Below are 72,089 nucleotides of genomic sequence, written 5' to 3'. Positions count from 1 at the left end.
CGTAAGCAGACGACACAGCGTACGCTATGGAAGATCAGAAGGGCAGCTATCGGAGTATTATCTTTTTTATTTTTTTATTTCAAAGTACTGCCATATTTTCCCTCCACTTATTTGCCACTGGAAATACATCTTCGTTAATTTATCGAACTGTAAAATACACAGAACGCTTCATAAATACACTTAATGACGTTATGCTTAGATAAATGTCGATTCCTTGCTAGGGTTTGCGTTCAACGAATCGCTGCCTTTGAGAGACCGAAAAAGAACGTCTTCTTCTTACCCCCTCGCTCGAAGGTTAATGTCAAAGTAGCAAATGATGCCTTTAATGTGTGTGTGTGTGTGAGTGGGCCTTACTTGTGCAATCAATAGTGCTCCAAAAACACAACAGAAGGCACGAGGGCGGTTTTGATAACGAATTTTATTCTCTCTCTCTCACACACACATTTAAACCTCCAAAAGATGAGCCTGCATGCTTGTGCTTGCTAGTGTTTGTTAGTATATAGGTCTAGGTGAACTCATTTTTAGCGATTTTTGACGGGGAAATCCATACCAGAGCTTCGAGTGCGTCTGAGCACCAATTATCTTTTAGTACTTAAGAATCTGATAAAAAAAATATCTTAATCTATTTTCCCTGTTAGTTTTGCAAAGGCTGTCAGGTCCACAGATGGTTTCAATCGACGTTTATAGTCTTATTCAAGGTGACCTGCACGGAACATCTCATGACAGCGCGCATTGCTGCAAACTTTCTCTGTAGCATACGCGATTGTGCAAATGAATGGGTGTATATATATATATATATATATATATATATATATATTATATATATATGATTAATTCACAAAATTGTATGACTCAGAGAATCTGTGACTGTGTACCGTCACGGGATTGTCCTATGCAGGTCGCACGTTGACACAAAACGCAAACCCGAACACACACATACACACACACACATACACACACACACACACACACACACATATATATTATATATATATATAAAATATATATATATATATATATATATATATATATATATATATATATAGATATATGAAAACGTCGACTAATGATACGATAATACCCCCAATTACAATAACAATTGTTATAATCATGCGTATTTCCGTGTGGCTACTATAGATCATAAGCTATCTAATGAAAGCGGGAAGTAAAATAAAAGTAACGCACCTGTAGTACATACATAAACAATGAAAACCAAAATAGTGAATGATTTGCTCATTTCCTGACAATTTTCATAAATCAATCCATTTACAATAATTCTAAACATTTCCAGTTTGACTTCATATAGACTTAGGCCTACCTTCTAGGGACGGGCATTAAATTTCACCTATTTACAATACTAATTTAGTTGATTTTTTACAATAATTTAAATATTTCCAATTTGACTTCATAGACCTAGGCCTACCTTTTAGGGGCGGCCTTTAAAATGTTGTAATAACCAATACACTATTCTAATGCTCATTTTATCATATCATTTAACAGTGAGAACCTTGCCTATCTGGAAATGATGAATGTATAGCTTGTGGATGGTATACTACACATTTTCGGAATATCACAAGAATTTTTCAACTGAAAAATTAACGCTGACATACTAGACTCGTTTAGCATACAGAGCTTTTTGGCAGGTGAGGTAATGATAAAATAAAACAGGTGGCTGGTCAACTTATTTTCTATCGTATCATAACATTAATTGTTTTGGAGGCTGAGAAAACAAAATGTAGCGGTGATGGCTGGTTAAGAGCAAGCCAGGTTCTGAGTCTATAGAACCAACCAAGGTCCTTTAAATATACTCCGAGTATATTTAAAGGGCCTTGGAACCAACTACTTTACCAGTCTCTCCTCCCACCCATTTTGCCAAGATAGGAAAAGGTAAATCGATGTAACACTCCGAGAGCCAGCCACATAAGGTCAAATTACGTTAAAAGAGTATGAAGTTTCATTATAAATATGAGTAAGACTCAAAGTTGTAAGAGCTTTTCAAAATGATAGTACCATCTGGTATCTTCTGACTCCATCTGGTGTCTAACGGATAAACTGAGCCAGGACCTTCACACAGTCTTTTACAATGTTTCTTTATGAGCCTTTTCCAAATATTTATTTGGAATTACACATGCCTTCGCAAATGAGAAATATTCATTGGACACTAGTGCTGACATAGATTCCCTTTGCCTCGTAAATAAACAAATGCCTGTGCCCATGATAATACTTAGAAAACATGAGATCACTAGCTTTTAAGTAAAATATAACTAGATTATTTTGTTCTAAATTACAACACGACGACGAATTCAGAAGAACACAATAATAGCGAATGAGTACGAAATTAATTAGACTGTAAATCGTTTACTTCCCGAAAAACAGACTATATAGTTACTATTATTATTAGTTTCCTAAGATAGTTATATCAATTGTTAAAACGCCTTGCATCTTTATGGAGACTATATATGAAAAAGTAGTCCTATTAAAAATGTATGAGCATTTATCAAGTTACCACAAACAACAGAAAGAATTAAAAAGTAAAATAACTGTTTTTATGCATTTCAATATACAATAACTTCTCCAATGGCTGGCAATTTGGAATAATTCTTTCCGAACACGATAGTTTTTGTTACACTTCACTAAAATTCACAACTCCTTAAAATCTAGACAACTTAGAATAATTTTGTGAGCATAATCTTAAAGATAATTCAAATCATGACACAGGTTTAGACTGGTAAATGATTTGTGCGCCTTCAGACAATTTAAAGGCTAAAAGTTTCGACCAGTTACTTGAGTTACACGGTACCAGTCGTCTCACTGATTACGTCCAGGTTCTTTGAAAGATTTCGAGCTATATTTCGTCATTGTAAATTCACATAATGCATCCAAAAATGAGGTTTTTATTTCTTTTTTATAAGGGTATATTCAAGAGAGAGGCGTGTCCATTTCCAATTCAAGAAGAAGAAGAAGAAGTGTTAGCTATCAAGGGACAAATTACAGAGTAAACAAAATCACCAATAAATAAATTGGAAATAAAGTCTCTTGAGAAAATGTAGTAGTAACACTTATATAATTTCGGGCGGGAGTTGGGCGAGGAAATCATGCGGATCTCATGGATAAACTATTCACTTGCTAATTTAAACAAATACATCAATAAAAGTGGCACTGCTTACAGGTAAAAAACAAAGAAACAGGTTGATTCCCTCCGACCAACCAGTCTATACCATTTGTCAATATTATCGGCAGCCGTCACTTCCCGTTCATCAAATGTGCTGGGTCGCTCTACCGTTGAGTGAAAGGCGAAGATACAAAATCTCTGATATACATTTTTCTTAAAGGGTAGCCGCCAATCAACGGAGGTCTGTATAACCAATGAAAGTTCGCCAGACAAGCCAAGTGTTGTCGTGGATGTAAACTCTTTCTCCTCTCTTTCAGAATAATATATTAAAATGAAACGAGTGGTTCGAGATGCTGCCTTTTCTTTATTCCTACTTTTTTCACGTCTGGTCGCCGCAAAAACAAGGCACGTTAATAGCTAACATAATCCAGTTATGAGGATACCTGTCTTACAGATATACTTAGCAAAATTATTAGGCCCGATTAATTCCATAAGAGAATCCAAAGATAAAATATTGCTTGGAGGGATTCAGTCTCGTATTCCTAGGCCTAAACGCATAACAGGCCTGGTGATATATAACTGGATGAACCTATAGGCCGATGATATGACCAGAGGAAAGAATATTCTGGCCTTGGAGAAAAAAAAATGGCTATTTCCCCTTTAAATAAATTAGCCTCTGATGGCATAAGCTGTTAATTGTACTGATGGTGAGTCGACTGATAAGGGTTATAGTAAAAGAATGAAAAAAAGTTACACGATCCAATGCAGCACTGTCAGCTACAAAGGGAGACATCATAGTAACTAAGTTACAAGATGAGGTCCGTGGATAATAAGCCTAGAACGTCAAAAATATATCAAAATATCAAATGTGACAAAATATTTTTTGAATTATTAAAAATCATGGCCAAATTTTTCTTACTCTTCCATTTCCAGCTTTGACCTAACCTGGGCTAGATAAGGACCTTAGATCGAAGCCTGCTGCTACTCCTAGTATACTAGTGTGATTCAGTAGACTGCACTTTCAAGCCAAGATGTGATGCGTGTGTTTATATAATTGCAGAAGCTGAAATAGAAGGAAAGCAAGTATTATCAGACACTGTAGGTATATATAAGCCTATTCCTGAGAGAGAGAGAGAGAGAGAGAGAGAGAGAGAGAGAGAGAGACTTTATATTCACAAAATCCATTCAATGTTAGTATATGAGTTGGCAGCATATTCAATTTGACATTTGCAACGGCACCGCTCCTGCCAATCAGTCAACCTCCATGCAAGCGTTGTCGGCACAAGGCTTCTTTCCAGTCGATTTCATTGGCTGGAATAACAGAGACCGCTGGAAAAAAGGACCAATGGGCGGGGCCACTTCAATACGGATTTCCTAGACCTATAGTACAACCTTTTCCAGGAGGGTCTAGGCTCCAGTTCACTTCAGAAGTGCTGCCTTTGCAACGGTGCCTCCTGAGGACCTCAGTCTTTGTTGCTGAGCTCTTGAGCAAACATCTACAATCGACCGTCGCTCGGTTGAGCAACTGACTGATTTTCCAGGTAAGAAGGAAAAAAGGTCTTTAGACCTGTGCGGTCTCCGTCTTTCTTTAAGGAAAATGTTCAGTGTATGGCTTTAGCTGTTATTACAGGTTTGCTCTTAAAAAGGAGGATCACTTTTATTTGTGCCTTGGTAATTCAATCTACTGAAGTGTTTAGTTTTTCCAAAGACATATCATTCATTATTAATATGAATATTTGTTAAATCTGAATAATAATAATAATAATAATAATAATAATAATAATAATAATAATAATAATAATAATAATAATAATACTTTCACTTTCTTCGTCAGCTGGAATTTCAAGTCAGTGGCCCCTGTGGTGGTCTTGTTCCTTATGAATTGCGTTCATCTTCTGTATAATAATAATAATAATAATAATAATAATAATAATAATAATAATAATAATAATAATAATAATAATGCATTTCTTATCACCCAAAATCAAACCGAAACCGAGTAGGCCTATGGCCGCTTGCTGAATCATAAACATTCATTCACATTTCTCTATTATTATTATTATTATTATTATTATTATTATTATTATTATTATTATTATTATTATTATACAGAAGATGAACCCTATTTATATGGAACAAGCCCACAGGATCCACTGACTTGAAATTCAAGCTTCCAAAGAATACGAAAAAATAAATAAATAAATTCATTTCGACACCAGATGTTCAAACTCGTCATTCTGATCTCCATGATGAACGTTCGGGTCGGCAGTACTCTGTACGCGAACCGGGAGGAGCCAATTGGTGGCGTTGCAATCGAACAACAGCAGCAACAACTGGCCATTCTGGAAATCGCTCTGCAAGTTTCTAGCGGATGTCACCTTCGTCGTGGTGACTCAAACCACTGGCTACTCCGGGATGCCGTTCGTTCTTAGGTATAGGATATTAGTTTTGAAGTGTAAAGTTTTAAGTAAATAGCTTGGCGTGTACTTGTGTATAATTTAAGTGCGTACGTAGAAATAGCGTCAGTCATTCATGTTATAATTATTTCCCTTCTTTTCCCGTTTCTGCTTACTAGGCCTAGGGGTATTGTGACATTATTTTCGGTAATATCGTAATCTACAATGTAGAATTGTAAGTCAATACGCTTGGCGTTTACTTGTGTATGAGTGTGCTTTCGCGTACGAATGGCATTACTAGTTCAAGTTATAACCATTCCTTGTCTGTCTACCCGTTCTTGCAGGCATCTTCAAAGTTCTGACAGCTTGGTCAGTATACCTAGATTTACAGAAATTAGCAGTTGGCTTTCTGAAAATCTAAATATGTCATTAACTACATGTTCCTTCCTTCTGTGAGGAGCTGCACTCCCCCTTGTCACTATAATCATTATCATTGTTATTCAGATGAACCCTATTCATATGGAACAAGCCCACCACAGGGGCAACCGACTTGAAATTCCTGCTTCAAAAGAATATGGTTTTCATTCGAAATTAGTAAAAGAAGGTAATTGGAAACGCTGAAATAAGATATCAGTAATTAGGACAAATACATTATCAAATTTATATATAAATTTAAGGTCCCACAGAGTAAACTAAACGAGCATTGATCATCCCCAGTGCTTCGAGTACTTCCGTGAAGACTTTCCCAGTGGAATTCAATGGGACAATTTGCTTAAATCTTGCCTAATTCCCCCCCCCCCTTTTTTTTTTCCTACGGATGCAATCTGGATCTAACCCAGTTGTTCTTCGGCCCAGTTCCAGCTACTGATATTAACTTTTCTTTTGCTGAAAACGTCTATACTTTTCCTCTGAATTCCAGAGGATGCTTCCATTCTTCACAACCACTGGTTGCTGTGGATGTCGACGTGATAACCCACAGGCAGTTATTAAGCGAAGAGTTTACCAAAGATTGTGGGGTAGCGTTACCATCACGTGTCGTGTGATGTAGATTGATTTTACTGGCAATGACACCAACAACATTATCAAGTAAGTGCACACCATCTGTACATGAGGAAAACCTCCGAAGTGCTAATATTAAACATGACGGAAGCTCAATGAGGCGCAGTTTTTAGTATAGTCCCTCGGGGAGCAAGGTATTACACACACCCATTTCTGTATTGCGATGTCGACAAATTATATTAATAAACGGCATCTTTAATCCCCAAGGGGTTAGTGCAGTACTAAACACGGCGTCCCATTGAGCTTCCATCATGTTTAGTGGTGTTCAAGGCCAACAGAATTAAAATTCTGTTGGCCTTGGTGGTACTAGCACCTCAGCGGTGACGCTTAGATCACAAGCCAAAGTAGCACCTGAAAGTGGTGCACTGTACAGGGATGAAAAATGGAAGACCTATAGAAAGCACTAGAGATAGATGGTACGGAAGAGACATTGGACAGAAATGAGCACTCCTTTCTCTCTTTAATCCTATACAGATTTCTGGACGCTGTCAGACTCTGGAGATGGCCCGAAACGAGACTCCTGATCATCGGCCCAAGAGGTGATGTGAGGTCCTTGCTCGACAATGATGCCTTCAAAAACTCCTTTATGTCCTGTTCGTAGGACTTCAGGAGAATTCCACTCATCCTTCCTCAACTGCTAATCTCTCCGATTCCTCGAAGCGCAGCATCTGGGAATACTTGAATGCTAGTCCAAAGAGTAGAGGTGAGTTTTAGTTTTCGGAAAAGAAAACTGTCCTCAGATCTTAAAAACTACTGAGGCTAGAGGGCTGCAAATTGATACGTTGATCATCCAGCCTCCAATCATCAAACACACCAAATTGCAGCCCTCTAGCCCTAGTAGGTTTCATTTGCTTTAGGGTTAAATTTAGCCATAATCGTGCGTCTGACAACAATATGGGCCGGGCCACCACAAACCTTGTCGAGTCTCAGTTGTAATGGGCAAGCCCTGAGGTTTATTGAAGCAGAGAGGGCTGGGATTCCACCTTCCTGAGTAATGGACAACAGTATGAAATGACCCTTTAGAAACGGTTTCAGCAGGAAATTAAGTGAGAAATAAAACATTTCCCAGAGGTATTATCTATTCTTTCCAGGATATTCCTTCTTCAGTCGTTGCTTGTACTGCAACAGAGGCAAACCAGAAATCAGACCCATTCCGCCCCTGGTCACATGGATCAAGAGTACCTCAGCTGTACCTGCCATTATCTGGTAACTACATTTCCACTTGATTGACAATAAACATTAAAATATAAAGTACTTGACGTAGGGTTGATGTTACACCACTCCACAAATGCATAGTTCAAATCTCAGTCGTTCGAATCTTGGTCAAAGTAGATGCACAATCATATACCTATATAATTCTCTTTGGGTGCAAGTTGTTGCAAAGGGCAAAGGTAAAGTGAATCCGATGTTGTGGGGTATTTGAGGCTTAATAATTGAAAAAATAAAAATCTTGTGTTTTGTGTGTGTGTAGTATATATATATATATATCTATATATATATATATATATATCATATATATATATATTGTTACATCAGTCTAACACTAAATTTACACGTTGCATACTCGTACGAATGAATGTAACTTATTCGGTGCATTTGAACCTCTTTTCGTCCTTACTCCAGAACATCTGGATAACTTCCACGGTGTTCAAATGAAGGTGATAACCATCGCCTACTTTCCGTATTCCAACTACAAACTGGATTCAGATGAGCCAGGGACAACGGTGACCCTCCTGGACTCCCTTGACAAAAGGACTTTCCAGGAATTTTCTTCTCGGGCCAATTTCAGGTGGGTTGTCTGGTCATTTCTCAGAACCATCTTTTCTGAACCGTTTCTATGAAGGTTCATAAAAGATTGTAGACTGAATCTATCATCTCTTCGAATTATGAGGGGGTGGGGTTTGTCCTGTCTTTACCAGACCTAGCCTTGAACTGACAGGGAGTCAACATCAGGACTACAGAACAGTGAGGGGTAGTCAAATAGGGCAGATACTGAGCAAAGATTCTTGCAGTTCTGTAACTTGACTTCTTACAGCACTTGATGCATCACTAATAACTGCACTCAACACTTGGCCCCCACTGAACTTAGGACATCTAAAAGCAAGGCTCTGACCATTAACTACTGCCTCTGGTCTCTGATAATCTCTAGTATACTATGGCTGACAATATCTGGCCATTCCAGTTCTCTGCAAACCTCTTTTTCTCATAATCACATAACATTTCAACCATCAGCTATGTGGTGCGTGTACCCAAAGACATGATACCCGGCGTGGTCGATTCCAACGGCACTTGGAACGGTGCCAGTGGGGTCATCCAGCGACAAGAAGCCGACTTTTCGACCGCAACTTCTATCTTTCTGGAAAGACTTATAATGTCTGACTACAAGCGAGCTTACCCGGCAGATCAGTTCATCATTGTCTCTCTGAAGCCTCAATTGCTACCCCAGTACCTCATTATAATACGTCCTTACAAGGGTAGGTAACATGTGATGGACTTCTGCACTTACTGGATTTTGAGAGTAGAAAATTTGAGTAGGGTCAGGAACCTCATACCATGTGCACTTATGACCAGTAGATTAACTCTTCCTAATGCCCCATGTGCTAATGGGGTAAGGAAAGGAGCAAGGGCTTGACCATTTATGATTTACACAAGTATACAATGCTTTTTTCCAGTTTCTGTCTGGATTACCATCCTGGTGGCCATCATTGCTTGGGGGTTATCTCTCTGGGTCATACAGATGGCACGTTCCTACTACGCTAAACAAGACCCAATGTCGCTGACCACGGCCGTCTTCTTCAGCTTCGCGGTCATTTTAGAAGACCCGCCTTCCAGGCCTCCTAGCAATTTCCTTGGACAGGTTAGGTTTGCTTCTAGATTTCTCAAATAGAAATATAGATTTTTCAAAAAGATGAATTCTACCATATGGAACAAGTCCCCCAGATGGGCCATTGACTTGAAATTCAAGCCTTCAAAGGCTACTATGGTATTCATTAGAGAGAAGTAACAGAAGGTAATGGGAAATACAGAGAGAATTAAGAGATCGCTGTTAAAAATGTAAACATAAATTAACAAAATAAAAAAATATAAAAAATGCAACTTTGCTTGAACTTCTGTTCTCAAAATTCAAAATCTCTCTCCTCTTTTCCAAGCTATCCTGAGATTAAACTTTTCCTCATTCACTGCCTAGACCAGAAACTAGCTATGTGACAGAGTTACCTACCCAGACCAAAACCCAGCTCTCTAGACCAAAATCAAGCTCTGTGAAGAAGTTACCTACCCAGACCAAAATCAAGCTCTATGAATGACTTAACTCCCCAAAACCAAAATCAAGCCCTGTGAAGGAGTTACCTACCTAGACCCAAATCAAGCTCTTTTACAGTTACCTATCTAGATAAAAATCAAACTCTGTCAAGGAGTTACCAACCCAGACCAAAATCAAGTCCTGTGAAGGAGTTACCTATCTAAACCAAAATCAAGCTCTGTGAAAGAGTTACCTACCTAGACCAAAATGAAGCTCTGTCGAGGAGTTACCTACCTAGACCAAAATCAAGCTCTTTGAGTTACCTATCTAGACACCAAAACCAAGCTCTGAAACTGTAACCTACCTAGACCAAAATCAAAGACTGTGACAGTTACCTATCTAGACCAGAATCAAACTCAGACTGGTGATGATAGATTAAGCCAGCCTTATGCTGGCATGGGCTCTTGCTCTTCAGCAGTCAAACTCTGAGTTACCGATGTTGCCTATCCCTTACCAAGCTATTCCTCTTAAACCCCTTTAATCTAGAACATCATCCTCAGATGCTCGTGGGATGGTGGTTGGCTGTTTGCTTCCTACTCTCTACAGGCTACAGATCTTCCCTCGTCGCCCACCTGACAGCACAAGGGAAGACGAAGCCGATTGACAATTACTATGACCTCGTGGCCAAACCGAAGTGGCGATGGGGCTGCGACGAGGTCGTGCTTTACGGCGTTGCTGACTCTTATTTCAGGCAAAGCACGACCCCCGTCATCAAGCAGGTTGCAAAGAGAGTTGAGGTAAGTTGCATTGTTAGTTGAAATGAAAGCAAAACATGAAAATCGTGAGTATTTCTGTGGTTTTGTGGATATCAGACGAACACCAGTGAGTTGACAATGAAATCTAGCTACACTGAGCTATTGCCATATAAGCTTTCTAATAAACTGAATATTTTAAACTGCAAAGAACACTGGTTCTTTTGGGACGAGTGTGGGTTTGAATTCGTGTAATATATTTTGCAATCTAAACTTGAGTTATTTATGTCATCATGTAATTCGATAACAGATTCACAGTTTCGTGCATTTCTGTATTGTCTCAGTCCGTGAGCGTGAACGCTGGCCTCAAGAAAGTTCTAGAGGTTGGTACGCGTTGTTGACGAGTAGGAATCGAATCCAGACGGAGATGGAGCCTAATTACGCGAACGCTTACGGACAGACACCTTTCTACCTCAGCAGACAAGGATACGCTCTAACACCAGCTCTTGGGTGGATGTTCCGGTGAGTGGTACTATACTATCTTTCAGTTGCAATTTATTCTGTTGCCATTATTAGCTGGCAAGAGAAGGGATAGACGTAGAGGTGGATGGAACACGAAGGAGAGGAAGACTTAAGACCAAGCGGAGAGATTGCATTAGAGATGATATGAGGGAGAAGGGCGTACGGGAGGAAATGACACAGGACAGAGGTAGATGGAAGAGACTCGTTAAAAACGGCGACCCCGAATAGGGATAAAGCTGGGAACAAGAAGAAGAAGAAGAAGAAAATTAGCTGTGGTGAACCGTAAGCTAGTACTATATCGATGTATGAATGACACCGTACATTTGAATTTATTGCTCGAGGATATGGAGATTTCTTCATAGTAATTTAAGTACAAAAGTAAGACAGAGAAGAAAGAGAATACGAACGGAATGAAAGGTGTTACAGCAATTAAGAACCTTATACGTAACGCCTACAATGCACCGCGTATGGTGCACTGACTGCATTACCTACACCCCCACGGGGACAGAAGGTGTATATGTGTTGACGTGCCCATTGCCAACAAGTGTTCTAGGATGAATCTGTGTTGCAAAGACCCTAGCTGACTGCAACTCCAACGAATAACTAACTATACCTCCTTATAAGGTTTTAGGCCTCTCTCTCTCTCTCTCTCTCTCTCTCTCTCTCTCTCTCTCTCTCTCTCTCTCTCTCTCTCTCTCTCGTTTTGTGAAATTTTTTTTATACAATTACCTTAATACGAAGCTACATATATAGAGTATAAATACACATGTCTTTTCTCTCGCTCTCTCGTTTCCTCTCTCTGTTGTATAGAGAAGTTTTTATATAGTTACATACATACAATATTACATATATAGTGGAAATACTTTTCTCTCTCTCTCTCTCTCTCTCTCTTATAGAGAAGTTTTTATATAGTTACCTATATACAATATTACAGTAGAAATACCGCCCCCCCCCTCTCTCTCTCTCTCTCTCTCTCTCTCTCTCTCTCTCTCTCTCTCTCTCTCTCTCTCTTTCATCTGTTCTGAATTCGCTACATATATATATATAACATTTCAGAAAAGGGGCGCCATTTCTCCCTCGGTTCGCCCAGCTGACGGATAGACTCATCGAAGGTGGAATTATAGACTTCTGGCTCCAAGACGTCATGGCCTCGAACGCCAGAAGGGCGAAGAAAGACCGGAACAAACAAGACAACAAACAAATGAACAAGCAAGCACAAACAGCGGACGACGACACAGCGGTAATTATATAAGGCCACGAACAACGGAAAGAAATGATAGGCAAATCGTCGTTAATATTTGCAGCAATATTCGTCCGTTGATTTTTTAACGTGTCTATATAGTCTTATGGTATTCAAAGTTTTCATTCAACTTCTGTTTATGTTTTATTGCAGTAAAGGGATGTTTAACTTCATCAAGCTTCTAAGAAACAGACTGAGTAAATGTGTGTGCATACGTGTATATATATATATATATATATATATATATATATATATATATATATATATATATATATGGTAAGATAGAAGACCCATAAAACACTACTTTACCAGTGATCAGGAGCACAGAAGGAAGTGCTTCGAAACATATGGTTGCAACGTTAAAATAGTGTTTATATGGGTCTTTATCTTCATATTATACTGTTGTATTACTTAAAAATTACAAAAGATATTCATAATATATAAATTATATATAGATATATTATATATATATATATATATATATTACAATTTCCTTCTTTCTCGCAGGGTGATGAAACCAAGGTCATCCTCCGAATGGGGCACATGATCGGGGTATTCCTGACCTACCTAGTGGGCGTTCTCATCAGTAGCCTCGTCTTCGTAGCGGAAAATATCTCCAGCAGATCTCTCTACTGAGACCTTTGTCTCTCTCAGAGAAACTTGTATATTCTTCAGTGGATCTTTCAGTGGGATAGTGTTACAAAGCACTGGAATTGACAGAAGCTAAATATGGATTCAGTGGTGAAAACCACGGGTGGACTTATAAGAGCTCTGATTTAGCCTATACCTTACAGAAGCTGTACTGTAACATCTTCAAAATACAGGAAATGGAAAACGGCATGGGCCACTTGTAAGAAATTGTGACATGGAAAAACATCTTGAACCAGACGTTTTCAAAGTGTTACAAGGAAAAGTATGTTTAAATTACTTACTTCTAAGTTGCTGTCAAACTTAGAAACCACGCAAAAACAAGTGATGGTACATAAAACGAATGAGTTATACAAATGTATTTACATTATAATCCTCTTTATCACCAATTATAATCTTGTTATACTTGGCACCTTCGGCCTTCTTCTCTCCATTTTGCAAACACACATTCTGCCGTTTTCTTAAAGACTGAAGATCCCGTATAATTTCAAACAAAATTCTCGAGAATTTTAATAACAAAGAAATGTAATCTTAATCACTTTTATCTATAAAAACAATTGATACGTTATTCACGTGACTTATTTATACTTGCACGAAGGAAAATTTAAATATCACCTTTTTATGGCTGTTAATTTAGAAAAACTCTGCCTTGCCATCTAGACAAATTACGCGTTCAAGTAAAAAGTGAATTGAATTTATTTGTTAATGAAATACAGAGAATTTCAAATAGATATTCTTAAATGCCATCTATCAGAATACCTCGCATGCATCAAAATCTATGGTGTTGACGAGTTATATATCGTTTATACTTGTCTCAAACTTCACACAAAGTTGAAGGAAATCCCCCCATCCCCATAGAATTCCAGGTCTGAAACTTGTCTATGAAATATATTAAAAACTGTCAATGGTTACATTTATTATGTAAAGTTTTACAAACGCCAATGATGCAGAAAATAACAAGAGTAAACTCTGGTTAAATCGTCCACTTCGCTTCCCAACTACTCGACTCTCACAGGCCGGGCTAAATTATATACGTATTAAGATTAATATGCAAATATTTAAAACGTTAACGGTTAAAGAAAAGGCATAGAGAGAGCGAGAGAGAGAGGGATGGGAGAGGAGAAGAGAGAGAGAGAGAGAGAGAGTTGGTCAAGTCGTCCATTTCAGTTGCTAGCGGCCAACACAGTTTGTCTTCACATGATGTCTAAAATTTTATGTAGGAATTTATTATCTAGCACGCAAATATTATTACCTACTGTATCTAAAAACTATACAACTATGAATTATATATATGTTAAGACAAAGATGGCACACAGATTCCTGTGTATAAATGTTCTATCAATAAAACCCACAGGAAAAGAATAAAGCTTGTAAATAAGATCCTGGTATATTGTGCTACTTGATAACAAATATTTTTCGAATCATTGAAAATTATCATATATATTAATATTATATATATATATTATTAATAATCCATATCTATATATATATATATATAATATATATATATATTATATATATATATATATATGACAGTCACCCTAATCTGGTATATTGAATTTTCCCACATTTTCTTAACGTTGCTAAAAAACCGAAATAATAGTGTTTCTACCACATATACACTTGATAAACAACATATGTGAGCCACAACATGCACTTGATAATTTAAAAAAAAAAAAAAAAGTGTGGGATATGTTTCGTTATGACTAATAATATAACATATTTGACTGAACTTCTTCTCTACTTTTCAGGTTAATCCTTAATTGGGATATATATATATATATATATATATATATATATATATATATATATATATATATATATATATATATACTATTTTGCAAACTTTTCTAGGCATCCACTTGTGTGTGTGAAACGTTTCCTAGTATCTATATAATATCGATGTAAATTGCGTCTGTCAAGGGAATATATATGTATGTATACATATTCGTAAGCTTTAGTAACAAAATTTGGCTCAGCCATCAATCACGAACAGTAAGTTTTTTATGACTCTGGTACTTTTAAATCTAAGTGAAAATTGTGGCAAAGTGATCAGAGCCAAGTCACTCTGTGTTGTAGGAAACTATATAGTCCGGCTATCATTAAACATACCCCCAAAGGAATGGTAGGCAGGGAACTCCCTAAATATTTTTCTTTTTCAGTATTCCCTAAAATATCTAAGTACAGTAGTACACCATCTAATAAAACTGCCCGTAATCGAGATAATTAGCCAGTAGTACTATACTCGTCTTAATTAACATATTAATGCATAAACTGCAGTTCTTACTATATGCCTTCAGGAGTAATACTGAAGGCAGTGCAAAATCTAATACAAACTATTGCTTTACAACTGTAAAAGGAAACATTCCGGGGTCTAGCGAGATATAAATTCTCCCATGAAGGAAAGCTTTCATTTATGCTACGAATTGAAAATAACGCCAAAAATGGAATCTATAATTATCTACCATATAAAAATAATATTGATTAACACTCTATTTACGTCGATCGAAGTATTTTAAGGGGTTTTTATATTTATTTGCGATCGTTATTGCAAGTATTATTAAGATATTTCATCCGTCATCTGACCATTGCTAAGATATGACAGGGGTAACTATAAAAAAATTAATGAAATTAAAATCTAATTATATAATTATATATATATTCAAGTTGTAGTTCCAGGAATTTATTTAAATGCAGGATTCGGAAGGCTTGGCTGTTAAATACAATAAAGTATTATATTTTTGCGGTAAGCTTAAAATCAATTTATATTTAAGGCAAAAACACAAAGGAATAGCTGCCTTTCTTTCCGAAAAAAATATGGCAAAAATTAGAAAACTTCAACCAATGTTGAGAAGTTCCATTGGAAAACAAACAACAAAAGACTGACTGGATGAACAAAATAAAAAAGAAATTAAATATAACAATCTTTCTGCATAGCAAAGCCCATGATAACTAAGTTTTCTTTAATTGTAGGTATTCAAGTTGATCGACACGGAACTTCTGGACTGGGGATATATATATATATATATATATATATATATATATATATATATATATATATATATATATATATGTGTGTGTGTGTGTGTGTGTGTGGTGTGTGTGTCATAAATGCATAAATATAGGTATAAGCCACGAAGCTAATCCGTTGTTTATCTTTCCTTCGTGGCTTATACCTTTACACAACACACACACACACACACACACACACACACATATATATATAATATAGTATATATATAGATATATATATCATATATATATATATATAATATGCTAAAAGTGTTCGTCCAAACATTAAGGCAAAAGTGAGATTAACATTAATTGAAATCATGAGTTTCCTCACGTTATACTATTATTCTTATTAATAATAATAATAATAATAACAATAATATATTACGCCTAGTAATAATTCAAGGGCCGTTACTGTTACCCGGTCGTAGCCGTAATTTGACAGTAGAAGTAATGAATTAACACCAAACGTCAATCTCTAGCGTAAGGATATTGCCTTACACAGAAGGCATGTCCAAATTTTGTCCATACAATTAACAAAACTTTTATTTTACGAAAATCAGTATGTGAAATGTACGTCCACATAAAGCGTATTACATCCGTTCAAAGGAGGCAGATATTTATACTCAGAACGAATTGTTTTTAAATTACACAGGCTAATATGAACACACACTGACAGATAAAATTGAATTATTTTTAATAAAATCTATTTTCGACGTTACATGCATTTTAACTGGCACGTTTGGCCTGTCAAATTGATGCCGAGTTAGAAGGTCAAGGTTGAGTGAGATCTTATCTTTGCAACGGCTCATGCTTGACAGTCAGTTTTCGGCTTGCGGGCTTCTCATAAACCAAGAGCCCGTGCTGGCATAAAGCCTGCTTAATCAACAAAATCAATAACAACATCATTATCAGTTTTCAGTGAAGATGAGACGAGTCATACCATCATTTTTTTTTTTACTGACGCAGATGAAAGAAAATGGAAGACATTTTTTTCAGAGTTAAAAATTATAAGATGATGTAGGTAATGCTAAAGAGAATTGTATTACTACATTATAGCCAACACTGGTTCTTGCTCGTGAAACAGCCCTTAATTAGAACCTATAGGCCTTTGCTATTACGTAACTCAAGTCTGGAGAGATGTTGAAGGGGTAACTGACGTGGACCTCTAAACTCTTTTCATATCTCAAGATGAATAAGTGGGTAGAGACCTGTATGGCCTTTTTTTTATAGGCCTACAATCTGCGCAATTTTTTTAAATGAATGAAAATAAATCTGAAATAGCATTATCCCAAAAATTATTTCACATTTTTCCTTTTCCTATATAGGGCAGAGGTAAGTACGATACAATTACAGAAGGCTTTGTTTGTTTTTGTTTTTTTTCTGTCCCATACCTAGTAGTGCAGGGACATTATTCGTGTCCACATATGAAGATATGTACCCATCATCCCCTTATACGGCCTTATCTACCCAGCATCCCCAAATATAATGTTCATTAGGATGTTGGTCATCTCACCATTACCAAAGTTAATGGGAAAATATGACTATGAAACATGTACAGACTGCATACTGTAAACCTTATAGTATTTCTTTTAAAGATAAAGTAAAATATATATATATATATATATATCTATATACTATATATAATAATATATATATAAAGGTGATGCCACGGAGGAAAATGTTAAGATGAGAAAGCCAAGATCTTCCGGTCTACACGACCCTTTACTTAGGCACAACTGATCATAACAGAGCAAAAACATAGCTAAGCCTAAGTAAAGGGTCGTGTAGACCGAAAGACCTTGGCTTTATCGTCTTCCCATTTTCCTCCGTTTTATATACTTCCTGATCAAGTTATATATATATATATATATATATATATATATATATATATATATATCTTTCTATATATCTATATATCTATCTATCTATCTATATATATATATATATATATATATATATATATATATATATATATATATATATATATATATATATATTATATATATATACGTATATATAGTGGACCCCCTGTATTTGCGTTCTCCGGATTCGCGGACTCACACATTTGCAGATTTCTCTCGGGAAAGTTTCCCCGCATTTTTCGCTGAAAGTTTGCGCATTCGCAGTATTTTTATATGAGAAATATCCACACATTCCTGTTTTTTTATATCAATTTCATCATAAAATGCACTTTTTGTGATAAAACTATTAAAAAACCAAGTATCAAAATCTTTAGTGGTTTTTCTTGAGTTTTAACTAACAAAATAGGCTGTTTTTAGCATTTTATAGGGGTTCCAAACATTCGCGGATTCTAACTATTCATGGGGGGTCTGGTACGTATCCCCCACGAATACGGGGGGACCACTGTATATATATATATTCTGACCTTTACAGCTGAAATCAATGTGATTTTAAATGTGTTGACATTTTAACCAGTTTAATTTCATTCCATTTCTTTGGGGCTAAGTTAGGATGGTCTATAATAAAGGTCTATAATAATCAATCATTTTAATGAAGACAATTGGCTACTAGGCCATAATAGTAAATTAAGGATCTAAAAACAATGGTACAAAGCAGTTTATAGACTAGATTGTACTTAATATTGTCCCTGTGGTGCATTTTCGTTATGATGCAATTAACTAAATCAACTCACCATCCAGGAAAACTAATTGCCTTTGATGATAATAGATTAGGCCTATGTCTTAAATGCTAAACAAATGAACAAATGAGTGTGCAGGTGTATATTACGAATATATTTATCGTCAAACTATAATAATCGTGTACCAAAGTTACAAATGTGTTTCCACTATACAAACAGGATTAATAGGACGTTTTAGGAGATACTGGACACTCTTCAAGAAAGATATAGCTAGTATTACAAATAAAGTCGATCACATTGACATTGTTGGGTTTTACGGTTCATAAAAAGAAAAAAAAACCAGCGAAAGATAAGGTTGTGCTTAACCTAACCACGTGTGCCTGGCAGTCCTGAAACCTTTCCCACTTAATCCTAAACAAGGAAACCCTTAAGAAAAGTAACCTAACCTCCCAATGATTTCAGTCCCTAGGGACCATTCCTCCAACACCGGCCCCTCCCCCCTCATCACCCTACCCCCCACAACCCAACCAAACGAAACCAACAAATAGCTAAGATATGAATTTAACATCTTTCTTTGAGCAACTCCTGAATTCTGGCATCCTACTTATTTGGTAGGTTAGAACTGTGAGCAAAAGAACACCCTAGATTTCGGTCTTAACCAATTACGCCCCTACCTACATTCCGAATAGGCCTAGGCTACAAGGAACTTGGAATCATTCCCAGGTACCCATTCCAAGTAGGTAGCCTAACGAGATTTACCGGTAAACCATCTTGGTAGGAGCAAATTTGCTATGGATTTTAGATTCTTGTATACAGCTTAGTAATATGCGTTAATATGGCAATAAATGTTCATTTGTTAGCATTTATGTTCATTTGTTAGCATTTGTATTAAGACAAAATATAAAAAAACAAAAACAAGCGAACGATCCTACCTAACCATGCATGGCTACAGATGGGCATAAGCATTACCAAAAAGGTAAACATAAAATGCCTAAAATGGCTTTGGGAAGATTTAAAAAAATACTTAAATAAAATAAACTGCACAAACAAATAAACAAACAATATCTCAAAAATACATTACTGTATCTACCTAGCTAGATGTGTAGGCACGAAACTGCAGCATTGGACCCCTCACCTATCGATGGCCATATTTCTTCCACTCCATCTTAGTATTTTGTAAAATACACTGAAATCTACACTCCAGATATTGATCTTTTATGAAATGTCTTGAAAAACAACTTAATATCACCGATGTTGACGTTTACCAGTGACATGACATTGGAACTGGTCCACGAGTTGAAAATAAGCCATCTTCTACGTCACACTATTTTTGCACTGGCCATATTTTAGGATTGTTATTAAAAGAACGATTTCTATCGGCTTTTTAGGATAAATCTCTATTATTTATAATTTACTGAGGATAAAAAATCCATAACTTCGTAGTTTACATGAAGAACATAAGGATATATTTTTTTATGAGAGGAAGGTAGCATCCATGGTGGTTTCTTTTGGTACTCAATAGTAACTTTGCTCTTTCATTTTCTACTTTCTATCGCACGATTTTCAACTTTTAATCAGATTTACTAATAGTTAGGTTATTTATTTTTCAATTTTAAGTCGCCATGCTTTCGTGTTGGGAGGAATATGTCTGAACAAAGAATTGCAATTAGAGACCAATAGGTATAGATATAGTTGGTTTGCCGACGAAACAACTCAAGTCTCTTAGATACTTATTCTTCTAGGATTTGTGGAAAGCAATTAGTTCTATTACATTCATTGCCTTTTTTTTTTAAGTATGCTTACTTATTGTTTACCACACATTCAACTCATTCCTACTACCATAGGTAATCATGGTTTTTAAATGAAGATATATTTTGCAGTGTCTACATCTTGCTTGCAAAGGTCTTTAGCATTTGCTCTCTAAACTGGCATTAGCAATTCTCCTAATAGTTTCTCTTTTGTGCTGCTTCATCATATGGTATATGTACTTTTTGTTTTTTTTTACAAATTGGAATGTTTAACAATATTTCATACACTTTCCTTGAAATTGCTATAAATCCACAATAGGTTTTTGTTTGTTTGTTTGTATGGTGTTTTTTCGTTGCATGGAACAAGTGGTTATTCAGCAACGGACCAACAGCTTTACGTGACTTCCGAACCACATAGAGATTGAACTTCTATCACCAGAAATTCACATCTCTCACACCTCACTGGAATGCCGAGAATCGAACTCGCAGCCAACATGGTGGCACGCCAACACCATACCGACCATGCCACTGAGGCGCTATCCACAATAGGTAGTACAAAGCATAGGCCTACTGTGTCAGTTCATACACAATCAATGTTCCAACAGAGCCGAACTTGAATTGAATATAGAATTCAGGCCAAAGGTCAAGCACTGGGACCTGTGAGGTCATTCAGCATTGTTTGGGGAAGCATTTGACCTTTCAAGACACTGATTGAACCCCCAAAAGTAAAGTAATATGGAAGAAAGATATGAAAGGAGGTAGAGTAAAAGGAATGAAATGAGGCTGCAGCTAAGGGCTGAAGGGATGCGCAAAGCATAGGCCTACATTGCAACATGAGGCGAATTAATGGCACTACCCCTCAATAGGGTCAGGACAATCTGAAATGCAGAAGCTGTTTCTAATAATCATTTGGCAATGGATTCACTGAAATCATGACTGTTACCTGTCACATTCTCTTATAACAGAAGTTAAGAGATTCAAGCTATTAAAGTGACTTTGTTCAGTGCCAATAATCTAATCATAATCACAACTGGTGATTTTATGTTGGGTCTTCTCTCTCTCTCTCTTGTCCTTGCTTTTCTTTCATAAGTAGTACTTGTGTTTGAACTTCTATGGGTCTAGGTTGGAATTTATGTCCATTCCATGATTTCCTAACCTGTCTCATGGTTGTGGTCGAGTTGCTACTCCTCTCCTGTTCCTATCACACAGCCATACCCTTAAAATCTTCAAAAATCAAAAAAAGCTAAAACACATAAGGTCAAAGAAGGAACCACAAGGAATTGTACTACAACAGGGAGCTTTATTAAGAAAATAAAAGAAAAAGCAACCCTGCCTAACAGCATTACACAGTTCTTTGCATCATGCCCCACTCCTTACATAAGGCACTTTTTCAATGTCTTCCGTTTCAACACACTTAACAAGGATACCGCATATTTCTCCAGGAATCTCCCTACCAATTCCCTTCTCCCTAAAAGTGGGAGTGGGGATAACAAGAGAAAATCATTTTCACATAATCTAGATGGCTTGGTAACAGACATGACACTACGCATCATTAGGAGCACGTTCAGGGGACTGGTGAGTTTCTGACTGACATGATAATCTGACTCCACCTTCCTTATCAGTCACACATTCTGGATAGCATTGATGATACACCTTCTGCATACTGCAATATATTTTCATTTTACTTGTGCTTTGTTTCACAATTATCGGCATTTCATCTCATTCTACACACACGAATGTGACCATCTCTATACGAAACAATCCACACCCTTTTCAATAATGCCTAGATTCCTTCATATATTTACAGCATACGTACATACATAAATACATAAATATACACACCATATTTATACTGTATATATATACGCTCCCCACACTCGAAATTAATTAAATACGTAATGTCAAGAGACCTGAAGCAGACTTAAATAGAGCTGTATTTTAGTCGCTATAAAAATTACAAAACTTAGAATTCTCTAGCTTATAAGATATGTCACCCAAAATTGGGATCCTTAAATAAATTACATGAAATACAAAAACAGGTGATTACAAAAAAAAATAGGAAATGGACTATACATGAGTAAATTATTTCAAAGTTAAAATTCTTATCAGCTTGAAGCTGTGGTAACCAAAATCGGCATTACATGAGAAAAGATAAGGTAAGGGGAAAATATTAACTACTGTACTACCACAGATGAGAAACAGCCCTCATATGTCTGAAAACTTGAGGAAATCTGACAAACCTACATATCCATGTATAGGCTATACCAAAGCAAGGGCTACTGTAACGTAATCGTGCAAACGGTACTCCAGACTTAAATACTTAATACAACCGGCATATTATGGTAATAAACATAAAATGTGTCTAAGACTGATAGTACCACTTGACTACAAAATGTCATAAAATTTTAATTTAACATATGCAAATCTATTTCACCAATGCTATTGTGCCTGGTCAAAGAAAACACTGTGTCAAATTGCAGTTAAAGTGAAGAACTTGTTAAAAGACAGGCAAAACATCCTGTGAAAAGAGGAGCCAACTGTTCCACCAGTGGTTATGCATTTTTTTCCAGCAGGTATCTGCTAACTGTATGTTGTCTGGAAGGTGGAAGATGCTAGCATGAAAAACAAACCAAAGGAACATGGTGTATCTTTCAATTGGGAGAGCACAAGAGGCCCTTTACAAAACTTACAGTAAATGACATGATACTTTACACTAAATGTATATTCCTCAATGTGGATGTTGACTCTGATTAATGATAGCTGCTTCCACATTATCAAAGTCTAACTGAAAACACATTTGCAAACACAATTACTGCAAATTGCAACTGGTTGACACTAATCTAACAGGTGTCTCACACCCACCTTTTAATCAACTTTCACTTCACTCACACAATGATCAGTTCTGACCAGGTGCAATGGCATTAGTTAATACAAGATTTGTAATTCATATGAACACACCTGCTCATATGATTCAGTAAATATGAACATAAATAACACAATGAGCATATCAATGGCACATTTAATACATGGCTTTTATGGTAGGAAAGCAGATATATTGCATTAAGCAATTTTTCCTGTATTACCTACTTCATTTTGAAGAGCTACTCTTAAGTATCAGCCCCTTAATGATAAGGGATGGGAAATCTTGCCATAAAAAGGGTGTCTTTTAAAAGATATTGTGCTCCTTCCAAACTCCAGTTAAAAGGGTTCTGTCCATAGCTTTTCACATGTCAAAAATTCGAAGTCACATCCTCTCACAACTGCCGGATGACATTGACTGTTTTAGTCAACAGTTTCCAAAAACTAATTAAATTGACAAATTACTCACAATACACACAACAGCCAGTGTCTGAAATTTCAAGGTAGAAAATGATTTCCATTTAAAAAAAATATACGTATAAGCATATTCTATAAATTGTACGTAACTGAAACCTCTCATAAAATTTAAAAACTGTTTCCCAGAAACAGTGGCAAATTTGAAATAGCGCTTATTTCAAACTTTTTAAATGTTATAGAATATGCCAGTCTTCTTATTAAGATAGATATACATGTCTTACACAATTACCACGTTAACAACAATACTCTCCAGCTATCTTACTTTTCCCAAAATGATCAGCGACAAAACTAGTTGTGGGGTTTCTGTGTATCTAATTATATATTAAATTTTCAGACTCAAAAGAAATTGAAAAACTAAACCACAATAAAATTTAAAACTCATAGTTAATGCTAAGAGTTGCAGCTTTTTAGCAAATCAATCCACAGACAAAGCTGAAGTGTTGACATACATCCATGGATGCTTCCTCAGCCGCACCAAGACTTTTGTGTCTAACAGAGTATTGTCCTTATTCTTACATTTAAACTGAATGAAAACTACACCTTCACAATAAGGTTAATCAAACAAAAAAATTGTACATTTTACAAACTATGTACAATGAGCAGAGCTTCAAGGGCCCATTATTAATGCTGATACAGCAAATATGAGGAAGGTTACTCCACCAATAATAGTAACTGAAAAGAGAAACAAAATTCAATGTCAGTTTCATCACTTATGATACCTGATTATTAGTAATAAAATTTGAAATACACTATTCTTCAAAAAGACAAAAACAAACATTAACTTGTCAACAATAACGGCAGTCATTTACAAGGGACAACTGCTTAGCTGTATGCAGGCAAATGCACTTAAGTATTTCGAAAAGGCTTTCATCATACAAGTTAGAAATGGGAAGGCTGTCACTGTACTAATTAAGCACGATACAAAAAGAGTATTTATGAACACATAATGGATAATATGAATTTCAGAATCAAGCAAATCACATAGGTACAGTATAACCTGATGATAAAAACTGATTACAGTACTATACTTTAATTAATTCTTCACCTGAATTCTCTATTCAAAATTTCCTGCAAGAGCAGGACAATACATATACAATTTTCAATGATTCCACAGTTTGCAAATATGAATGAAAGAGTTCTTAAAGGGTTACCATTATTGTTCAATATATCGCAAAATATAAACAATTTTCAATCAGTCAAAACATGATCTTTTCTTCTGAGGAAAACAATAACGATGTTTTGTTACCTGTTCTAACTGATATTTTTGTAGCAATCATACGACCTCCTAATACTCCCAAACCGGTACATAGGAAGTGGCCTAATAGCCCACCAACTATAACACCATAGACATCCTGAAAATGATACTCTCTCATTAAACTGAAAAAGATTTGGTGTAGTATCTGCAATTATACTTGGAGAATACACAACTTAAAATACTTTACAAAAATAAAAAGCTGATGGAAAATGCAGCATAATCATTTGTGCAACTGAAATCAATTTCTACCTCACATCAGAATACAACCCAGGCCTAATGAATGACAAACAAGGGCACTACCAACTGAGCTACAAAGGTCATAGAAGAAGTCAAGACTTGAATAATTTCACAGTCCTAGAAGTTTTTCCTGAGCAGTCTGCACAACTTTTACACCAGCAATTGTTACCAACTTGCTGGATCACAAAGTATGCAAGAGTAAGTGCTTAGGTTCCCAAATCCCCAAGAATCTTAGATTCCATTTTGATCTGAGGTAGAAAAAATATATCTATATATTTCTATACATATGTATAGTACATACTATACTGTTTACCATCTACAAAATGCATTTTTCATCTTCAAACAAAAAAGGTACATTAGTACTGTATAATTATCTTTAAATTCTGGCTTGAAGAATTTTGCATTCCAAGATAAAAAATATAATTTTTTCAGGAAATTAACAGCTATATCAGCTTATCGGACTTCCTCACTTGTCAGTTTCATTATTATAGCCATTTCAGCTAGTCTACCTTTTAAAACATGAGGCATTTTGCTGATACATCAGTTAAAATGAATGATAAATATAGTACATTTTGGCTTAGGTATTAATATTATGTATACAAAATTATTGTAAGTTGTGGGACTTCTTGAATGTTCAACTGTAGACTGAACTACAGGGTCTTTGTTACATACTACTACGTATATGCTTTTGTTATGTGTCAGAAGGGTATACGTATGTCCAAACCATCTGATTGGTCGACGAAGTGACAAAAACTCACCTCCCTTGCTGCCATGACAACGGTGGCAATTTGGGAGCGATCACCCCACTCGGCTAAGAAAGTTAAGGTTAGAGCTTGCCAGAAGACGCGGGAAACGACGGTCAAGATGCGTGCTAAAATCTTATTGCGTTTTGGCCCTCTACCTCTCAAACCAGCACCACCTTCTTCAAGGGGCTCCTTTTGAAGCTGTGGGGAGAAAAAAAAAAGCCCATTAATGTGTCTATTATAATAAATATAATGTGCCAGCATTGTATTTGAAATTTTGGTGAGCAAGATTATGAAAAAATAACACAATTATCAGAAAAATACCACAGAATGAAAATAATGCAATTATCAAAAATACTACTGAATAAAAATATAAGAAAACTAAGGCAAATTAAACTATCATTAACTCCTTTTTATGAATGGTTTTACAAAAGTTTTGATAAAAACAAATTGACCATAACAAGATGAGTATGGAATACTGTATGCTACATTTCCAAAATGAAACTGTACTACTAAGTTATAGGCATCGCTATGTTAATCATTTTTAGGAAGCAGTTCGGGAACAAAATCTACAGCCTGACTACGCCAACATAAAGGACAGTTAAGTTACTAGTAGCTCAAGACGCACTAAGTTCTAAGGAGTTAAAAAAAGAAACAATGTGAGATATTAACAAGAATTATAACCTTAACAACTTAACAATACTGTTTTTGTAAATGAATTCATCTATTTCTAACACAATGTGTACTATGCAGTTACAACTAAAACAGTGAAAGATCAAATCAAGACTGAAAGAATTAAGAAGTTAACAAAGTACAACAGTTGAACAAAACACAACAGCAGCTTCCCAACAAAAGTCCCCAAGCCTATACAAAGCAAAAAATAAATAAATAAATAAATAAATAAGACAAAAAAACATATTTGGTAATGGAAAGACTGTTGGGAGTTTGTAGTTTGAGAGAAAATTCGAGGACAATCATTTCGTATAGCAATGGTGCTAGGTAGACTAATAAATCTTCCTTCAAAGCACAGCATGTTTTCAGGTGAGTATAATTAAGCACTCAATGATATGAGCAAGTTCAGATGACTTGAAGTTAGCAAAACCTTGAATGAACTTGATAACCATTGGTGCTTGTAGGTTAAAATAACCATTAACTTCTTTACTTATTACCTACATGTTTCTGATGATTATTTCCTAACCTATCTTGTATGAAGAATTAAATTTTATATAAAATTCTCTTAAATTGAATAATTGTGAAGTATATGCTACCTTAGGCTAAAAACCACATGGTCTTTGTCACTGACCAGAATGCCAGGCTCACTAAGCATCAGATAAAGGGGTCAACTCAGTTATTAAAAAATGATCAATTTGTTATGTCAACATAATTAACAAAGACAGCTCAAGGTTACCTCATCTTCTTATCTGCTTCACATCAATTCTGTTCTGATCATAAAAATAAAAGAATTTATATTTCATGTTATGTGTCCTATAGGGAATTTCTTATTGGGTAGGCATACAAATGTTAATCATAGCTAACAAGCTCAATAACATTCAAGATTTTCAAGAGTGGACCTATTTGTACCTCCCTTCACAATTTACAATATACTGCCCCTTATACTTGAACGCACTGAATATTTCTCTGGACATGAATTCACAAAATCCTGGTCTTCAATGACCAACTTAATGCCAAATAAGAAAGGAGAAAAAACGGACCAGATGTTATGTTACAAAATAAGGTTTCCAAAGTATTACTATGATTGAAATATCAATAATTACCTATTTGCTTGTAGGCATTAACATCCAATATTCACACAAAGAAAGGATCTCTAAGTATCATAATTATTGGAGGAAAACAAAAAAAACAAAAATTCCAAACCTTTCATCTTTCATTCAAGATGTTTTTGAGGTGGCAAAGTCTTTGAGGTACACACAAATAAGCGAATATGAGAAATAAGGTAAAAACATCATCCTGATAGTGTACTGTGCTATAAAAACCTAGAGAATTGTATAAACACTGGGGTAAAAATGAGTAAGATACAGGAAAGAAATGGAAATATCCAAATTAACCGAGCTCTGTTTAATTTCAAACCTTGAATTTGATCATCATTATGTATTGCATCAATTTCCATACAATTAAATATATTGTCATCTGGGCATCCAATGACCTAGAGAAAACCCTTCCATGATCTGCCATATTTCTCAATAATTATATTTGACCTGTATTTCTGTAAATTATATATCAGCAATTAATGACTTGAAGGAATGATTGATGAAAGGCTTAACTGCAACTCAGGGAACTGAGAACATAAGGAATGAAAGATGAAAGACAGAAAACATGAAACAATGGATGGAAAACCGGAAATAAACACTGATGTGCTGAAAATAATGGAATGAATGATAAACGACTGAACACTCTGAGAGGTCTGCAAAAACATGGAATGGGGATGAATGACTTAGAAAGCTGTACTTAAATTCTTTATCAAATAGACAAGATAATGCACAAACGTGGTTCCAGTACATGTACAACCTTGTCAAAACACACATTGCCTAACAAATAATAACTCGTGTATGGATGAAGTTTGAATACACCTGCTTCAGGCCACACATGATTCTAGAAGTGTATCAAGGACATGAAAATATTTCGATGACGACCCTCAAAGTGTTGCTTCTTTTTTTTTTCTTTTAGAAACCTAGCTCTAACAAATGTTCAAAATGGGCAGTAAAAGCAAAGAGTAGAGAAAATCAAAATAAACTGCATGTTTTGAAATCTCAAGCCAAGATGATGTTTATGTCTTAGGTTGAAATTTCAACTCTTTCACCGTCACTGTAAACCATATTAATACACAGGATAGCTATGGAGATTCCCAACTCATTATATCAAACAGTGAAATTAATTCAGTAATTTTAAAGAAAGTTAAAAAATAAAATCTCATATTCTTAATAAAAAACCCATTACTTTTATGTAGTCTATTCATGCAGATGGATAAATATCCTACGAATAAGCTACGCAAAAGTAATGGTTTGTGTTGATGCAAATTTAAATCTCATGAATATCACTAGGCAAAAATCTGTCACACTAAATTGCAATATATTTCATTAGTAACTAAGCACTCTTAGCAGACACTCACCGAAGCCTCATCACCATTGTCTGAATCCTGCTTGAACTGTAAGTAGTGAACAATAAAATCGAGACAGACTATGAGTTCATGTCAACATGTCGGCAAAAATCCCTACCTAAAGGAACACAAAACCCTAAAAGCATGACATTTTCAGACACTTAGATTTTTCAAGTTTACAAAAGTTCTCTATTTCCTAAACTTGAAAAGTACATATACAAGTACTAGTGGACATGAAATACAAAACTCCTCATATCTTATATTCACTTGCACATTCAATAGTATGCTGTACGCAATTGGAAGAAAGCTAATCTCTTAAAGCTAGTAAGCAGACACACCCAGAAACAACTGAAGGTCATATTAGCCAACAAAATATCTTAAAAAAGAACCAAAAGAATGACAAATCAACGTCGACTTGGCTCTCCTATACAGTACTTAGTTTCGAGTGAGACACAAAACATTTGACCTACTTCTGTACACCAACTAGCTTTTCAATCTTCTGTCATCAACTCAAAGCCAACACTTTTTAATTCTACAATTTAACGTTTCTTAATTAGATTAGATTCTGGTTCTAATCAGCACTGGCTCCCTCACTTAATGGAAAAAAAAAAACATTTGATGCGGGAATAGGTCAATTACATCTACATACTACCTCAGACATTAATGCTAAATATGGGAGAGACAGGCAGGTGTTAGAACGGGTATTTTACCTTAAGAATATGATTTATGCCAGGTAATATGGCCAATAAAAGGTATTTTTGCTTACATAGGTTAATTATTTGCAAACTGACTGAGGCATTGTGCCAATTAATACGTATAATAATTTTCCTTTTCCCTACAGAAAAGCCTCTTTATTTCACTTATGTTATAATGGCCAGTGTGGTGAAGTGTGAGCCAACTTGAGTCCTCCATTGAGGATACTATCACTTTCAAGTGTTTCTCCCCAGTTAATATCCCTAACTAGATGGTGATTGTTAATCCTGATGTGTGACATAGCCATTGTCTACCCTGGTAAGCAGGAAGTCACAAAGAAAGCGGGGATTTAGGGAACAAGTGTTTTATATGACATGCAACAGGGAACAGAAATTGTGTCCCCCCAAGAGTAAAGTAGATATGTATATCCTATGATGTACAAGAGGAAAAAAATTGCTGTGCATGATCTATAAAGATCCTATTTTATACAACCATCCTGATACTATTTTACTTATACTACTGGGACACCATACTCTCCTGAGGGAAACAAAATAGGAGACATTTATATGCAAACTAATCTGTATTGCTCATATGGACAGGTCACACTAGTACTATCTAAGATGGAGGGCAGAACACCATTAAACCAAGATAAAGTAATGGTGACAACTGTGCAGTGAGGTATGGAAAAGCTGACTGGTATATGCTACTTGAGAATATGGAAAACCTAATTTGTGAGCGAGGAAGAGAATGTCCTATCTTATTGCCACAATCCATTAAAATGAGGTGTCCACATTAACTGAGATAGGCTTTCTAGAGATCACAGCAATGTGAGGTACGTATGTTTTATTACAAAGTCCATGGGGTTGCACTATCTAGTTTTTCATCAAGTTGCTCCTTCCTCACTCTTGAAAACAGTCATGGATGAGGTATAAAGCCATGATAATTTTGGGGAGATTTTCTATATCGCTCATATGCTGTCAATCCTATACAAAAGAAGCAAGAACATGTCAGCCAGTAAAAAACATTAAAAAAACACCCTTGTCCCATAATTATGGTACCATCCCTCAAAGGAGAACTGAATAAGGGACTTTTCTATCACCTTCTGTCAATCATGTAGACCAGAGAGGATGGCTCGGAACTTTCCTCGACTGATGACTCATTTAGGCCAAAACCACACTGTACCAGGCAGTATACCACAAGTAAAATAAGGGGTTTGTACCAAGTGAAGACATAATTTCAGAATTGAAGATCCTCATGTATATATACAATACAACCATAAAATGAAATTTTAATGAAACATTTACGTACACTGGTGTTAAAAATACAAGGAAACTCAGCTGTACCAGTATATAAGTCATTAAATATATTCAAATAACCTTGAATGACAATAAGAGATAAGGAAAAAAACTCACCACAACTTCAGGTTTTTCTTTAGATTCCTCTTCTGACTACAGTGGTGGTAAATTACAGTTGGTTACATAGTCACAAAACAGACCTGCTTATCAATATCAAACTTTACATTAAATAGCCATAAAACCATTGGCCAATGACATACAAGGCTGTGATGGAATATTGTATTGGAAAACTGCACATAAACGACTGCAAGAAGCTGTATAAATGAAATGCAACTAGTTTACTTTTGCCCAAATATAACATGAAAATTAACCTCCATAACCCACAAAAAGCCTAATCATCAACCAACATGTCTAAGGCCCCTTTGAGTGCACCACAAAGTAAAAAAAAAGATTAACTTTTTAATTCATTGAAATATTAATCAATCGGCATTTCATATGCCTCACCTTTTGACTGTTTCAAAATAGAAAGTCTGCTAATGATGACTGAATAGAAATTAGATTTTGTTGATGATGTCAATAAGATAAGTAGTCTGATAGATTAAGTATAATTGGTTAGTGTTGTGATGTGCCATGCAATCTTTAGAATGACAACCTAAGATGGAGAGGAGGAAACTTTACATAAAACGTTTATTTTTATACAATTTGAACTACAGGCAGTCCCTGGGGTTACATCAGACTTGGCTTACATTGCTTTTCAAAACTATATACTCATTAAAAAGTCTGTTCCAGGTTACAGCAGATGTTCTGAGGTTACGTTGTTTCAGTCTTATGGTGGAAGAATATTTGTACATTTTTGGAGGAAATTCGAAAAGACCATGGATGCACACCTCACCAGAAGCAAGGTAAATCAATTGGGACAACCAAAGGATTAAAAGTAAGGCTTTCATCACTTTATTTCTCATTTCTACTTATTATTTAATACGGTGTTCCAGCTCACGTTGTGCTCCTGGAAAGGAACCCCTAACGTAACCCAGGGACTGCCTGTATGTACTGACCTGATGTTAGCAGTAACAGAAAGGCTGGCAATCCAAGAATTTAATATTGTATGAAGAGATTAAAATATCCATTGAACAAAAATGGTTCATATTAAATAAACCAATAATGTAAAAAAATGCTTTGATGATTTGTTCAAGTTATTGGTCATAACTTAAGGCATGGATAGCTAAGAATGTACGCTAACTGTTACAATCATTTTCCATGGATCAGTTATCATTATAAACAGCAACTTTTGTGTGCCTTGTGACTTTCTGTAGGCATCATTACAGACTAAAATTCATTGTACAATATTCCATCTCCAAGAACTGACACTATCTTCTTTGTGAATTTTTTAAAGAAGCTACATCATTTTTGTAAACAATTATACTTGTAAACAATAGTTAACGAAAGTTACTGTAGTGAACAGAAAATACAACATTGTGATTCTTCCTTATTCTAAAGGAGTGCTGAATTGCATATATCCTCCTTGGCTTGCCTATGTAGTTGTGTGAGCAGCTGGAGGATGGAAAGTAATTTACACCAAAACGCAGAGTCTAGTTTATCGTAATGCAACATTCACCACCACCACCCAAAAAAAAGGATATAAATTACTCATATATTTTCACAAGCACATTCAAGACAACGTTATATTTGCAGAAATAGTTTTTTATTTAAAATTTATGATGTGTTATACTGGCTAAAGAGCTTTACTACTCATGTTATGAATAAGAAAACAATATACTATTGTTATTTTTCCATTTATAGGTATACTATTGCAAGCCCATTTTCTGAAACAAAAACTTGAAAACACTAAACACATTGTTCAACAGGGTGGCATTTATATTACATCTTATGACACAAACACATTTTTCTTTGGTCAACAATCCTCCTCTCTTAGCTCAAGGTAAATATATGTAAAAGCTATGGTATATTTCTCCAATCTTAGCTAAGCCAGGAACCTGTTAACCAGTCTTCAGAACATAACAAGATACCCTTGTATCCTGAACCATTTTCCACAATTTTTCCCCTCTTTCTGTGGTTGGGCATTCTGCTCAATGGGAGCTTGCATTGAAAGAATGCTTAGTCATGCTGAATAGCAATAACAACATTGAATCTGCTAGTCACCTTAACATGGTATATATACATACTGCAAATGTTAAGCTGCAAAGACATCTGAACTTCTCGAGTTTCTCACTTGTTAAATGTGCTGCTCCTTAGAGCACTGAATCTGAATGAGAAATATATCAATAATCAACTTTCCCAGGTGGGATTTAATAGGATCTAAACTCATGTAAGTATACATATTAGGTTAGAATCAGACTGCCTTAACCACAAGGTCACAAAGTCAATTTCAGCGTCCAGGATCGAGCATCTCCAAAAAGGTAAGTTAATCAAGAAATTAAGAGGTCTTTGTTGCTTAACAATAACACAGCATGGAAGTAGTACTACAGTGTTACATGACCAAGAACATAAAAGCCGACCTAATCGGACAACTTAGGAATACATTAGTGCCATGGTATGTACATGATGATGCTTTACTTAAAAGTATTTTTTTTTACCACATAAACATCAGTGTGAGCCATTTTCCACCACCAAGGTCTAGTAGACAAAGAAAACACAAAGAAGAAGACAGGAGACTGCTGATCTTTCAAATGTTGCTTGTCCTAATATACAAATATTATAATAAAGCCAACAAATGCTTGAAGCGTTGACCATAATGAGGTCTACAAGCAATGCAGTGAATGTGCCTTGCTATTGAATTCCTCAGTTGCAGAGGGCCTTCATTCCTCACACAGTTGCACTGTAGAACAGACTTCCAAAGGAGCTGTGCAAATGGAACTTCAGAAGTTCAAGTAAAGGTGCAATGCATTACTACCTCATATAATTTTCCTTGCATTTTAATACATTTTTATCTATCTATTAATAACAAAGATTTGAAGTTCTTCTCATAGATACGGTAAATGTTAAATTACTATCTTTTGACTAAGAATCTACAACCCCCATCATGTATGACAAAAACGAAATAAAATCTAATCGTTACTCTACCCTGTTTTATGCTCAGCGATACTACGAACAAGACTGCTGCAAAGAAACTTAAGTACCCTCTTCGTATGGAGAACAGCTGTTACAAGGCTCGTGCTTCAACTTTACTGTATTGTGAACTTTAAACGGAATCTGATCGCCAAAAAAATTCTTCGCTTATTAACTGAATAACTTGGATTCTTCACCCGTTACATTTCTCTACACTTCACGGAACAAGCCAAGAATAATTTACCTTCCCTGGTTTTTCAGATAACACAAATAAGCTTTGATGTTTTTATTTGACATATTAAAGTTATAACGTTTGTGATGTTATTCCAAGCTTATTACACTTATTACAGTACTTTAGACATACTGCATACATTTTTCTCCTTAAAACACAGTCTAATTGACTCAATATTTTTGGCAAATCATTTGACAAAAACAAATTTTCAGAATAACACTTATGTAACTTTCTGCTATGTTGTCAAGATACTGTACATGAATGGATTTTTAATTTATTGTGACAGTACAACTAATAGAGAAATTTTGTCCCTTTCTCTTAAGTACTTGACAGGCCATAAGAAGGAATTCCTCTGACTAATCAATGTACTAATTTCTTCTCTCCACTCACAAATTAATGCTATAATGAGCAATGAAGCTGAATGATTGGATACACAGACAGCAGATTATTGTAAAACAATCAGTTACAGAATAAGTTACCCTAAATTTGTTGGTATAATTTATTTACCAAGGGTTAGCACTACTGAAAATAGGAGCATTGCTTAATGCATGACAGAGAAGTACTCATATTCTTCCTTCATTTAGAAGTAAAAGATCATCATCCGAAGACACCTGTTCCATTTGGAACCAGATTATCTAGTCAGTCAACTGGAATCATCATGGAGACTGTGCGCATTCCAGTCACTAACATTATTAAGTCTATTCACATTCCATGGAAGTGCGTAATGCCTGAAAGTTATTAGTGACATCAAATTGCACAGTACAACTCCATTATTATGACTTAATTTCTTAATTGATATAAAAAGTTTAATTTAAAGTGTTCATGCTGTTGTAAAGAAGGCAAATACGTACTAAGCATTTCCTATACAAGACAATAATTTGTAGCCATATAATTTTACATGAATTAGTTTTGATTAATAAGCCAACATCAGAGTTAGTATTAAACTACGTCGTTTACGATGGCAATAAGGCCTAGTGTTTATGCTTGGGTTAGTTTTAGTTCGTATTCATTCTTTCTAGACTCTTTACAGAAACGGATTCTGCAGAACACAGCACCTCTTTAAAAAGAAAGTTATATTTTCAATAATATAAAACATCAATAAAAGGTACAGCAACCAAGTACTATTGTGAAAATCACTAAACTTGTAAAACCTGGAAAGTGATTTTTGTCAATATACTTTGAGTAAGGAAGGAGTCTTAATGATACCATAAGCTGTCACTTCAAATTGTATAGCCTGTTTACAAGCTGATAGAATAAATTTTGTTACTCATCTCTCACCCACATCAATATTATTTTCATAAAAGAGAGGCTGTGCCTGATACAAACTATTTTCCATGTCCTAGCTGCTTCTCAGGGCAAATTTCCAGCCCAAATATTACAGTAACACATCAACTACATATGCAAGGAGAGCTTTAGATTATGGTTGTAATAAAAGGCAACTCTGCAACATATAGCCTCCTACATAAATACTGCACACAAACATGAATACTGCTTATATATACAATGCTTTTTATATATTTCTTGTGAAAAATGTATTTAAGTTTAAAGGCAATGCCTTGTGTTTAGGAGCAAGCATGCACTGCACGTAAAATGCCAATGAGCGCTTTAGTTTGTTATGAATATTCCCATATCTATAGCATAAGTGAGCATTTCGTATTAACTTGTGATGATTCAGGTGTACGGAAGGTAACAAAGGTGAGTATTTCATAAGGATATTCAATGTTTCATGTGTATGGAAGTCTAATGGTGAGTATTTCATGTAGATATGTAATGACTCATGTGTATGGAAATATACTGGTGAGTATTTCATGTGGATATATAATCATTCATGTGTATGATGTCACTAGCATAGGTGAGTATTCACATGTACAAAAGCATCACTGAACTAATATTTATTAGTCTGGACACTACACAATACTGCGTATGTATAAATGACTTATAGCAACTCACCGTCACTTGGCCATCTCCCTCTACTGTCATCTGAACACTCACACTCTATAACAGCAGCAAGAAACGTGGAACCACATTATCATTGAGGACTGAAACTCTACAAAAAACTTATCAAGAAATACATGTCACGTTTTTCTTTTCTTGTTCTTTTCTGGCCAATGAATATAACAAGTAATTAGCATCAACTAACATCTAAACAAGGCAAAATATTTCAGTTGTTACAATGATTCCGTAAGGACTCACCGGAGCTTCGGTTTCTGTGTTTTCATTCCGACTTTCATTGCGAGCCTATTGGAAGTGAGAAGGGCAGTGTGACTTGAGGGTCTTCTCGACAATGAGAACTGATCATGAGACATGCTTTCAATGTGTCCTAATAACTAAAGACTACCGACACCATTTAATGGAAATACAATGGGATGAATTTTGACGGGAAAAGACTGGGGTGAATGAACCACAACAACTGTTTGACATGACTGACACCAGTTACAGAAATGATGTGGAGGAAGTATGACAGGGGCCCTGCTAAATCCATAAATTGTTCAGGGTATTTTTAAAATGATTTGGAATTGAAAATTACTGGGACATAGAGTAACCTCTGAGTGAAATGGAGGTAAATAAGTATGAATGAAATATATTGCATACTGTATAAACAATATTTGTTATACAAAATGTATATTTTCATAGAACATAAACATCTTCCTAAGTGACACAAACGGAACATCATTAATAAAAACAGTTAATAAGTAACAATGATATGATGCAAAGTCCGGAAAATAAAAAACAAGACTAATAAATATAATACTTTTTTAAAATATTAACAGCAGAAATTTAATGTTTGTGCCATATAAAAGGCTGTGAGAAAACAAAATGTAAAATTTAAGGAAAAAAATTTGCCCTAATAGGCGGGTAGCTCCAAAGAAAAATATAGCATTAGGCATTACCAAATTCATACCTACCACATCAGAAATATACCAATGAACTCTTGCATGGAAATTCTACAACTATAGATGTTTTAAATATGTACTACTACGCACTTACGTACGAAGCTCACCGACAGTGAACTATCCTTTTATGTACTGCACCACTGCCCTGTCTGGCAATTTTTCTGGTGCTTCCAGGGTGTCAAGGCCCCTCCATTTTATTGCCTTTTGCACAGCATCCACTTGACACCTTTTCAGTTTCTCAGTTTCTTTCTACTTTCTTCCAAAACTGACAAATTGTATGTTTTATCAGTCTTCTGTCCTCAAATCTCTTCCCATTACCAAAACACCTCATTACTCCTTGATCTATCTTTCTATATGCATAAGGCATTTCGTTTTCCTAAGCCTTCATTTTCTCATTCACATTAGACATATCCACACCACATCCAACAGGAGCAATTAGCTAAACTATCCTTTCATATATGCCAAATTTTGCTTTCACTGATTCCTTTTTCTTATATATATACAGATTTTGCAATGATCCTACTTCCTTCCTTTACCAAATTCATTCTGACTCCTCTTTGCTATTACCCTAGCTTTTCTTTACTTTGGTATTTCCAAATGGCTGCATGAATCAACAATTTCCATTCTTCCACTGTCTACATTAACATTAATTTCTTCATCTTACGGTTTCTCACTTTCACTCATTGCAACTCGCTGCAGCTTCTCTTTACTATCATCATAAAATAATAATCTATTATCTGCAACCATCCTGAGCATTTCATTAGTCCATTATGCCACACACAGCACTTTTCACACTTCACACATGACTACTACTTTAATAACACAGGATTCACACACCCTCTTTCTAAACCCACGCTGCTCTTCACCAATAATGTCATTCTATCATCTGTCTTACTTTCTCAGCCAAAACCCTCTCTACAAAGTTACTGAGTAACAGAATGCATAGCATAGCTGAACTCTGGGAAATTACACTAACAGTAGAGAATGGCATCTCTTCTCTTTTAAAACATCTTCCATCTAGATGAATCACCTGAAAGAATTATTGTTATACCTACTCATTATGCAAATATTCAATCTTTGTCTTAATATTGTCACTCAAAAACATAAAAGCAGTGACAAAATATCAGGTTGTAGCACTGAAAGATTTCCTTGTGCATATCACACAAACAGTGAGAGAGAGAGAGAGAGAGAGAGAGAGCGAAGGAGAGGAGGAGGAGGAGAGCGAGAGAGAGAGAGAGATTGAGAGAGAGAGATAGAGAGAGAGAGAGAGCGAGAGGAGAGAGAGAGAGAGAGAGAGAGAGAGAGAGAGAGAGAAGAGATTGGGGGATGTATTAGTTCTGCCAGCTTTAACACTACTACAATGCACTGAGCGAAGACTGAATCAAAAGCAGCACTATAAAAGATGAAGAACAACCACAAGATTATCAAAATAAGGTATAAAGAGAGGATATCAAGCAACTGGTGCATCATCAAAGTCAAAAAAGTGAAGTAAAACTCACACATACATTGCAATTCTACTAGTCTTGTCTTATTTTCTACCTAGTCAGAGAATCCATCTGATCATGAACGAAATCACTTAGATGTAACGCATTTACAATCCCACTGATAAATGTTGTCTTTATGAGAGCAATATTTATTTCCTGCATGTTAACTGCAGACTGGCAAAATATCTTTATAAAAACTATATGCTTAAGAATGAGTTCTTCATCTAGACCTTTAAAATTTAATTATTTCAGATTCTGATGATGTAAAACTGTCATTTTAGTTCAATTCTCAACAGCTGAGATTCCAGTAATGGAGAGTCCCTAAAAAATGTTTAAATCTATGACAAATACTCTGAGTACAGCATTCTCTGCATGACATAGTACACTTTCTGCATGGATGACTAAATCAAAATTCTGAATACATTGCCACACTCTGGGGAATTTTCAGTGTGTAAGACAGTGAAACAAAGGAGTTGGGGTGGTTGCACAATAAAGCAGAGATCTAGAAAATAAATGAGATGAAGTACAAGGACACAAAAGAAAAAGTGGAATAAAACCCACACAGGTGCACTAAGAAGTAGTAGTTATAGAGATTACTGGAGAGCAGTATGGAAAAAGAAAGTATGGAGGTATACAGTAAAAGTCAAAAAGTTCTCGCAGTAGGGCCGAAGGGATGCTGCAAACACCCTTTAGTGATGCTTAATATATCACATGAGGTACACTGATAGCACTACCACTCCTGAGGTGCACATCACGTGTGGGGAAGACTCCGCCAAAATTAATATTCTACCACAACTTGTAAGGGAAGGGCCTCATCAAAATGAATAATCTACCACATTCAACAATGTTGCAATAACTGCTTATAGTGAACTGTCATTGAGCAAGCAATAAACGTGGTGCACAGAGCACAGGCTGAACTGGTGTGTGGCCAAAACCTAAAATAATTTAAGTATCTAATTTATAAATACCAAACAGGTACCACCTTCTCTGTGACTTCAGCTACACACTGGAGAGGTACCAGTAACTAACATTTCCGTCCTTTGAATTCCAGTTGCAGCTGCTGGTAATTTCTGCCTATCACTTCATCTTTTATCTCTGGTCTATTCCCATCTGGCTGTCCAAGTTAGCTTCTCTTACAATTATACATCTCTAATTATCACCTTGAAAGTCTTGTTAAACTACATCATAATAGTTGTAATTTGGAGACTTAAATATGGGTAAAGTACTTAAAAAATGTATCATCTCTTTTTAACAGCCACATAAGGTGCCATATGTGCTTGAACAAGTAACCAGTAACAGTGTGAGCATTGCTGATCTTTGTATGCGTACTAAGTCTTCACTCCTATGTTTTCTGTCATATTTTAAGAAGTCAGGATAGCTTGAAGGTAATTGTCCATTAAGAATAATTCTTTAATCATTGCTATACTGTAATGATCACTGCATTAGTGTGACACCCTAGAAAAAAATGAAGGGAAACTATGCATGCTGCTGAACAGCGATCACATTGTACATTCTTTTTCCTACCAAACTGACTGTCATCTAATATGGCAGAGAACGAGGTAAAACTGTGCATTTCAAAATCTTTACACATTTCAAATGTAGCTACTGAAACTGAAGTCTTGTGAAGGGTGCTCCACACACTACAAAAGGTTTTATTCTTTAGGCATATTCTCCACTTACAATCTAAGGGTACTGCTGACGAGAAGCAGGCACTTAGCAAACCGTCTAGTGTCCTTGCCCTTGGTTTAGACTTCATATATAAACACCTGATCCAGAATGATGGAGTGAGTATGGGGAGGTGATTGTATATGTAAAAGTACCAAAGATAATACAAGACAGCATGGAGGAAAATTGTAGTTACTACATTCAATCTGGACCTATTTTATTCACCTGATTTAGCAACTGGTTGTATATATCTAATGCCTCACAATGAAACTTGAGATTAAACTGAAGTGGTCTATTTAATAACTACATATCACTGAAAGGCAAGGAACAATGTTTCCATAAATACCTTAACCTTGCCTTATCAACCTCCAGAGTACATACAGAGAGGAATACAATTCCTATTATGATAAAGGAACATTCATCTAGAAGCAAAATTACTTAAGGATGCAATGCATTGTAATTGGATTTCACTCTCAATGGTCAAGACACTTTCTGGCTCACAATAGGTAGCCAACTTATCGTAGGAATGCAAGGTGAGATTACATATCGTAGGAATGCAAGGTGAGATTACATAGACTTAGCCCACAAATAAAATAATATTGCTGTAAGTAAAATAATATTGATGTCAATAGGGAGGGAGAAGTATAGACCAAAAGCTGGAGAAGTTTAGTTTAGATCAACAAAATAATCTATTTGGAGCAGCAGCACCAGAAGTATTAAGTATACTGGCATAAAGGCACCGAGTTCGAGTTGTCTGAAATGGAACAGAGGTACTTTAAGAAAAGGGGGGATGAAGAGAGAGGAGGAAAACTTTGGGATATAAATGAACAAAAGAGGATATAATAATCTGGAAGGGGAATGAAAAGAAGGAAAACTAAGTTTAGGAGAATACAAAAGTGCAAGTGGAAGCATATAAACTGCCTGAATTGGGGATAAGGTTAAATTCAAACTCACTCCTTAGTCTTGCTTACATCCAACCAGTCTACAACTAGCTGCCCACATTTATGTTTCATACCATGAGCCTCAAACAAATATTCATGTACAAAGTGTGCAAAAAAATGTTAATGTAAATCCTCTAAAAACATGTAAATTAGGTCCTTGACAAAAGAAAATTACTTACACTGGATGAAAACTAGCTAACCTTTTTTCCCATCATACATCTAAAGTAATTCAGTCCATATACCTTCCTCTTTTACCTTTTAACTATCATCTGTATTTTCCATTACACTACATATATTCAATTGTCTGACTGCAACAGTATTCTGGACATATCTAAATATTTTTCATATCTGATGATCAAATTAAACCTCTCATTCCTATGCACAGTTTGGAGGCTCATGTTACTTCAAATTATTAGAGATTGCATATTTAAAATTACTGAATCAAACTTTTTATTATTTTTCTTCAGTTTTGATGCCTAATTCTCCTCCACTAAATTACTAAAGGTTTATACTGGCTTAGTCATCCACATTTAGTGCTATTCCCTATTGGGATGTTTCAATCGCAAAAAGTTTTCTTCAAAAGAGTTACCAAAGCTTTACAATACAACCGACCACCTCCCCCTATTCACAGTTCCAGATTTGTGGACTTACCTATTCACAAACTTTTCTATGGAACATATATATGTACACACTATTCAAGGAAAACTCACCTATTTTTCATAAAGAAATATTCACTAATTTCTGTATTTTCATATAATATTCTGTAACTAAAAGCATTTTGTGATAAAACTATTAAAATACTCAAGTACGTATAAGCATTTTTAGGGTGAAGATGCGATGTATTATTAGCCTAAAACAATTTACTTAATATTTTAATAATTCATTATATTTCTACCAACTTATCCATTAATTTATCCATTCATTTACCTTTTTTTCTTTTCTAACAACTGATCTCTTCTTTTTGTGCTTCTTATTACCCATTACCTTCTGCAGCTTCTTTCAAATGAATACCATATTCTTTGGAAGCTTGAATTTCAAGTCAATAGCCCCTCTGGACTTGTTCCATTTGAATAGGGTTTACCTTCTGAATAATAACTACAGCATTAAATTATATTTTTGTCAATTTTGTTTATTATGTACCAGGTAAATATGTAGTATTTCTAAAGCAGGGAAAAGAGGGGTGTATATATAATTAAAATAACCAAAATCAAAGTAACTATGAGAAACTCTTTGAACTTCATCAACTAAAAGCTTATATGTCAAAATCATACACAGTAACTGAGAAATTATACTTAACTAAGCCACACTCTTAAACAACCATGCTACATCAATGGGCCTGAGTTCTGAGAGATAATTAATCTCTTAGACAAAGTACAACAATGAATAATTGCTAATCCTGTCAAGCTCACGCAAAATTTCTCTCAAAAAGCCATTCTAGGTAAAAGAAATGGCCAAGAAATCAGTTTTAACATCAGCAAAAGATGACAAAAATTGTGTTAACTCTAACTGGGACTTTTATGAACTAAATCAAAATATAGTCCAGATAAAAAAAGGTTATAAATATTGCTTTAACAGAAATGACAGTGCAAATAATTCAACTCTGCATCCCAAGTGCAATTGAGACCACAGCAACTGCAATGAACAGTTCAATAACTTTTCTCCAAGATGTTCATGCACCACAGTGTGCTCTGTCTTCGAAACATTGTACATTTACCCTAAAAGTATTTGGTTAGTAACATCACTAGAACATTCATCGGTGTAGCTAACTTTCAAGACAGCTTTACTGCTGTTTTCAGTTCTTGGTTTTCTCAGAAAACTGAGATGAAAAATGAAAATAACTGCAGATTCCTTAAAACCTGTATTGGGGGGTTGGGGGAACAATAATGCTTAAAAGGTTCTTCACATCTTTTTACTTTTTCATCTGTTCACTTTGGTGTCTTTTTACTTGGCTGTCCAACTTCTTTAACATTACCCTCTTCACACAAGCCCAAAGTCTAAAATATTGACTCAGTATCCTGTCTAACAAATTATAAGAATAATAACAATAATAATAATAATCTAAAGAATCATGCTTCTTGGACGTCTTTACTGCAACTTGTAAGATGCTTCTGGGCAGGAAAAACAATTTACAAACTCTTATCTATATATAAACAGGAGCTACAAAATCAGAACATCAATAACAACAGTGAATACACTATGAAGGCATTTTCTATACCTTCAAGGGCTTGAAATAATGGAGAGATGGTTGTAAAAAAATTAAAACTACAAGCTTTTACTTGAAAAAAGCAAGAGATAGAGGGAGAAAGAGGCTCTACAGAATTTGTCTACAAAAATGCTACTGCTAAATGGTACCAAAATACTGCTACTGTAATACAACAATGCTAATTTGTTCCAAGAAGAGAAAAATAGTTTTGTTACTCACATCATCTTCTCTACGTCTCAGATCTGACTGAACCTCCTCAAATTCTTCCTGTCCTTCTTCAGGCTTCATGTTCCATCCCTCACGAAGCATCTTGAGGCCAAAGATGGCAAAAAGGACGCTCGAAGCATAGAAAGTATACACACGAGGGATCCACGTGATGACATAACCAAACATAGCTGCAAAAGATGAGTATAACCTATATTTTGACAGGCAAACTAAGAGATATGAAAAAATAGTAAAGTGGTTTGCACTTATTCCGCAGAATATGTACAACTAACATTAGAGAAATCTTTAGGAAAACATGATTAAATAAAAATGCAAGAGACTTGCATATGAATATTATTTACAAAACTGATTTAGACTGGCATTCCAATAGGTGTCTCCTGACATCTAACATCATTTCTACAAAAAATCATGTTTCACAAATACAAACCAGTGCCTTATATTACTTTATATTTTGGATCTTAATGGGGTAAACTCAAGCTAACAATTATGAACTGTGAGGATTGATAATGAGTGCGGCAAAGTATTCCACACTTATTTTGCTAATTGACATTTACGCAAATCTGAGTTGGGCACTTTCTCTACTTAAATTTGAGTTGAGCGCTTTTTCTACTTATCCAAAGGAAGAGCAAACACCGAACAAGATGGTTTGTATTTGCATACACATATGCCTATATTGAGTACGCTGTACAGATCATTTCCAGGAAACCAATATGATTGATGGGTTTGTATGAAAACAACTTTCATTTATGAAAACAACTTACATGTCATAATTAAATTTTCTTGCATGTAATATGGCAAGTCTTGCAATAAAAAATATAACAATTACACAGACTCTCAAGTCCACCTATTGAGGAATCTTGTACATACTACAGTTGCAGCTGACAAAACAAAAACAGATATCAATACATTTTTAGTTAACATACTACTATGTCTACTCACAGAGAAATTATCCAACCTTACCTGACAATACATGCATGATAGCTAGAGCAGTCATAGCCCCAGCAAAGACAGTTAATCTTGGGTGATTCATAGCCATGATAGCAGCTATGAAAAATGTTTTGTCACCTAGTTCGGTGACGATGATCATAGACAGTGCAGAAACAAATGCACTCGTGAAGCTAACTGCGGTTTCATCTTTCTTGTCGGAGTCACCTGACGACGCATTAGGAGCAAGGTCCCCTGGCACAGGAGGTCCATTTCCTGTATCATCCTGGAATTACATAAAGTGATGTTTCTCAGGTCAACTCATCAGGAAACAGAGCTAAATCAAATGAAAACTTCTACAGTATCAGAATATTCCTCTGAAAAACAAGGACAAAATGCAAACCACTGCAAACAGAATATCAATAGACACACGGAACACGATGTGCTCTCATCCAAATCAAGGGTGATCTGTGCGTGAATGAAGAGTAATACACATTGACTGACTTACATAACCAAAATATCTTTTCAATCTTCTTATCACATTTATCATCTCTGAACTTCCATCTTCATCTTTTGCATATTCTTTTTTAGAAAGAAGTTGCCTTTGATATTTAAAGTTTATGCCCTGTAAATGTAATTTTTTTAAATTTTTTGGTAAAAATGTGCACAAGGATATTGGTCTTCATGTAATGTAAATGTGAGGAATTGCACTTGCTTGAATTAAAATAGTATAAAACAGAAGTGCATTTATTCCAAAATTATGTGAATTATTCAGTGTTCATCTTCTTTCCAATGCAAAGCATTGGTTAGAATGACACACACTTGGAATTGTGCATCAGTGTATGAAAAGGTGAGACAAGCGGGAATATAATATACCTACACTAATTACAAACAAATGGGTCAATATTATTCATTCTTTCCAATCACAAGTTCATTAAGTAACAAGATTATAAATAGACTTTGTTTCATATATACAAGATCGGGTTTTATACTTATGATTAAACATTCAGTACACACAGAGCAACAAAATGCAGAACGACTATCTTCTTGCTCTAAAGTAGGAGGAATTACTGTTGGCTGATATGGCCCCACATAAAACGTGTGGGATACATCCAAAAAATTCAAGAGTTGAAAGGGTTGGTGTAAATCTGAGAGTTCTTACTGACAGGACTCTTGACAATGTAAAGAGAACATCGAAATTGAAGGTAGAAAAGAGGGAAAACTTGTGGAATGGTGGTAAAAGCATGGCCGAGTGCCTGATCAAGGAGCGTACAGTATGTCTGGAGGAGGGAAAGGTTCGAAACGAATGGGTGACAGGATGATTATTCTGGTGAATTTGGGGGAAAAGCAATGGAAGTGAATGTGAAAGCTATAAGACCATAGTCTAGAAAGGTATATGGTAGAATTTGGATTGAAATACAATGACTGGTATCAGAAAAAGGACTGATAAAGAAATTACTTTCATTTACAGAATGAAGAGGGTGTATGGATCAAGAACTCAATTTGAAACAGCTATGAGAGGGGTTTGCGAGTCAAGTCTCAAATGGACTTCAATGCCCACATTTAACATTATTACAAAATGAAAAAGGCCAGGATCCACAAGCAACAAACCTATGGGGCCATTTACTAAGAAATCTAGTGTCCATGTTTTGGAAATTCTATGGACAACTTAGCTTATGTGAGCTTCAATTTTAGTTTGATAAATTCTTAAAAGATCCAGAGAATCACTCTACGTGGGTTGAGGCCATGGTGATAGTACTCCTCATATACAGTAAAACAGTGGTCAAAACTTCAGTTCAAATGCTGGATTGTAGCCAGACAAATAAAGACAAAAGAAATCCTACAATGAGTGGGATATTGTACCAATGTGGTCCTGGTGTTACCAACCCTCAAACCTTCACTGCCAGTCATGGGCTAAGCATGTGTAAAATATCAGGATTTGTAATTCATGTAGAAACAAAGGATTTCAATATTTGTAATAATATCCTAATCTACAGGTCATTTTCCTAAGGGACACATATAGGATTGTAGAGTTATTAACTACAAGTTCAAGAAGGGTGCAAGGGGATATCCTAAAATTATTTATTTGACTGGAGGAACTTTACGTGTGCCAAGTTATACTGAATCAACACTACAGGTATTTTACTATAATGGTACTAAAGTAAATAAATCAGCCACATCATTCTATCAATAACACTGAAAAAAAAATGTGCTGCCACAGGCATCGGCAGGTAGTAAATAAAAGCTACTATATGAAGTGCACCATCTAGATTACATTTTCCTACTACGTATTTATTTGCTCCCTCAATAAAATCAGATATGCCATTGGAATTCTCTCCTAGTATCGTACAGGCCAAACAATCTTTAGAAAACTGCAGTCGTTCAACAAGAATCCACAAGGAATTCAGAGTAGTTTCCATTGTTCTGGAATATTACAAGATCTCATGGGAGAGCAGGTTTGGCAACTTCTAAATTTTCTAGCTACTACCAGGCAAACCCACACATAACAGCTGCTAAGTCTCCTTCATTACTTGACTACCACACACAACAGCTCCCACTACCTACACATAACAGCTGCCAAATCTCAGTTAATTAACAACCCACACAATACAGCTACCAGTGCCCTTAATTGCCCAACTACCCAGACATGACAGCTGCAAAGTCTCCTTAATTATTTAACTATCTGAATATCAAGAAAAACTCACTTTGCCAAATAACCTGCTTACTTTCATTTCCAGCTATGCCTACATATTTGCCCCATAACTTTACATGTATATGTGTTTAAGACTAAAATTCAACCTTTACAGGGCACCAACAGATATAAGTATACTATGCACACTATTTTTTCAAGTGCATTATTTTTCAAATACTTGAGTCCCATTACAATTAAGGGATCTATTAATTAATTAATAATGATCCTAACTGATTAAGACTGGGTTTATTTTACAATGGTTTCAGTAACATCAAAATTTCACTCAAACTGAAAAAATTTAATGCTTACGAAATTATGACATTTAGATCTTCATTAAACTTCAAATGACCCACACCTCCATATACCTATTTTACGAAAGGGTTCACAGTTTTTATGAAGAGAGGTAAAACGTAATAATCATAATACTAATCACACTGACAAACAGAACTCGAGTAGCTGTGTAAACATAATACCGTGGGTTATAAAATATGTTTTCACTTGTCCAAAGACTTCTTACATTTGGCAGTCAGTCCTTAGAGTTAAATTTTCGCTCAGTGGTTTGGTTATACAGTACTACCTAATGATAATACAATAACAACAATCACAGAGCTGGCTTCATCATTAACCACATGAAAATGCAGTACACAATCAGCTGCTGTTAATGGGATTTCTAACGTATAAAATATATATCCAAAAAAAGTCCATATGAATCTGCAATCAGTAACGAGAAGTATGTGTAAAAGGTGGTTCACCTTGTTAAGTCATAAAACAAATAATGTAAGCATTCCTAAAAGAGTCAAGAAAGTTTCTACTATGCTCTTAAAATTTTCTTTCTTCTCTAATGTCCAGGAATTACATCTGTTGTGGCCATACAAACAACACAACATGCAAATGAAACTTGTGTGGAGTATTTTGGTGCTCATCCATGCTAATTACAGCTTTGCAAAGGACCAAACAACTTAAGACACGGGTTCTTCATTCTTCTTTCCAAGAAGCCCAGAATTTACTCACTTCCAGTTAGGTCAATTCACAATGGATACAAAGCTAACTACACTAGCAAGATACCACAGCAATGCTTATGGTAAGTGCATTAACACTGGACAGTGTGCAATAAACGTCCTTGAGAAAAATTAGTCCTAGTTTTACTACAGCTGTCAAGATCAAAGCGAAATCAGTTGTTGTTCCAAGAAGGGAGAAAAAGTGCAGTTCTTGTACCAAAATGAAGAGAAGTGCTGATTTTGTATAAAATAAAATGGAGGACAAGAAGAATAACATTGTTTTAATAATATTTTAATGTAACTCAGTAGGATTTGTGATACCTCATTATTAGAATACCGTATTCAACATTCAATATACAGGTTGTTAATAACGTTTCATTCATTGGAGGGGGGGGAATGGGTGAGAATTATTATGTCTATCTGCTGAATAATCAGCATCCACTACTTCCTGATTCCCCTGCATCCTAACCTCAAAGATGGTCATAGGTGAATGTGGTTGGTCTCTAAGACATTGCTAACACGGCATTGACCTATCCCTTGCCTCTGTCACTCATGACTGACATCCAAGCCTATAATTTCAGCTTCCTCTTCCTTAGGGGTCACTTGTTCTTAGCAGATTTGACATTTCAGTTGATCTAAACGAACCTCAATTATTTTTTATACGTAATCACATGGTTTCAGACCAAGGGACCTTCATTTTGGAAAGTTAACTTTAATTTTTTGGCATTTTTCATGAACAATTCCCTTCATGAATTCTCTTATTCACTTGATTTCAAAAAATTAACTAAGGAATAATTTCCAGTTCATCTTAATTCTTATAATCAATGCTCCTGCCAATGTCAGAAGATATATTCATGGTCTTTTTTTTTTTTTACAACTAAAACACTGTACGTATATGGTATGTATACGTATATACTAAAAAGCATTCTTTCTCAAATTGTCAATAAGGTTCCATACCCAATTCTCTTTCATCTGTAAAGCATTTTGCACTTTCCTAATTTTACCTGTTCATGCAACAGCTTCAATTCCTTTGGCTATCACTTCTAAATAAGAGCTTTAGAAAGAACATTATAAAAATGGTTTAACTACAGTCAAGACAAGATTAAAATTTTTGTAAAATGAGAAAAATATACAGGACTACGGATGCTAAAGTTTAAAGACAAGATAAAAAATACTGAAAAGCTGAAAGACCAATGGAACTAGAAATAGTACCAGCTAAGCTAGAGAAAAGATACAATAATGTAAAAGCAGTTTTAACGATATTAAGCTGAGGACAGGTTTGATTAAAACAATAAAAACTTCCCTCAAAGGTACAAAACAGTGATTCAGTAACTACTATAGAGGGCAAGGTAGCACTTATGATCATAGAAAAAGGAAACCAGAACCAATAGTCGGCAAACAAAATATTTCATAATAAATCATCACACAAAAGAAAATAAAACGGAAAACTTTGCTTAAATAAAAAATATATGTTTCATACAATGACCTGTAGACAATTAAAGAGATGGAATGGCCAGAGCATTTATCTGCCACCAAATATGGGGAGTAAGATATCCCTTGAAGTGACCATCTTGGGCAGTCCCCTGACCAACAAACTTTGCTTAAATAAAAAATATGTTTCATACAATGACCTGTAGATAATTAAAGAGATGGAATGGCCAGAGCATTTATCTGCCACCAAATATGGGGAGTAAGATATCCCTTGAAGTGACCATCTTGGGCAGTCCCCTGACCAACAAATTGTACCTCCATGAGATAAAAAACTTTAATAAATTAAAAGCTCTATTTTTTGGCAAACAAAACAACTGGATAATACAGTGCAACTAAAAGGTTTTCCATTTTTCTCAAATCTTAGGAAACAAAAATGAAAAGAGTAAATAAAACAAATCCATAACTGACACAGGTTGTAAAAACTGAGTGCTGTAAATAGAGAATAAGAGGCATAGTTTATGGGCATACTCTAATATTATCACAAAAGGATGTGAGATGTGTCACAACTGGAGAGGAGAATTCATGCACAATGCCAAATGCTAAGAGTTCCTACATTTGTGCTGCCATGCAAGAGACAAAAACGAAGTGTAATACCTGGGTGATACTTTTGTTGACCGGAAGGGCTTGGTCCACCTTTGAACGCTAGGAAAAACAATGAACACTACCAGACTTCAGAGTCAGACAAGATATTGAAACACAGACATTTACAAATGGCAAAAGTGAACAGGATATTTTAGCAGAGTATCAACAATTTATCAGTATTTCAAAACATGTTGATACTGGATGAGCAACCAGCTGTAATCAACTGGATGAGAAAACCTACCTTCACCAAATTTCTAACACAAGAAATGCAGGGTCAATAACATGAATGACTTTTTCTCGTTGCGAGGCTAATCAAATTATTTCAATTTACGGTATATACATGATAATAACCATATTCCACTCTGCAGCATTGTAACAGGGAATACTTGAAAAAGCACATACACACATGCTAAGTAACCACAACACAGTTAATACAGCCACTTAATATTACGAACACTCCAGTAAAAATGGAGAGCATATTTCACTCCAAAATTGTTCCTTTTATAAGCCTATAGAAAAACACAATACGTAATTTCCACCAACAATCTCATCTCTCATAAAATGAAGCAATGTTAGCATGCTGTATGTCAGTTCCAAATGAAAGCTTTATGATTTTGAGTCACATTAATACCTAGAAATTGAATTTGATACAAAAAAAAACTTACCCAACATGATACCACAGATGCAAATGACAAGGAAAAACTACAATAAATCTGGAATTTTACAAGTTTCCAAAAATACAAACCAATATTTAAATGCAACAGTGGAAAACACATCACTTGTTCAGGCCTTAGCAATTTAAGGTGGTGAATTTAATTCAATAAGGTTCAGTAACTCAAGATATTACACAACATCAAGCTTTAGAGCAAAAATGAGGGTACAAGTTGGGCACTTACTTTGTCACTAAATGACAAGCAATAAAATCAAGGCAGGGCACCATACTTTCTCAACTTCAATTAACCTCACTAACATATACTAAGTAATGCCAGTAACAAAGTTCCTACAAGGTAATAGGAGATATTTTTTTTACTGAATTCTGACACTAACTTAGTAGAAACTTTGGGAGATTATTAAGCTTTTTGTCAACATAACAACAACTACTAAACAATCTCTCTCTCTCTCTCTCTCTCTCTCTCTCTCTCTCTCTCTCTCTCTCTCTCTCTCTCTCTCTCTCTCTCTCTCTCTCTCTCAGTAAACTTTTAAATTTCTAATAACTGCACTTTGGGTATTGTCTTGCTCAATATGATCATATTCCAGGTATCGGGATAATCAAATATCTGGCAGAGTAGTACTCAGTAATCAACACGAGTACCAAACACAAACTGACACACACACACACACACCACAAACAAAACATTTGAATCAAACAAAACATTTGAATTCATATTTTCATAAGAATGCATTAGTGTTGAATAAAAATGCATTTACTTTTCTCAATGTCAGTGCAGTAAATTGCAAGTATATAAGGAAGCTTTTTTCATATGATTCAAAAACCTCTTAGCAGAAAAAAACATGGAATGGGAGCACAAAAATAATGTAAAAAAAATATTTTTTCCATAAAGAACAGACTGTATCAAACCCCATCTACACTAATACACCTGGATAGCAATGCTTTCAAATACTATAAGCAGACTACGTATATACAGTACATAGTACAAAAATATATTGCATACCAATCCTTCTAGACCAACCTATCTACAATTTTACTGCACAATATACCCTCCTCGAGAGAACAAGCCTTCCAGCACTACATAAAAGAGCACACTATGAATAATATCATTTGAAAACACAAAGCTATACAGTAAAGAGCTATATCATTCCAGTCTGATGCATGGCCAACCACAATGAACAGGCAAAATGACATAACGAGACAGGGGGTTAGATATATGTACAGTATATATGGCAAAAGGAATTTCTTACCTCAAAATCCGGCTGTTCTCTTTTGACTACCGGTTCCACATCAATTGGCTGTATTTCTGCGATGACAATGCAAGCCAGGGTGGCTAGAGCCACCACCCATGACAGGCGCAACATTGTTGATGCGAATCTAAAAGAAATGCTATGTATAAGTATTAAGGCTCTCTTTTCTGTCATGGATACTGAAATTTTCAGAATATTCAGAATGAAATAAAACTAAACATCTTGCCATTCGTCCTTAAAATTATTTTCAGGGTTCCAAAAACAAAACGAAAGAATTTTATTTCTTTGCACAGTACATATCGATACTATTTGTAGAAAAGGAGATGGGACACACGTTATGTCAATCTTGGAAATTTTCACTTTCTATTTGGTCAATGTTTTCATTTTTACATACTTTTATCAGATATCACTAACATTGCACAGTATAAATGTGAAAATAACTTGTAAACAAGAAATTAATTATCAATTACAATTATTCACACATGAAAACTGTAACCTATGCATCCCCATTCCTGCTAAATTAACTCTGACCACAGAAAAAGACTAACGAAGCCAAGATACAGAATTTAAGATCATTGTAAGGAAGACGATAGAAAATCAGACTATAACAATCGAGTTCAAGGTTATAGAACAAATATATGTTTATTTTTACCAGAAATCAATAGCTTCTGGGTTAGGGTGAACCTCTCAATCAGCAGAAACTTTATTTACAGACCAAACAACTCAAATTTGGTCAAAACATAAAAATACACCACAAAAAATATAATTAGCACTTTCTTTACGTTACCTGATCAACCTATGCTAAGATGCAGTTTCATTCATGGCAAAAATCTTTAATTGCTCTCGAAATCTCTTTAACTTCGACTTACACAAGTGTGTCAATGGACCTTACATGAATACATTCTAACATAACCTGACTCTTACCTGGAAAATGGACCATACTTAATCTTGGCCATAAAAAGTGTCACTAGTACTTAAATAGATACCAGTACCTAACCTAGCCTTACCCTAATGAATCCTAAATGGCTAAGCCCTTATCTTTATCATGGCTAAACAGAATAAAGAGGTACTGCTTGAATAACAGAAATATCAGCTATCGTCATTGCTGTCTAGTAGCCATAAAACCATAACAAAATAAAAACCTCCAAAATAACAGAACAGGCATTAAAAGTTTGTATCATAACAGTAATGGTAGATCTAGGACACAACTCCGCGTCGGGTATTTCTTTGGAAATTACAGTTTCCGATAGTATTTGGGTTGCTTATTAAGAATTTACCGTTATTTTTGGGGGGTTGACTGTAATTAACGCCCAGGGATTAGTACTAAATACGGCAAAATACATTTGATGCAGTCTGTGCGGAATTATTGCCTAGAATTACAACAGTAACAATTAGATAATTAATAGTATTTGATAATCATTTAGCGAGTCTAAGAACGAGCTACATTAGGAGATGTGGTTTACTGGTAAAATTTTTTTACAAAAAAGTATAAATTAGTACAGAATAAGGTGTATATGAGCATTGTGCCCTGACCTACCCAGAACTTACCTTCCTAACCTGACTTAGGGTGCCATGCCCTACATGCTATCAGTAAAACAGTACGTACAGGCAGTCCCCGGGCTACGACAGGTTCGGCTTACGACGTTCCGAGGTTAAGGCGCTTTTCAATTATATTCATCAGAAATTATTTACAGGATTACGACGCATGTTTCAGGGTTATGACACCTACAACACTGATCTGGTAGATGAAATATGATGCCAAAAATGCAAAATAATTGATATTTGAAGTTTGTTAATATGAAAAATGCAATAAAAATGCAGTTTACATAGTTTTCAATGCACCTAAAGTATTAAAAGTAAGGATTTCTTAGGATTTTTGACAATGTTCCAGCTGACGACGCGTCTCAAGAACGGAACCCCCGTCGTAACCCGGGGGCTGCCTGTATTTCTTTGGAAATTACAGTTTCCTACAATGTTTATGCTAATTATGAAGACTACCGTTATTTTTTGGGGGCCAACTGTAATTCACCCCCAGGGACCACTGCTAAACACAGCGAAATACACTAGCCGCCCCAATCCCTAGTGGCTTTTGTATTTGGCAGGAATGTTCCTTCGCGGGACCATTCCTTGCAGTCCATGCAGAGTTAGTAGTGCCTAGAATTACCGTAAAACAGATTGGCGGGGGGGAGGGGGGAGGGGGGACTAAATTTAGGTGAAATTACCATCACTTACAACACCTGCCTCCCTCCCCGCTTTGTATAATACCCTCATTAACAATGTGTGTGTAGAGATCTTCCATACCTAGAAACACCCTGACGAATAATACTAGGTATATAGCTATAGCTAGGTAGGTAGCCTAAGTGTCCCAAGAACATAAGGAATATAGGTAGGCAGTCCCCGAGTTACGATGGGGGTTCCGTTCTTGAGACGCGTCGTAAGCCGAAAATCGTCGTAAGCCGGAACATTGTAAAAAATCCTAAGAAAAATGTTATTGTTATAATACAATTAAGTTTGTTCATACTTACCTGGCAGATATATATATAGCTGTATTTCTGACGTCCGACAGAATTTCAAAACTCGCGGCACACGTAGTGGGGCGGCCAGGTGGTAGTACCCATTCCCGCCGCTGGGAGGCGGATATCAGGAACCATTCCCATTTTCTATTCATATTTATTCATGACCCTTGTCTCCTGAGGGGAGGAGGGTGGGCACTCTAATTATATATATCTGCCAGGTAAGTATGAACAAACTTAATTGTATTATAACAATAACATTTTGTTCATGAAACTTACCTGTCAGATATATATATAGCTGAATCACACCTTCGGATGGTGGGTAGAGACAGACTAGGATTTTTTAGGAAACTTAAATTAAAATAAAAGATTAACTTATTGGTTCCTTACCTGATAGCAAAGTAGACTATGTGATTACTGTCACCTAAAGCCTGCTTATGCTTTATCAGAGTTGCCAGCCAGGTTTGGACCTGTAGTGCTGGTGCCCTCTGGATGCTCTGTCAACGGGGACGTGACCACAATGTGACAAGACCATCTAGCCAAACATATGGCAGTAACACAGCAACCGACCACCACCTGACCAACTAACCAAAAAACCCCTGACATTAACACTAAGGAATGGGAGATTTTCACAGAAGATCTCACCATCAACCAAAAACACAATAAACTAACCTAACTAAGCTAAGGGATAGGGAGAGAGCCACCTTCAGCCCCCAAAACTGTGTCTGCCAAAATGTAAGGTCCCAAAGAACTACAGTTCTCGTAAATCGTTCTCACATCCCGGAGGTAATGTGAGGCGAATACGGAATTGCTCCTCCAGAAGGTGCTATCAAGAATATCTCTGATAGACATATTCCTTTGGAAGGCAAGAGAAGTAGCTACGGCTCTGACCTCGTGAGCTTTCACTTTAGAGGCTCATATCAGTCTTCTGGCAAGATGAATGAGCCTCTTTAATGACGTCCCTCAAGAAGAAAGCAACAGCATTCTTCGACAACGGCAAATCTGGTCTCTTCACCGAGCACCAGAGATTACCTGAGGGACCTCTTATCTCTTTAGTCCTATTCACATAGAACTTGAGAGCCCTGACAGGGCACAGGGCTCTCTCTGGTTCTTGACCCACGAGACTCGATATTCCTTTGATTTCAAAGCTCTTTGGCCAAGGATTAGATGGGTTCTCGTTCTTAGCCAAGAAAGAAGGGTTCAACGAGCAGACAGCGCTGTCTCCCTTGAAACCCACTAGGCTACTGAACGCTTGGATTTCACTAACTCTCTTCGCCGTCGCCAGAGAAGCTAGGAAAAGCGTTTTTCTCGTTAAGTCCCTTAGAGAAGCTTCATGGAGAGGCTCAAAGGGACTTAGCATCAGATGTTTCAACACCACATCTAGATTCCATGAGGGCGGTCTTGCTTGTGGAATTTTGGTGGTTTCGAACGACCTTAAGAGATCGTGCAGATCCTTATTGTCGGAGAGGTCCATTCCTCTGTGGCGAAAAACGGCAGACAACATACTCCTATAACCCTTGATTGTAGGAACTGCCAATTTCTGCACATTTCTTAGATAGAGTAAGAAATCTGCTATCTGATTCACAGAGGTCGTGGAAGAGGAAATTCCTTCCTTCTTGCACCATGCCCTGAAGGAGGACCACTTAGACTGGTAGACAGCTCTTGAAGAGGCTCTTCGAGCATTAGCGATTGCTCTCGCAGCTGCCTTTGAAAAGCCTCTCGCTCTGGCCAACTTTTCGATAGTCTGAACGCAGTCAGAGCCAGAGCGGAGAGGTTTTGGTGAAACCTTTTGAAGTGAGGCTGTCTGAGTAGATCTCTCCTCCAGGGCAACGTTCTTGGGAAGTCCACAAGGAACGTCATGACCTCTGTGAACACTCTCTTGCTGGCCACATTGGGGCAATCAGAATCAACCTTGTCCCTTCTGAAGCTGCGAACTTCCTCATTACGTCCCCCATGATCTTGAATGGGGGAAAGGCGTAAAGATCCAGGTCTGTCCAGTTCCAGAGCAACGCGTCCACTGCAATTGCCCCTGGGTCCAGAACCGGGGAGCAATACAGAGGAAGCCTCTTCGTCCTTGATGTAGCGAACAGGTCTACTAGAGGACGTCCCCACAATCTCCATAATTGTTGACAGACTTCCTGGTGCAAGGTCCATTCTGTTGGTAGAATCTGATTTCGGCGGCTGAGAAGGTCCGCCCTGACATTCTGAACCCCTGCCACGAATCTTGTCAGGATCTTGATGCGCCTTGCGTCTGCCCATAGCAGAACTTCCTTCGCCAGGAGAAAAAGGGATCTGGAGCGAGTTCCTCCCTGATTCTTTAGATACACAAGGGCTGTGGTACTGTCTGAGTTGACTTGAACAACCTTGCTTGACAGTTTTTCTTCGAAGAACTGCAGCGACAGGAATATCGCTGCCAGTTCCTTTACATTGATGTGCCAGGCTACCTGTTCCCCTCTCCAGGAGCCTGACACTTCCTCCCCCCCTCCCCCTAGTGTTGCTCCCCAACCGGAAATGGAAGCGTCTGAGAACAACACTAGGTCGGGGCTCAGAAGATTTAAGGAGAAGCCCTCTCGTAACTTCTGAGGGTCGAGCCACCATCTTAATTGGACTTTTACCTTGTTGGAGATCCTTAGGATCGCATTCAGGTCCTCTTTCGACGTCCATTCTTCCGCAAGGAAAAATTGAAGAGGCCTGAGGTGCAGTCTTCCCAGCGAGACAAACTTTTCTAGCGAGGAAATGGTGCCCAGCAGACTCATCCACTCCCTCACCGAACAAGCTTCTCTCTCTAGGAAGGCTGCGACTTTCTCTAACCCCAGTCGCTGACGTTCCTGGGATGGAAACGCCCGAAAAGCCACTGAATCCATCTGAATCCCCAGATACACGATGGACTGTGTCGGGGTCAGATGCGACTTTTCGGAGTTGACCAAAAGACCCAGAGACTTTGCTAGGGCTAACGTAAACTGAAGGTCCTTCAGACACTTCTGCCTCGACGACGCTCTGATCAGCCAATCGTCGAGGTAGAGGGATATCCTGATTCCTGACGAATGGAGCCACTTCGCTACATTCCTCATAATCATTGTGAAAACCATCGGGGCCGTGCTGAGACCGAAACAAAGGGCTCTGAACTGCCAAACCCTGTTGTCCAAGAAAAATCTCAGGTACTTCCTTGAAAGAGGGTGGACTGGGACGTGGAAGTACGCGTCCTGCAGGTCCAGAGACACCATCCAGTCGCCAGGTCTCAAGGCTCCCAGCACCGACTGAGGCGTCTCCATTTTGAACTTGATCTTTTCTACATAAAGATTGAGCCTGCTCACATCCAGGACCGGGCGCCAACCTGACGACTGCTTCGGCACTAGGAAAATCCTGTTGTAGAAGCCCGGTGACTCTAGGTCCAAGACTTGTTCCACCGCTCTTTTTTCGACCATCTGGTCTAACAGATCGAAAAGAACACTTTTCTTCTCTCCCTGATAAGATGGCGAGAGGTCTCTGGGAGTTGATGTTAAAGGAGGAGGATGTAAAAAGGGGATCTTGTACTCCCGCTCTACTATCTTGAGGGTCCAAGGATCCGCCCCTCTCTGCCTCCAAGCCTCCGCAAAGAATTCCAGTCTGGCCCCGACTGGCGTCTGAAGGACGAGATCTTCATTTGCTGGTTTTGGGTTTGAATGAAGCTCTTCCTCTCGAAAACCCTCTCCCTCGAGGAGCTGCTCTCGAGGGGGGTGCCCCGCGAAAGGGTTTGACTTTCTTCGGGGGTTTGCTGAATGTCGAAGTGGAAGGAGCTGCTGGACGTCTTGAAGACTGAACCAAGAGGTCCTGGGTCGCCTTTTCTTGCAAACTCTGTGCAAGATCCTTTACCATAGCCTGGGGGAAGAGATGGTCCGAAAGAGGCGCAAAGAGCAATTCCGCTTTCTGAGCGGGAGATACCGACTTAGCGGTAAAATTGCAAAGCAGTGCTCTTTTCTTCAGGAAGGCAGTTCCAAAATGAGAAACTAGCTCCTCCGAACCATCCCTGACGGCCTTGTCCATACATGACAACACGCTGGACAGCTCCCCCAGACTGAGAGAATCAGGACTCCTAGACTGAAGGTCTAAAACTCCCAGACACCAATCTAGGAAATTAAAAACATTAAGGGTACGAAGCAGTCCCTTCAAGTGGTGGTCAGTCTCCACCGGAGTCCAGGACACCTTAGCAGACGATAAGAGAGACCTCCTCTGAGCGTCCACTAAACTGGAGAAGTCACCCAGAGCGGACGAAGGAACCTTTATCTCCCACATCCTCCTTGGTCTCATACCAAACTCCTCCTTTCCCGGCGAGTCTAGAGGGTGGATGGGCGAAAGTGGTCTTGCCCTGATCCTTCCTTCTGGACATAAAGTCTTGAAGCTTCTTAAACGCCCTCTTGGTCGACAGCGATGTCTTCATTTCGACGAATTCAGGGGTCTTAACGGTCTTGGAAGACGAAAGTTGAGAGGGAGGAGACCTAGGGGCTGCCGGCTGGAACTTCTCCCCGAAGGCTGAACGTAACAGCCTAACAAGAACCTTGTAGTCCGAGACAGCTGAAGCTACCGGCTGTTCTTCTTCGACGGAACTCCCTGGACTACTAAGTTCCCCTTCCTCCCTAAGAGGAACTGGAGAACGCCCATCAGGAGAGGGAGTACGTCCAGCAGTCTCAATCCTGAACAATGACTTCCGTTGGTTGGAAGTATCCGCTACAGGTACGGAATCGGCCTTACGTCGATCTTTAGAGGTACGGACATCTTGCGAAAGAGGAGCGTCTTTAGAAGCAACGTGAACTGTCTTAACAGAAACGTCTCTACGAGAGGAAGCGCGAGCTTCCTGACGAGAGGCGCCAAAAGCGTCCTGCTTAGCCAAGCGAGCGTCCTGCTTTGCGTCCTGCTTCGCTCGAAAAGCGTCCTGCTTCATACGGCGAGCGTCCTGCGGAGCGTCCTCAAAGGCGTCCTGTCTATAACTCGAAGCGTCCTGCTTTGAACGCCGAGCGTCCTGCCGAGCGTCCTCAAAAGTGTCTTGAAGAGAGCGCAAAGCGTCCTGTCTAGAACGCCGAGCGTCCTGCCGAGCGTCCTCAACCGCTACCTGCCGAGAGCGCAAAGCGTCCTGCTTCGAACGCCGAGCGTCCTGACGAGCGTCCTCTCCTGAGAGAGTAAAAGATCTGCTAGGAGAACGAGAACGTTGACGATCCGGAGGAGGAGAGAGAGACGAGCGAGACGAGAGAGAATGAGGCTGCTTCGTCCTCTTGACGGGCAGCCGAACGTCCTTCCTACGCTTAGGCTCGACTGCTGCTGGGCGAGTCCTCTGAGCCATCAGCGACGTAATCTGGTCCTGAAGGGACACTAGGATATCCTTCGTAGGTGACGAAGGAGCAAAAGAAGGGGCAGGACTGAGCCTGCGAGAAGGCGAGGGGACGCCTCCTTCCTTCTAGCAGGTACAGCTATCTGCCTCTCAGGTGAACACGCCTGTGCGTGGAAACTAACGTCCTCTTCGGTAGAAAGCCTTCCTCTCTTCTGCGGAGGAAAGGCGTCATAAGCGTCCTCTGACGAAAGAGGAGACATAGGACGTGAAGCGTCCTCAAAGCGAAAGGTCCTTTTCAACGGCACGCGAGTCTCTCCGAGCGCTCCACCCTTGCGCGGGGAGGACGCTTCGGAGGACGAAAAGCATCTTTCAGGACACGCGCTCGTGCGCGCTCCCTTGGCAGCCTGGGATTTAGCAACAAGGCCTGCCGAAGGGACGCCAGATCGGTGGGGAGCCCCCGTAACCCTCTTGCGGCTTTCGACATACCCACTCCCTGAGTCCTGGGAGTCCGATAGAGGTCTAGGCCTAGAGGCATTATGGGGCCGATCTGACGCCCCCTCCACAACACTAGGGGTTCACTAACACAAACTTTCACAGGGCCGGTTTCTAGGGCCAATACTTTAGATTCGAGAGCACGAATAGACTCCAGAATCAGAGAAAGGGTGTTACCTTCTCCAGACACAGCACTGGGGCCCGAAGGCAACAAAACAGGATTAGGTTGAGCAAAATCTACTGGTGTTAGAGGAGGAGAAATGTTACTATCCTTACCTTTAGTAGAACTGCCCTTGGAGGAAGACCTCCTGACTCTATCGCGCTCCAATTTACGTCGATAGGTCTCATACATCTTCCATTTATCATCATCCAAATCCTTACATTCATTGCACCGATCATCAACCACGCAAACATGCCCCCTGCAATCCATACAAACTGTGTGAGGATCAACTGAAGGTTTAAGAAGCCTCACCTTACATTCACTCCTCACACACACTCTGAAACTTCCAGTACTTGATCCAGACATCATGTACCCAGAAAAGCCAATCCAAAATAAAAAACCAATCCACTATTACGCGTGCCAATCCAACAATCCAGAAGTCGATACCAAAAGTCAATCCAGATAATATTAAGCGAGATAATAAAAAAATCCTAGACGGAGGTACTGTAAACAGTTGTTTGCAGCACCGGCGACAGAAAAAATATGAATAGAAAATGGGAATGGTTCCTGATATCCGCCTCCCAGCGGCGGGAATGGGTACTACCACCTGGCCGCCCCACTACGTGTGCCGCGAGTTTTGAAATTCTGTCGGACGTCAGAAATACAGCTATATATATATCTGACAGGTAAGTTTCATGAACAAACCTTACTTTTGATGCTTTTGGTGCACTGAAAACTATGTAAACTGCATTCTTATTGCATTTTTCATCAAAAAGAAACCTTCAAATGATTATTTTGCATTTTTGGTGTCATATTTCATCTGCCAGATGAGTGTTGTAGGCATCGTAAGCCTGGAAATAATGACTGATGAATATAATTGAGAAGCACCTTAACCTCGGAACGTCGTAACCCGGGACTGCCTGTATATACCTATTATGGTAAATTTTTAGGCACAGGATATTGGTACGGCAGCCGCATACTGATCGCGATAGATATTGGTACAGCTGTGAATTGAGCATGCATCAACTACAGACTTCCTGCCGTACAAATAACATGGTGTTTTGGGGTACGTCAGATTCTGTCAGTGGTGCCGTATTGCGATCTTGACTTGCTGTAGGTACAGCAGTTAGCCATATCATTTACCAGTTTGCTAATCAAACAGCAGTTGCCGTACACTGTTGATAAGAGTTATAGATACGGTACTAGATCAGCGACAGTAGTAGGTAATTATAGTAGAACTGAATTGTTTCACTGAACATGTTCAATTCAAAATGTCAAAGTGAAGCACCATACTGTCATCACCAAATTACCAAAACATTTTGACAGTAAATGATAATATAAAAAATTACAATAATACTTAGACGTAGATTTTGATTATATACATGAAAAATAAAACTAAACTAATCTATCTGTGTACTTCAAAATTTAATCTTTTTGAATCTCCTCTGAACCGTGTAATAATACATCAGTTTCCGCCGAAAACCAGATGTTTTCAGGTTTGAACAAGCTGAAAAATCCAATATTTGTCTACGAAGAGTCAAACTCAGAAATTGTAATCGGTAGGTCACAAACAATCGAATCGGCCCTGATAAGAGCTCCGAAGAGGAGATTCAAAAAAGATCTGAAGTACACAGAAATCGTGCCATGCTGTATTCATGGTGGTAAGGAAAACTACTGAAGTCGATCCTCTGGTAAACGGCCTAATCAATCATAAGTAATCATCCAAATCAGATCTATATCATAGGGTAAAAAACCACATGGTACAGGGGTGGACCATGTACGATCAATGTGTACAACCCCAAGAAAAGTACATTATAACGCGTCCTGACACCGGAGTAGAGGTCTTTAGTTCCGTTTCTCACCAACAACAAGTCGCGTCTGATGCCCATCTCCGATGTCAGGACGCGCTATAATGTACTTTTTTTGGGGTTGTACACATTGATCGTACATGGCCCACCCCTGTACCATGCAGTTTTTTACCCTAACAGCATGTTACCCATATTGGACGCACTGCTGACTGCTGCACTACTTTACTAGCCAGGCCTCAAATCTTTGAATCTTCTCTTGGGAGCTCTTCTCAGGGCTGATTCGATCATTTGTGACCTACAGATATACAATTTCTGGAAGTTTGACTCTTCACAGACGTCTATTACCGTTTTTCAGGTCGTTGAAACCTAAAAACATCAGTTTTTCGGCGAAAACTGAGTTATCATTACACGATTAACGTTGCTCAATCGCCATTTCCTTGCTGTCACTGACATGCGCCTGAGGCGGTAAACAAGGGTTCGCGCATGCGCAATTCACAGCCGTACCAATATCTATCGTGATCAGGATACAGCTGCCGTACCAATATCCAGTTCGAAATTTTTAGCATCCTACTGGTTGGCCCGGTGCCAAAATAGGTTAAGCGAATATGGGACAAAGTATCCATAATGTCTATAGCCCAGGGATTACGCATCCCTAATCATACCAGGCCAATATGGGGTTAGGTTACGTAGCCATTAGGTTAGAGTCCATACTACCTAGCGTAACGGCAGACTAGCCTATTTACAATGAATAACTAGGCTACCTAAGTATGATGAATCATTAATAACCACCTGACTAACCAAAACCACACATTTAACAATTTCTTTTAAAAGAAACGCCGTAAATTCAACAAACAACCGGAGACTGGTGACCTAAATAAGGTCATGATCCACACGAGACCTGGCAATGTTGACCTAAAGCCCAGGACAGGCCAATTTAACAGCAGCCCCTGACGCTATTTAACGCTCTCTTATTATACAATAGGTTTAAATCGCTCTCTGGTCATTCCGAACGCTGGATTAAGAAAGGGAATCGATACCTGCGGTCAAATGGCGGCTATATTTCTCGCGTACGAGGTTTCGGAGACTCCCTTGGTAAACAGCAGCAGCAGCAGCAGCTTCTTCCTTTGACGTGTTGACAATCGAGGCAGTCAGCTGGGGGCTGAAGTCTGCTAATTCATAAGGAACTAAAACATACACGAGGAAAGCGACGCGAAATTCATCCTCCCTATGAATTATAAAGGAGTTCGGTGCCTTATAGAGTATTCGGTACTGTATTAAAGAGGATCGAAAGTCTTTGGTACTCGATTTTATTTCGTCTATAGTGTTGATGTCTTCGGCATGCTACGTAAGCAAGGCACCGATGCTGGACGTTTCGTACCAGAAAAACGTCTTTCGGCCAATTTCGAAACGATTTTGCGAATGCAATCGGTGGATGACGTTGACACAAAACTCTTCGGCAGTATCGAAATGCTCAATATCATACATTTATATATATAAGATAAATATTAATATATATATATATATATATAATATATTATATATATATATATATCTATATATATATATATATATATATATATATATATATTATTAGATATAAAATAATTAATATATATACGATAAAGATTACAACTTGTGCCTTGTGCTCCTCTTCGGTTCAAGAAAGGAAAAACGTGACAAAGAAGTATACCTGTACACGACACATCTAAACTTTTCATCGTGATTATTTTGTATGGCACTGAAATGAAATTCTTACTTGCTATACTGAACTAGACTTTGAAACTGTAGCTGAATCGTGGCAGTTAAATCATTTATGCCATTTGTACGCAATTTCATTAATATTCTGTCTTTTCTGTACAAAATTGTTTAAGAAAATGGGCCTAATTGTCATTCAGTGTTTCGAATTGGTCCACGTGAAGAATCATTGTTCTTTGTCATTCTGCGATGATCATTTCACCATATAATACTATTCGCTATTCTTAATGCTTGCTTGCAATGTAGCCCTTCCCTGGAATAGTTATTTTTCATTATTAATCGTATAATTTAGTCAAGAAATGTTGTCTTTCATGATATCATAATGATAAAACGTTACTAATATAGTATATAATGAACACGAGTTCAAAATCGCGTCTTCCTCCTTATACCGATTTCAGCCATTGGAAATTCGTAGAAGTTTCCTTTATATTGTGTAATAGCCGAGTCTGACAATTAGACTAACACGTCCTTCTTTTTTCATGACCCGAAAAACATGCCATAAGCTGCTTTGCCAGTGTATATAACATCACTGTTTGCAATTTTCCTCTTATGCCGTATAAGCATAATAATAACAAGATTCCTCGGTCAATGCTTAGAGCCTAGTCCCATAGTTGCGAGGTGTTGAGAGAGAGAGAGAGAGAGAGAGAGAGAGAGAGAGAGAGAGAGAGAATCTGCCGATTGCAGCATCTCGATAACATGAAGACAATTGTGCTTTATTTAATCTATTATCAAATTACTCACGATTCTCCATTGCAAGTCAGTTATTTGAATAAATAAATTCATATGTCTACTTCTAAATGAATTATTGAACCAATTACTATGTCTAAATTCACTGGTACTTAATCCAAGGGGACAAGGGGCGAAGAATAATCACCAATCACTGCTGCTACAGATATCAAACAGATTTTATTTTCAACTTTTTAAAAGAGCTGTCTACTTTGGGTCAATGTACGCGCTTTCAATGCACCTAGAGGTGCGAATCGCCTAGGGTTCGGCAACCTGCCGTGACGTTTCTCCCGAGACGTTTCTTTTGAATCTTTTAGAAATTAGTTTATATAAATCATGAAAAATTCAATCCAGATGATGATAATTAATATTATGGGTGTACTAAACTATCTAATAGTTAAAAATAATATTGTTAATTAAACACTCAACAGCTCGGGAGGTGGGGGGGCATACGCGTGGGTGGAAGCAGCGCAGAGAACGTATCCAAAAAATGTTTCGGCCGTAGAAGGAAAAAAACTGATTAGCATTATCAAGGACTTCTCGTTTGTATTACAATAACGCAAGAATTATTATTATTATGATTATTATTTTGGCTGAAAAATATGACAAAAGTTTTTGAAGGCCAAGTCTGATTCTCCATTGGGTTGCATTCTGTGATCGTTTATTGAAAATCTATAATGTCTTACGTGACAAAATTCACATACACGAGAAACCCACAAGACTTTAAGAGAGAGAGAGAGAGAGAGAGAGAGAGAGAGAGAGAGAGAGAGAGAGAGAGAGAGAGAGAGAGAGAGGCAATACCATTACAGTTATCCATTAGGGCCTTTGAAGGCTAAATTATTTAGACTTAATCTAAGTACATGGAAACTTTCTATATCGTTAGAAAATGAAAAAGAAAAAAAAATACATAAAAATACAAATACGAGATATATGAGAGAGAAATCACTTCAGTTTAAGCCTAGATCACAGTGAGTCCTGTGAGTTTAAGGCAATTCTTTTTGTCAATTGTATTTTAAATCATCAGCGCTCGTACTTGAGGGGAGTAACTTTGCTTGCTCTCTCTCTCTCTCTCTCTCTCTCTCTCTCTCTCTCCTCTCTCTCTCTCTTCCCTCTCCTCTCTCCTCTCTCTCTTCTCTCTCTCTCCTCTCCTTCTCTATATATAATATATATAATAATATCTATATATATATATATATTATATATATATATATATATATCTATGATATAAACGTATATATATGTATGAATATATTTTTCAAGGTGTAGGCTAGTATATTAACATTTCTACGTTTTTTGTTTAGGGCATATTCTGCCCTAACATCGATTTGTTTTTGATTAATTACCATATTTATCATTAATAAACGTTAATTCTGTGTTAATATCAATTTTCTCACGCGAATTTATACAGTTCACAAAAAAAAGTTTTTTTTTCTTGTATTAGTGGTCAAAATGGGTTATCACGATACGAGTCTGAGATGTGTTTTGCTTTACCCGGAAATCGAACTCGTGGCCTTCTGCCAAGCAAGCAAGCAAGCAAGAAGAAGAAGAAGAAGATGATGATGATGATGAAGAGATTGGGGGGGGGGGGGGGTGGGGGGGGGGTTTTTGGGGGGGGGTGGGGGGGGGGGCAATCTTTCGCTATCGTCCGATCACCTTCGTTTTTCTCTCTCTCGTCGTAATCTGTCATTGCCACCGAATCATAATTCACAACAGATCACATTTGAAAACTTCATTGATGCACCAGTTCGACCTTGTAACCCAATAAAAAGGCGGTATAACATGAGTCATTGGGTTAATATTGGGTAACTGAATGACGCAGCGCGATGCTCTTCTATTATTATTATTATTCTTGCTTGCTAATAATGACCGCCGAGAGCAGACCACTCGAAGCCTCGAGATTAAGAAGAAGAAGAAGAAGAAAATAGTCACACTGTACTGTCCGTGACTCTCATTTTGTCTGATCTAGGAAGAAGAAGAATGAGGGTGGGTCGTTAATTGTTAGAATTTTTTTCTTTTGTTTTAGTTCACTTAGAAATAAACCAGCTGGAGGAAAACGATGATTAAAATTCCAGTGGTTTATTTGAAAACAAATCTTCGAAATAAATCGTCACATTGTTATGAAGGAGGAGGAAGGAATAACTAGGACTTAGGCCAAATGCAAAGCGCTGGGACCTATGACGTCATTCAGCATTGAAAGCAAAATTGAGAGTAAAGGAGGTTTGAAAGGCGTAACAGAAGGAAAATCTCACAGCAGCTGCACATTGAAACAATTGTTAGGAGAGGGTGGAAAGAACGATGGAAGACAGAGAATATGAACGGAGGTACAGCAAAAGAAATGAAAGGGGTTGCAGCTAAAGAAAAAAGAAAAACAAACGAAGCAGATCGATGTTTTTCTGGAACAAACAAATAGACCTATAGTGGCGAACAAGATGATTAAAATTCCGCTGGTTTGTTTAGTTAAATGTCTGAGAATTAAGCTATCTTATTTTGTTAAGACACGCACAGTCTCTATCGAAACAGACAAGCCATTCTATTCGTAACATAGCTTTCTAAACGGTTTATTTCCAAATTTCATTCCTATAGATGATTTACAAATGAGCTAGTATTTAGACAACATATCAGACTGCCATCTAGTACCATAATACCAATGTGTATTCATGCACGCGGAACCTGTTTATTTCTAGTTCCCTATACTACACAGTTGAAACAACTGACTGTTCCTATAACAACATCAACTCGACGTCGTGGAGACTTCAAATCTGAAAACTGATGCAAGGCTGTACTCAAGAGAATACCCCACAGATTAAGATTCTCGTCACTCCATTGACTGGTGACGACTGCAATTGTTTGCATCGACAGATAGTATTCGTCCCGCGAGTTAAAAACACTTGGCTAGAATACGGCGAAAGCATTATCTTGGTTGGACACAAGCAGCGTTGTGCATATAGTCGCTTCAAATGCACAAACACAAACACACGCTCAAAGCAACTGCATGAGCATGCACGATCGTCCATCAAATATCATAGTACTAGGTCAAGAACGACCATTTATTCTTGGGCATAGACTAATTGATCGTCACATGATTATAGTTTTTCTTAGGTAAAAACAACCGTACATTAAATATCATAGCACTAGGTCAAGAACGACCATTTATTCTTGGTCATAGACTAATTAATTGTGATGATAGTTTTCCTTGGGTAAAAACGACGTGAGTCTCTTTTCAGACGCCATGATCGTCTCTTAAAAGTCCAAGTTCCCAGTTCCTCCCCTCAGAATCTAAGATTCTTAGACTAATCTCACCGCTATAAATAGTGCGCTTTAATACAACCCTATGTAGTCGCCATTTGAATATACATTATGAGATATAAGACTTAGGGCAAATAGGCTTTTCAGCAAACAAGACCAAGTGTTGGTACAAGGTCAGCTGAATTAATAATTGAATAACAATGAAATGATTGTCGGCTCTACAGAGTCCAGCGAGAATGCGGTTGAAGTCCTGTTACCCATAGAATAATAATGTCCATATTGTTAAGAATCTGAAGAGAGAGAGAGAGAGAGAGAGAGAGAGAGAGAGAGAGAGAGAGAGAGAGAGAGATCACTGCATTGCAACGAACATCGACGGTAACATCTGACAAGAGAGAAGCGAAGTTTATCGACACCAGACACGTCCCATTATTAGTACCAGTCTGCCAGGAACACTTGTAACTAACTATCACTGCACGATGTTACGTTTTTTCGCAACGCTATACTTACGACATTGAAAAGACGACCTGCAACGATCTCTAACAGTCGTCCTAAATCCACGGGCCCTGACCAGACACGAAGGGAGAAGTTAGGGCGACTGCTGAAGAACATGGCTCGGTGGCCCCAGCCGTCACCTAAACGTTGTGAAGAAGAAGAAGGAGAGGAGGAGGAGAAGTGGAATAGATTACTCCCAAGGTCAAGACGGCCAACCAGAGAATGGGAAGAACGGCTTGCTTTGATTAAACCTTCCTAGTGGACGGGACAAGACAGTTTCTGAAACTGTCCAAGCAGTTAGAACCAGTTCCTGACTGAGCTGTCGTGGCCTCACTGACACAAAGCGTTTACTAGATTCTGTGACGCAGACGCTGATGATGACGTTAAAGTTCTAAAAATAAGACAAGATTAACCGTGCGACTGCATTTCAGGAGCTTTTTTATTACAGATTCGAATAGATGATGCAAACTTCCTACAGGATTATCGGAGAACAAGTAAACATGTCTCTGTAGCGATAAATGTGCACCCAAGAGGAAAGATCTTTTGATAAGGACGATGTGTCATGGGAAAATGTTGCCATCGGGGACGTAAATATAATTGAACTTTAGGAAAATTTGTAACGTTGCGTTTTTTTTGAAGGGATAATTAAATGGACGACCTGTTATTCCAATCAATATTATATGTAGATACGCCCACATTTTTCTTATCTTCAATTAAACATAACGAAATGAGAGAGAAAACACGAAGTAATACATTTTCCTGTAAAGTTTCTACTCTTGGAGGTCGGTCATTGTTTTTGCCTGAGAAGACTGTGAGATGAAGCAATTGCTTCAAGTGAAGGTTTACAGGAAAAACAACAGTCTTTCAAAACAAAGGAATGCTATATCAGACGATGGCATTGTTCATGATTAAATTTAATAAAACTCGTAGCTCTCAATAGCTTCAAGTTATATAATTTCACCTCTGACCTTCGTGTTATATTTCATGATTCCATAGTTTAATTATTTTCAAGAAACCTATTGGCCGATTTTAATTTTTTTTATCATGATATAGATAAAAAAAATGGCAATAAAATGGTAAAGGCAATATATAGAAAGCAAGCAGGATTCAAAATATCCTTTCGTATCATTAGAACCGCTGTAATGTGAAGCAAAATTCTTCAGGTTTCTTACCCCTAACGACTTCCCCTGGGACCTAGTCTCAGGGTAGAATGACTTTGGACCACCCATCTCAGCTCAGATCATCTACGTGATGTATTACACGTCTTTCCTCTTGTGACATACGAACAAGCAAACAAACAACACCTGACTCACCTATAAGAACAATACTCAGTGCTGGCTTACCAACTCCGCTAGGTCTAAAACTTCTTGTTCAGATTCACCAGAGAGCTGAAGCTTAGTACCATCAGACGAAATCTGTGGTTTCCATGGTTAATTTGAGGTCATTTGCCGTTCAAATCACAGAATGGTGTTACGTCAGAACAAGGAGATATTTAAACATAAGGCTACACAAGTACAAAGACGCAGACACTGACACATACACAAGATTAAGTTTCTAGGAAAAGCAACCACTCGAGGGTACGGCCGCTGGTCTGAACTTGCCTCGAAATAGTTAACATGTTTAATTCTGCTTTAATGTTTCCGCTTGCTTTCGAGGCTCGAGTAGAGAAAGACAGAGGGATCCTTGCCCCGCTGACCAAACACCCTGAAAGCACCCCTCCTCCCCCTATGAGGGCTCTAAAGACCGCTAAAACTGGCGTCACTGAAAGATGACGCAATGGCTTTTCTCTACTTGTCAAAGAACTTCATAAGCTGGACTTTTATTTCTATGGCTGAGCACTGCAGACTGCAGAGCTAGGCTCAAGTTTGCTAGGTTCGAAAACTTGTATACGTGTTAGGATGGGATGCAATGAAAATAAAAGGAACAACTATTATTTTATTGCTTCATAAAAAATATAGTATAATCCTACTTGTTCATCGAATGGGAATATAGTGTACAACTAAAATAAATACTTCCTTCATACAGACTCAGTAACACCTAAAAAATATCTGCTGTATTGTCCAAAAGTAATTTCCTTAATGAAATAGTTTCATTCCAAAACAGTATAATAATAATACCAGCTTACAAAAAAATAATAATAATAAATGAAAAACAGAAGATTACATTTTCAGATTACATTAACCATGGAATTACATACTAGCAATGTCAGTTTGCTCAATAAAAATTACATTTTCACCAGCGCATAACAATGTACCTCTAATTGCATAAAGTTATAAGTACAAAATCATGAAACTCGATAATAAACAATAATATTAAAACAAAATAAATTTTTATTGAATGAAATCGCCAAGTGAAAAGGTGTAAAATCAATTTATAAATGAAGAGATAAATATGGTTTGAAGATAAACTTGAAATATAAAGAAAGAAATGTATTTAACTTGAAAATATCTGAAACTGAATATATATATATATATATATATATATATATATATATATATATATATATATATATATATATATATATATATAAATTTGAAGATAACAAAAAATAGATTTAAACTCTCCCCAATATATTTCCTAGAATATATATATATATATATATATATATATATAAATATATATATATATATATATATATATATATATATAATCTGAAAATAAACAAAAAATAAATTAAGACTTACACCAATAAATTTCCCCCCAGAAAAAACATAAAAATATGTACCAATAAACCGTTCACTTCCAGTTGTCTACATAGCATTGCCGTCTTGGTACTGTGAGAGAAGATCCAGGATGGGGTAGTATAAGAGAGTGTCGGCCTGGAGAGCCCTGCGGAGGAGACACAGAAAAGTGAATGAACACTTATCATATAACTTGAGTAATATCTAAAAAATTAACTTCGAGAGGAGATCCAGATTATGTTACGTGGTGTGGTGAGCATATATATATCTATATAATCTTATATTATATATATTCATAATCTATATATATATTATATAATATAATATATACACACATATATGACTTATGAATTCCCTGAATCCGAAGAGCCTACTGACTTCCAAATTTTCAAAATCTAAGGGCGTACTGACTTATAAATTCCCACAGTCCAAAGGGCATACTGACCAATAAATCCCCCTAAATTCTAAGGGAATTATTATTTATATATATTCCCTAAACTCAGAATGGCATACTGACGTAAAAATTCCCCAGATCCAAAGGGCATAATGACTTATGATTCCTCAAAATTTGAAGGGCATACTGACTTATAA

At 37.1% G+C, this 72,089-nt stretch overlaps 4 protein-coding genes and 1 long non-coding RNA gene across 15 annotated transcripts in view; 2 read left to right on the top strand and 3 right to left on the bottom strand.

The window, feature by feature from the left end:
- Nucleotides 1-246, bottom strand: part of LOC135214016 (PDZ domain-containing protein 8-like) — a 74,322-nt gene extending 74,076 nt beyond the window's left edge. Inside the window, exon 1 of the mRNA XM_064248128.1 lies at nucleotides 1-246. This exon is cut by the window's left edge and continues 72 nt beyond it. The gene's annotated coding sequence lies outside the window, so the exon portion shown is untranslated.
- A 4,278-nt stretch (nucleotides 247-4,524) lies between these two features.
- Nucleotides 4,525-7,773, top strand: LOC135213807 (uncharacterized). The gene is made up of 4 exons (XR_010314207.1): nucleotides 4,525-4,653; nucleotides 6,428-6,594; nucleotides 7,042-7,270; nucleotides 7,659-7,773. It is a non-coding gene; the product is annotated as an uncharacterized LOC135213807 (long non-coding RNA).
- A 722-nt stretch (nucleotides 7,774-8,495) lies between these two features.
- Nucleotides 8,496-12,276, top strand: LOC135213785 (uncharacterized). The gene is made up of 5 exons (XM_064247913.1): nucleotides 8,496-9,041; nucleotides 9,240-9,439; nucleotides 10,243-10,605; nucleotides 10,905-11,082; nucleotides 12,139-12,276. Exons 1-4 carry the CDS (start codon nucleotides 8,825-8,827, stop codon nucleotides 10,959-10,961), a joined length of 837 nt encoding a protein of 278 aa, XP_064103983.1. The 5' UTR covers nucleotides 8,496-8,824; the 3' UTR covers nucleotides 10,962-11,082; nucleotides 12,139-12,276.
- Nucleotides 12,277-21,612: 9,336 nt separating this feature from the next.
- Nucleotides 21,613-69,132, bottom strand: LOC135214014 (putative divalent cation/proton antiporter TMEM165). Of its 9 annotated transcripts, none has more exons than XM_064248119.1 (12): nucleotides 68,833-69,114; nucleotides 52,324-52,450; nucleotides 50,416-50,463; nucleotides 44,677-44,926; nucleotides 43,711-43,886; nucleotides 36,498-36,542; nucleotides 36,255-36,299; nucleotides 31,124-31,159; nucleotides 29,031-29,066; nucleotides 25,919-26,104; nucleotides 24,915-25,020; nucleotides 21,613-24,340 (listed from the first exon to the last, which is right to left on the bottom strand). In XM_064248119.1, the coding sequence occupies exons 1-12, from the start codon at nucleotides 68,835-68,837 to the stop codon at nucleotides 24,276-24,278; spliced, it is 1,125 nt and encodes a 374-aa protein (XP_064104189.1). In that variant the 5' UTR covers nucleotides 68,838-69,114; the 3' UTR covers nucleotides 21,613-24,275. The 9 variants fall into 9 exon arrangements, with proteins under 9 accessions (XP_064104189.1, XP_064104190.1, XP_064104191.1 ...); XM_064248120.1 differs by lacking the exon at nucleotides 68,833-69,114 and adding an exon at nucleotides 63,636-63,787; XM_064248121.1 differs by lacking the exon at nucleotides 31,124-31,159 and having other exon boundaries at nucleotides 68,833-69,113.
- A 1,607-nt stretch (nucleotides 69,133-70,739) lies between these two features.
- The window catches only part of LOC135214013 (lipase lipl-1-like), a 9,207-nt gene continuing 7,857 nt past the window's right edge, over nucleotides 70,740-72,089 (bottom strand). For all 3 annotated transcript variants that reach the window (XM_064248116.1, XM_064248117.1, XM_064248118.1), the window contains exon 11: nucleotides 70,740-71,646. In XM_064248116.1, the coding sequence (XP_064104186.1) occupies nucleotides 71,568-71,646 (79 nt within the window). In that variant the 3' untranslated portion in view covers nucleotides 70,740-71,567. The remainder of the gene's footprint in view (nucleotides 71,647-72,089) is intronic.

The sequence above is a fragment of the Macrobrachium nipponense genome, chromosome 43 (assembly GCF_015104395.2).
Source record: "Macrobrachium nipponense isolate FS-2020 chromosome 43, ASM1510439v2, whole genome shotgun sequence".
Classification (NCBI taxonomy): domain Eukaryota; kingdom Metazoa; phylum Arthropoda; class Malacostraca; order Decapoda; family Palaemonidae; genus Macrobrachium; species Macrobrachium nipponense.
The sequence above is the reverse complement of the archived record's forward strand: the minus strand, read 5'-3'. Positions and strand labels throughout refer to the sequence as shown.

Coding starts and splice junctions, on each gene's coding strand:
- LOC135214014 (XM_064248119.1), bottom strand. Junction 43,887..44,676: donor TATCATGCATGTATTGTCAG/GTAAGGTTGGAT, acceptor CATCTTTTGCAG/CTATGTTTGGTTATGTCATC. Junction 24,341..24,914: donor AAAAATATCAGTTAGAACAG/GTAACAAAACAT, acceptor TTCTCTTTTCAG/TTACTATTATTGGTGGAGTA.
- LOC135213785 (XM_064247913.1), top strand. CDS start 8,825: ATGATACCCGGCGTGGTCGATTCCAACGGCACTTGGAACGGTGCCAGT. Junction 9,440..10,242: donor GACAGGTTAGGTTTGCTTCT/AGATTTCTCAAA, acceptor TGGTGATGATAG/ATTAAGCCAGCCTTATGCTG. Junction 10,606..10,904: donor AGGTTGCAAAGAGAGTTGAG/GTAAGTTGCATT, acceptor GTATTGTCTCAG/TCCGTGAGCGTGAACGCTGG.